Source organism: Tachypleus tridentatus, chromosome 6 (genome assembly GCF_004210375.1).
Source record: "Tachypleus tridentatus isolate NWPU-2018 chromosome 6, ASM421037v1, whole genome shotgun sequence".
Lineage (NCBI taxonomy): Eukaryota > Metazoa > Arthropoda > Merostomata > Xiphosura > Limulidae > Tachypleus > Tachypleus tridentatus.
In genome coordinates, this window is record NC_134830.1 from 40200963 (window position 1) to 40273051 (window position 72089).

The 72089-nt window shown below is 34.2% G+C and overlaps 1 protein-coding gene and 1 long non-coding RNA gene across 2 annotated transcripts in view; both read left to right on the forward strand.

The window, feature by feature from the left end:
* The first annotated feature begins 14828 nt into the window (after positions 1-14828).
* On the forward strand, positions 14829-48020 carry LOC143252296 (uncharacterized). The gene is made up of 3 exons (XM_076504208.1): positions 14829-15474; positions 42139-42341; positions 43664-48020. Exons 1-3 carry the CDS (start codon positions 14829-14831, stop codon positions 43790-43792), a joined length of 978 nt encoding a protein of 325 aa, XP_076360323.1. The 3' UTR covers positions 43793-48020.
* An 18131-nt stretch (positions 48021-66151) lies between these two features.
* LOC143254535 (uncharacterized) overlaps positions 66152-72089 on the forward strand; it is an 11592-nt gene continuing 5654 nt past the window's right edge. Inside the window, exons 1-2 of the long non-coding RNA XR_013030240.1 lie at positions 66152-66259; positions 66770-66876. This is a non-coding gene — a long non-coding RNA (uncharacterized LOC143254535). The remainder of the gene's footprint in view (positions 66260-66769; positions 66877-72089) is intronic.

Genomic DNA, 72089 nt, shown 5'->3' on the forward strand with positions numbered 1-72089 from the left:
TATAAAAACACACACTCTTCTGTTAGCGAGAACAGGTATTTCTTCCTGCAGTTTTTGTTCCTTTGTTAAACGGGACAGGTTTGTTTTTGTGGGGTTTTTTCTGCAGTTTTTTCTCCTGTGTTAAACGGGATAGGTCTCTTTTCTTCAGTTTTTACTCCTTTGTTAAACGGGACAGGTCTTTTTTCTGCAGTTTTTACTCATGTGTTAAACGGGACAGGTCTCTTTTCTGCAGTTTTTACTCCTGTGTTAAATGGGACAGGTCTCTTTTCTGCAGTTTTTACTTCTTTGTTAAACGGGACAGGTCTCTTTTCTGCAGTTTTTACTCCTTTGTTAAACAGAACAGGTCTTTTTTATGCAGTTTTTACTCCTTTGTTAAACGGGACAGATCTTTTTTCTGCAGTTTCTGTTCCTTTGTTAAACGGGGCAGGTCTTTTTTCTGCAGTTTCTGCTCCCTTGTTAGGCAGAATAGGTCTTTCTTCCCCTAGTTTCCACTCCTCTGTTAGACGGGGCAGGCCTTTCTTCCCTTAATTTCTGCTTCTTTGTCACATAGTCGCGAGACAAAACTGTGAACGAATATTTACAGTGCAGTGCAGTCCTTCACACCAAAACAAACATACCTTTGCTATATATGATTTGTTTCCAAACAAATGAGGCTAAACACTTGATAAATAGACGGATTACTGAGATCATTTTTGTAATACCACCCCTTCTCTTAACTGTTTAATCTCATACAGTAACAAAAAATGTTATACACTCCGTATCGGCATAAGACAAAAGAAAATATCTCATACTAATTTCTTTTTATAACTATATATATAAATATAAACTACATTACCTACATTTAGTTGTGGTAAACAATATTTAAAAAAATGATCGTTGGATGGATACTAATTATTAAAATCAACTAAAATAATTTTGTTTTGTTTTATCAGTTAGATGTATAAGCTCTTTATATTATCTCTAAGACCATATACGACTTTCAACAGATAAGATACGGCAGATAATTTTCTCTTCATGAGGAAACTGATGATCACTTACGGGTATTTAAAAATAATAGTAAACAGCTGACCTAAAAATTAAATATTTTACTGCTTGTAATAAAGTTCAAATTTATAAGTTCATGCGACATCTAACAATGATGGTATTCAGTTCGAATCTTTTGTTCATAAGAAATTACTAACGTTTTATTCTTATTTATAAAGTTACACTTTTTTTAAATTATAAAAGTTAAAAACAACTGCAGAAAGATTGCAAAATCAGGTAAAATATGACATTAATTAGTTTATTTATATATCTTGTGGTATTTAATTAATTTAATTTGATTAAACAGAGATATTTTGCAATAGAAACAATTATGGTTTGAAAGGTATTTTACTTTTATTAATGGCAGTAATTAGTTGTTTACTTTATTTAAAGCTAACGTTTTCATAACATCGATTGTACTATTATTACGATTTCTGTTTTTGTCACAGCAGCATTTGTTAGTAGTTATACTTTTGTAGTAGATTTATAGCTTTTTAACCAGTTTATGCCTATAATGCCAATCTGTTCTTTCCTTTTCCCATTTCATTTCGGAGTTTCTTTCAGGTGAACAAAAATCATAAATCATGAAAATAATTTATTATACATATATTCCCCAATATGTGAAACATCCCATTCTCACGCAAGTGTTCAAGTACACTTATTCTTACATCATCCTGAAACGTCATTAATTCGTCAAATACTAGTTGCTCTACGTTCATTGGCTGTTGAAACCAACTACCAAAGTGATGTCATATATGTAACAACCCCAAGTTCTACTCTTCGCGCGTAAAGTGTGTAGCGTTTGGAGAGAGGGTTCAGTATACAGCTTGCAACTAATGAGTCATATGTGGAGTTTGAAGTTAATTTTTCCTTTCGCTCACTTATCGTACTTAGAAATAAAGTTATAAGAACATAATAGCAGAATTCAAGGAGTCTTCTTTCCATATTTTAGAAACATCAGGTAAGAAGACAACTTCTTGACACTATACTGTTTGACTAGAAATCGTAATTGAACTAATTCTTAGAAAACTGTTGCTCTGATCTCATTACTGACATAAACATGGAGAGGTGAGTTACCGATTGTCTTACAGTCGCTCTTAGTTTTAACTGAATAAGTTTCTTAAAGACTTGTGTCAACATGTTCTAACTCGAGCACAACATGCTTCAAGTTGCCACAATGCCAAGTAATGTTTTTATTAATCGCTAAGGGATTTTATGTTGATTATATTAACATAATTAAATTAAAGTATTTTAGGCATATTTATGAATAGTTTCTTTTAAACTTGAAGTTAAAGCTTGTTGCAATCTTTTTTTTTTTTTTGTTAATGTAAAGTTTGAAGTAGAAACTTAGGCCTAATAATTTACACAACTTTTAAACATGAATGACTGGGTAGTGTTCTCAGAAGAAGAAAGAAAAAGTTGCATTCATTTTATTAACCCAAGTCGCTATTTAAACACGAATCTATCTATAATATTGAAGCATCTCATAAATGGTAGACAGAATAACGTTTTTTAGGCTACCTACCTCTTTAGGCACTTAGTTAAGCCTATTATTGGTGGTGTAATATAACAAAGCGGCATAAAATAGTGATATAACAAATAAACTTACATTATGTTAATAAACTGACAAAGTAAAGTCTGTATGGTTAAATTTCTAAATAACTTGAATCAATGCCGTACGTGTAAACTCTTAAATCTTTGAGACAGATTACACGAACATTTATTGAAAAAAACCTTCATGTGTTTAGCTTTTAATTTTATGTACCAGATATTGCCGACTGCAGCATATATATGTTATAAATAAGTAATAAGTATATTGATTAAGTCAAAAAATTGCTGTTTTCTTCAAATGATTTAAATGTTGTTACAATATGTATTGACATTTTACGGCAAAAGCTAGTAAGTGTGAATCTTTTTTTTTTTTCAATGTTTAAATATCTTAACTATAATCAACATTTTAATTAAGTTAATAATTGCTGATAATATTGGGACCATCTTATGTTTCTATGAAGATACAGTGAATAAAAGTGTGTTATTTATTCCATATTTCATTTACTAGTTTTTGTTTTACTTTTCACGTCGATTAATCTTTTTAAATAATTTTTGTAATAAGATAAAAACTAAGTTTTCTTAATATTGCACTATATCTAATTATACAATATTTATGTTATGGGACCTTAATACTGTTTGATTGACAAAGTTATGTTATAATTGATATTTTATCATAAAATACCAGTGAAATTTTTACTGACATTAACGGACTTGACTTCACTGCTTCCATCAGTGCCAGATTTTACATAATTACTGATTGATAATTTGTTATCTACCAAAAAACTTGTAGTTATATCTATTTGTCTAAACTCTAAAGTCTAAACCCTTGAAAATATACGTGAACTAGACATTTAATAAATCCTTAATAGACTGGGTCCCTGGCCCCGCATGGCTTGTTGATTAAGGCACTCGACTCGTAAAAAAACATGTAGTTGTATCTATTTGTCTAAACCCTTGAAAATATACGTGAACTGGATGCTTAATAAATCCTTAATACACTGCTCCCTGGCCCTGCATGGATTGGTGGTTACGGCACTCGAGTCGTAATCCGAGGGTCGCGGGTTCAAATCACCGTCGCATCAAACATGCTAGCCCTTTCAGCCGTGGGGCGTTATAATGTGACAATCAGTCCCACTATTCGTTAGTGAAAGAGTAGCCCAATACTGTATTAGTATTGAAGTTTAACCTGCAAGGAAGGTATAATGAGAACATTTTCTGTGTTTTTGAGTAAATTCATCTTTTATCAAGGTCGGTTAGCTACAGAATAACTACACTTGATAAGAGACTTGTCGGATTACAAGCGAGAGAATGGCCTGCGTTAAAACAAATACTTGTTCTACATTAGTGTTTGAGTCTTTGTAGTTCGTGTTAATTTTATTATTCTGTAAACGTCTCCCATGAACCTCCAGTACTAAGTTACATAATGCTTACCCATTGTTTATAGTTGTATCTGTGCAGCGGGTTCGCATCCCCGTCGCGCCAAACATGCTCGCCTTTTCAGCCGTGGGGCGTTATAATGTTACAATCAGTCCCACTATTCGTTAGTAAAAGAGTATCCCAAGAGTTGGCGATGGGTGGTAACGACTAGCTGCCTTCCCTGTAGTCTTGCACTGCTAAATTAGAAACAGCTAGCGCAGACAGCCCTCGTGTAGCTTTGCGCAAAATTCAAAACAAACCAAAACCAAACAGTTTCCCTTTGCCGTAGGCTACAGTTTCGCTTATTTAAGGTTCGTCAGCGCAGCTGATGCGTCCGTTTTGTTACGTGACCACTAGTCCTAAGGCTAAAATTCATTTAAATGTTAATTGTTGTCAATATATTTTCTACTACTAATTATCACGTCGTTAAATCTTTAGTTTTTTACCTTTTAGTGTTCTAAAAAGTTATAGAGAACTAAAATTATTTTGTTGCCTTTTTCCCCATTTCTTCGGTAAGAAAAAAGACGTCATTTCCAATAATGATTTTGCAAGATATTTTAATCTTGTGCTATTAATCTAATGCAAAAGATAGAAGATATTACTGAATAAAAAAAATGAAAAAAATGGCTTGATAAAATCATTGTTAATTAATAACTATTGTCCCCAACTGTTATGAAAGTGTGGATTCAAGACAAAATCATGTTCTTATGTTGTAGATATTTTAAATCAATCACTCAAGCAGAATAAACGCCTTATTAAGCCAGCAGAACAAACTGAGTTACAGTAATACACCTTGTGTTATAGTGACCAACGTGACTTACATATAAAAACGTTTATATATATTTATACTTCAGCCAATGAGATTTTTTTCATGTAAAATTCTTCAAAAACTTTCCACATTGACTACACTTATTTTGCGATGTTCTGTCTTTACAACTGGAATACATTACACTAGATTTTCCGCGTGTGTGTGTATGCGTATACGTATATACACATAACAAATACATTTTGGAATTAAAAGAGTGAAAATTGCATTTTGTTTCTTGCGCAATGTTGCACAACAAGCCATGCTTCTGCGGGAATATAACCCCCAATTTTAGAGTTTTAAGGGCTTAAGCTTATCGCTAAGCCAGCGGAGGGCGTGAATATTGCTAAGTAATAACACAGTTAACGGTAACGTAACTTTATGCTAAGTTAGTTCATTGGGAAATGTGATAGTGTTTCCCTGTTACGTTTTTCTTGGAAACTGGAATCTAATGTATGCTCACCGTCTATCTGAACTTGTATATATAAATCTTGTAGTAATATATAGTTCACATTAATTCACAATTTTTATGGCATTTTAACAATACAAAGAGGCCCGGCATAGCCTGGTGGTTAAGGCACTCGACTCGTAATCTGAGGATCGGGAATTGAATTCCCATCACCCCAAACATGCTCGCCCTTTCAGCTGTGGGGCGTTATAAAGTTACAGTCAGTCCCACTATTCGTTGGGAAAATAGTAGCCCAACAGTTGGCGGTGGGTGATAATGACTAGCTGCCTTTCCTCTAGTTTTACACTGCTAAATTAGGGACGACTAGCGCAGATAGCCCTGGTATAGCTTTGCGCAAAATTCAAAATCAAACCAATACGCCCTGCCTTCCAGTGTCACCGCAGAATGTCTGCGGACTTATAACGCTAGAAGCCGGATTTATATACCCCTGGTGGGCAGAATACATATAGCCCATTGTTTAGCTCTGTGCTTAATTTCAAACAACAACCATCAATACGCCCAGACTCCTTTTTTTTCCGTTTCTTCATTTAGACCTTTTTCAGTAATTTTTTAGGTCAAAGTTCAAACAAACCGTGCAGTCATATTTACAGCAATCAAGTTTAAAAATGACATAAAGATAAGTTTTCATGCGCCCAACACATTGATATAAAAAGCATTAATTTGTTTGTTTAGTCTTTCTGGAGGTCAAAACTCACAAAAAAAGTATAATTTTGGAGTTTTGTGTTAACTACCCAACCATATTTTGACCAATTTGCGTGGAATTTTGTACAAAACTACTTTTATACAGGTCCCACACATTAACAAGCAACAATGGTGGACTTGTCCATTTTTGTAAAATATAGGAGCCAAGATGCCACAAAATCCATAAATTTGGTTGTGTTTTTTTCACAGATCCTCTGCCGTATTTCGTCCAATTTACGTGCGATAAGTTAGAGAGACACGTGTTTTACAGACCCAGTGTTTTCAGTTTCGTTGGTGTCAAAATTTGCCGTGTTGGGATTGCGTAGCAGCGACGTTACATTCGTCCAAGAAACTTGGCCTTTTTAATTTGTTTAATAACTTTCTATTATCAAAACTGACAATAAAGGATATTGTTGGCGGTGGGTGGTGATGACTAGCTGTCTTCCCTCTAGTCTTACACTTCTAAATTAGGGACGGCTAGCACAGATAGCCCTCGGAGTAGCTTTGTACGAAATTCCAAAACAAACAAACTTTCTTTTGTAACAAGTATTGTAAAAGTAGTAGCAATTCCAAGAAGACGAATATCTTTTTCACCTATAGTTACATGTAACCACGTGTCACAATGTTCTTCAGGAGGACAGACTTTCCGATAGTTTCTTTTAAATGGATAAAATACAGAAGTTTCGAACAAGAGATTGATTTTTTATCTACATACTGTCGATATCCTGACAGTCAGTTTTGAGGATATTTGGAAATATTTTTGTTCTTGTTGAAAAGTTAATTATGTTTGTTTTTGCCGTTAGTACGACACCATATTAGTCTACCCCGGATTTTAGTGTTTTAAGTTCGTAAAATTACCGCTGACCCACCAGGTGGCATGTTATTTTATTGAATACCTCATTTTATTCTCTGTTTCATTTCAACTTTCATACTTGTAATCTACAAACGTGCATCGATAGTAGACAAAGCAAGACCAGTGTTGATATGTCATTGGTTTATAGGGACAGTTGCTGATAAGGTTGTTAGCAAGATCATGAACAAGTCTAATTGACATCAAATAAAAACTTCAAAGAAGAACGTGTAAGAAAAACATATAATCACTTCGTCGGCAACTCTATATGTTAATATATACAATTACCTGAGTTAGTTTGACACTATATTTTCTAGTTTATATTGATCCTCGTGAGATTATACCATAGAGATGAAGCGGGTCCTGAATATATGCCCTAACTTCTTTACAAAAAACAAAAACACGAATTACATGCTTGCATTAATGGTGTTGCTTTTATTATAGTATAATTGGTATAATCTTTATAAGTGATGTTATTACTGGAGACATCTTAAGTGCACCGTTTCTTTTCCTGTCAATATATATGTGTGGGTCTTTTTATCAGACATTCATTAAAGTTGTTCTCAGGACCAAGTGCAAAATATTTTAAACCTAACACTGATCATAGGAGCGTATCAGTAGTGGTCGTTTTTAATATGAATAATTTAATCGACTTCCCCTCTTTTAATTTTGTTTTACTTTAATTCTCACCTGTATTGTAGGCTCAAGAAAAAAAGACAATTAAAATTTTGACTAGGGAAAAAAAATGAAATTTCGTTATAACCATCAAAATTTGTGTTTTCACAAAGTCTCGTGTATTTGAGTTAGTTTGTGAAGACTTGGCTTCATTATATGCAAAACGAAAATTAAAACGTTTTAATTTGCTACAGTTGACCCTACAGTATCAATAATTAATATTTGAAGTGGAGTTTAGTAGGTTTCTAAATCTATAAGAATAAGTTATTTTATGAGTGGCCCTTTATTCGAAACTGTTGCATTTTATTTATTTAAAACGAACTCTACGAAAGTCAGCTGTACTGAATAATGCTGTGGAAAACATACATCGTTAATAAATATAACAAAATTATTTTCGTCTATTATTTATTATAAGTTTGCTTCCATTATACTTAAATTTGTATTACTGAAATTTGGTTACAACCTATTCTATAAGTTTGTAACATTAACTAAAATGCTAAGAAAATATGTCAAAAATCACATCTAACGTTAGCACGCCTCGCTCAGGTTACACTGCTGGTATTAGTAATTGTTATAACGGCTCGTCTTGGTTGACTCACTGGTTCGCGGAGCCTCTACGAAATGCGGTACACGCTCGAGTCTTAGGAACGTGATGTCATCACAGTCTTGGTTGCCACCGAGCAACTGTCTGAACGAAAACAGGATACCGTTCGCGCGGGAAAACAATGTTTTCTGAGTATGGTTTTGACAACTTGCCTGCTACCCTTCCCAGTACTTGCACAGTGAAAGTAAACACCACACAGTTTACGTTCACTAACATATGTGCCGATTCCGAAAATCATTAGGTTTTGCTTACGGAATTGACAGTAAGAGACTTGATTATCCTTTGTGTTTCGAAAGATTTTTCTTTCTTTTTTTGTTTCGTTTTTTCAAAGAGAGTAGAAACGACACAATTGTGAAGCCACTGAGTCATTGATTGTCTTGAGTGAAAAAAAAGACGTCAGACACAACACTGACCAACGTTAGCAACGATTTGGAGAATCTAACAGGTGGGACTTACTTAAAAGTATTCGTTTCAAATAACTTGTATGTAATTTTAACAGGTACGTTTAAATGAATAATAAATATACAATACCAGTAGGCTCAAGAAAAAAAAGACAATTAAAATTTTGACTAGGGAAAAAAAATGAAATTTCGTTATAACCATCAAAATTTGTGTTTTCACAAAGTCTCGTGTATATGAACTAGTTTGTGAAGACTTGGCTTTATTATATGCAAAATGAAATTTAAAACGTTTTAATTTGGCCACAGTTGACCCTACAATATCAATAATTAATATTTGAAGTGGAGTTTAGTAGGTTTCTAAATCTGTAAGAATGAGTTGTTTTATGGGTGGCCCTTTATTCGAAACTAATTTTTCTAAGTTTGAGTCGACCGTTAATCAAACAAAAAAAACCGCACAAGGTAGCTAGCTACACTGTAGTGTATGTTAAAGTAAAAAAGTTATTTCTTCTCTACTATTTTGTTGTTACGATGAATTAAGACTTGAGAAACTTGAAAATTATATCAAGAGTTCAGTTGTAATGTGTTTGTATGAAGCACAGAGTTGCAAAAGGGTTTATCTATATTTTGCCCATCGCTGGTATTGAATGTCAAATTTTAACGCTGCAATCTCTCGCTTGTAACACTAACTCGTAAAAGTAGATATTGTGGGTAAATTTCTTTTAATTCCGTGCCACATTAACAGGTTACTTTTAGTTTTTTGTATAATTCGGTTTCAAACATTTTTGTACTTCCGGGAGTCAGTTATAGTACTACAACGTAACATTTAAACCCCGGATGTGGAGCTATATATATATATATATATATATACACACACACACACACACATTATACAAATGAACAAAATACACAGGAACTACCCCCTTATCATGTTTAACTTTCCAAGCCAGTAAGATCTTAAAAGTTTCGAGTTGTTTCATTCCACCTTGTTGTTCTTACATACCATGATAAACCAATATTTGTAACCATATTTCTTTATACTCCAACAGATATATATTTTATGTTTAATCCTACAAGATGGCTTATCCACCGTATAAAAAAAGAAACAAAATAGAAAAAGAAAGACAGGAAGTCTTCAGCATTCCAATGGTATTTTACAAGTTTAGATATACTGTTATAAGTTTTTGTAAGTGTCGACGGGCATTTCGGGTAACTGTGTAGATTATTGCAAATTATTAAACTCGCACGTAGTTTCGCATAGTTTTATGCATTGTATGTATTATGGAAAAAAGTTATTTTATAGTGTGTGATGTGGAAATATTAATGAAGGTTCGTAACTAAACCACTTGTCTTAGAAAGGATTAGTTTATGACGTACGAAATGCACTTCAGAAGGTTTTGGTTTGTTTTGAATTTCACGCAAAGCTACACGAGGGCTATCTTTGCTAGCCGTCCCTAATATAGCAGTGTAAGACTAGAGGGAAGGCAGCTAGTTATCACCACCTACCGCCAACTCTTGGGCTATTCTTTCACCAACGAATAGTGGGATCGACCGTAACATTATAACACCCCCACGGCTGAAAGGACGAGCATGTTTGGTGCGACGGGGATTCAAACCTGCGACCCTCGGATTACGAGTCAAGTGCCTTAAACACCTGGCCATGCCGGGCCAATTCAGAAGTTTGTTTAATTCATTTTGTTCTTTCAATCGATGTACCACAGAAACAGTTACTGACAAAAAAATGTTCTTTTGCTATTTGCATACCATATTGTAGATATCACTGCAAATAAGTAAAAACAGCTTAATGTAGAACTTCTCCGAGATACCATTTTTTGTTGTAAAGATCTTAAAATTCAAACTCTTCGTATTTTGATGTGTGTTTGGGAATTATAAAAAAAAAAGCTGTTAAAAACATTTTATATGTACCAAAACAGCCAACACAGATTAAATAGATTAGCCATAGAAAAATGCGGTATTAAAAAAGAAAGCCAAGTCATATATAAAGGCAGACCCATTAACAAAGAACACTGAAATGGATGTTGATCCCGTGTCGTAGACTACTTATATTATTGAAATGTATTGTCTAACTTTACTTTGTTTTCATGTCATGACTCGCAGATAAGAAATTGACAACTATAAACAAAGTTGAGGTGAAACGTTTTGTTACAAAGGAAAATGTTTGGTTATTACAGTTTCTCTATTACTCTTCACCCCGTCGCACCAAACATGCTCGCCCTTTCAGCCGTGGGGGGCGTTATAATGTTACGGCCAATCCCACTATTCGTTGGTAAAAGAGTAGCCCAAGAGTTGGCGGTGGGTGGTGATGACTAGCTGCCTTCCCTCTAGTCTTACACTGCTAAATCAGGGACGGCTAGCGCAGCTAGTCCTTGTGTAGCTTTGTGCAAAATTAAAAACAAATCAATCCAAAAAAGCTATCGATAGTTAGTTACCATATCACCTCTAACAATAAACCACATCTTAGATCTTATGACGACATTTTACTACAAAATATAATTTTGAATGAAATCATCAAATCGATAAAACTTCTGGATTACTAGAGTGACACAACACTTTAATATACTTTTCAAATACTTAGTAGGAAACATTACAGATAGTAAATATAGTTAAAGGGTAGTCATCATTATTCCATTGTCTTTTTCATATACATATATAGAACTTTGTCATTAAAATCAGTTCTAATAATTAACAGTAGGGATAAGGTTACAATTCTCTTTGTAGACAATAGGAAGGAAGATTCATACGCTGTCGTTTTGGCTAAAAAAGTCATAATTTATCTGCAACTTCTATTAATAATAGAGTATTATTGAAATGATGGTGTTGCTTTGTTTTGCCGAGTTCATCATGATTATTACAGTAAAAGAAAACGAGATGCAATAATTGTCCTCTTCGTACCCTGTTTTAGCGAACAACAAAGCGAAGCACGTAGTTTATAATACCGGGTGGTAATTTGAAGGCTATACTTACTTGGAGTTGTAGTTAGCCAAGACAAAAGACGTGAAGAACAGACCTTGAGTAAAATGATATAAACACACAACGTTAAGTACGTACACAGTTAAAAACCTGTGAATTAAGGTCAGTATATGACAATCGTGTCTTATATACGTAAACCCGTACGTAAGTCATAACTATAGAAAAAGTATAGACAAGACACGATTACGTCTTGCAACTCACTCACTCCTGAAAATGACGCTGTAACGTAGAAACATGTAAGTCAACGTTTCAGTGGTTATATGTGTATTGACTTTATTTCGAATGTTTTTAAGTGTGTACGTATTTTAAACGATGTGTGTTGGTTATTATTTTAACATTACACACAAGTGCCAAGACATAACACTCGGAGCTTGGATATTTACAAACATTTACGTCAAGTCTTTTACACAACTTCTCTTTTTTTTATGTTATTCAAACAGCAGTTTCGACAGATGATGTCCCCTAATTCCACAGTGAACATAATACAACCAATCACTGACTATTTTTATTAGATCTTATATAGATCCACTAAGTTGTAAATATTAAAAAACAAAGAGAGAGTGGGTCTTCGTTCAATGGAAAGTTTCTACAGTATGTCCTTCTGGTTCATTAGTTCGAACACCAACTCCCTACCCTGTTGGTCAGCAATAAGTTTACCGAATTATAATGCTAAAATCAGAGCTTCGATTCCTCGCGGGAAAGGGAGCCCATTGTGTAGCTTTGTACTAAGAGTGTGTGGATGTGTGTTTTTATAGCAAAGCCACATCGGGCTATCTGCTGAGCCCACCGAGAGGAATTGAACCCGTGATTGTAGCGTCGTGAATCCGTAGACTTACCGCTGTACTAGCGGGAGACTTGGAACTAAGAAAACAAAACGAACAACAACAGGAAGGCTGCTGCAATCCTCTGGACTGGGTACATCATGTTTAGACGGAACCGCGAATGGGGAATAAGGGCAGAAAAATGTTCAGTTACTTATTGCTAAGGCTCAGTTCTGATATGTATGGGCTTGTTTTTTTCATGTGATTACCAAAACAAATAGTTTTGCGTGACATGCGCAACTGCTATAAGTTAATCATACGTCATAGTTTTACGTTTTGCCTTTGGTGGGTGCTTGCTTCCTGTGACACGTTTGTACAACTCCACTGACAAATGTTCTCAGATCTGCAAAAAATTTCGGTTTAATATATTAGGAAACATAGTTCGTTCTGTCACAATTGATAACGTTTTGTTTTTTGTCCTCTGTTTGATGCTCGTACAGTGTTTTCATGTTCACTGTGTTCTTGGAAATTTACTTAGAAAACAAATATATGTAAATATTGTCATTTGGTTATAAATTTGTAATTTACAGAAGTTTCGGTAAATGTTAACTTCGTACTGGACATACACATTTTTTCGTTTGTTTGTTTTTTACATGGTGAATGATAGTGGTATGAAGTTTTAACTGGGTCTATATCATTAACGTGCTACAATATATGTAACTAGAATTCCGCAAGTCTGCTGAACATAGTCTCAGGCTATTGAGCTGCATGCTCACCGTTAGAGCCACGATGAAATCTCTGAAGAGTTCTGTATCAGTAATGATAAAGCATACATAACGTAAGATTAGTCATCAAAACTGTTTCAAGCACCTCTTGCAATTAGTCATCGAATTTCATTAAAAAAATTAAGTATCGTAACCCCATCTAGTGACATTCAGTAGTATTACAGCTATATTACACTGGAAACGCAGAGCATAATAGTCACAGGCTATAATTTAAGTTGATTGTAAAAGAGTCTCGTCTGTTTACGTTTTCAGTATCTTCATGTGTTGTTCACTTTTATCAAAACTTTCTTGAAGGAAATGGTTATCATTTCAGTAAATGTTTTAGTGAATCAATACAACCAATTTTTTAGGATTGATTAGTAGTTTGGGAGAACGTATGGATCAGTTTTTGTAACAAACTATTTCATGTGTTTCGTTATCCTATGAAAAAACAAGTTTGCGAGTAACGTTGTAAGAAATTGGCTGAAGTTAGCGAGTTTCTTGATTTTTAAAATCGTTTTTCTGACCTTAAATGACTTATCATTTAAATGTTAGCTTTACGGATGTGTCAAAATAACACAAGTGATTCTACTTGTATAACGAGGTTTATGGCATTCACGTTGTTCAAGTATATTACAGTAACTGTAGGCTTTGACATGACGGATAAAAAGATAATTGTTAAGTGTAGAATGAAACCACAATCTATTGTAAAGTTATTTTTTGACATTTAGCCTAACATACTTTTATAAAAAAAAAATACAGTGCCCTTGTCGAAGCTATTAGACAAGTGTTTATGTTTTACTAGGAAACAGTTTGAAGATCTCCCAAAAGGTTTGGTTTGGTGTGAATTTCGCGCAAAGGTACACGAGGGCTATCTGCCTTCCCTCTAGTCTTACACTGCAAAATTAGGGACGACTACTCTTTTACCAACGAATAGTGAAATTGACTGTCACGTTATAACGCCCCCACAGCTGAAAGGACGGGCGTGTTTAGTGTGACAGAGATTCGAACCCGCTACCATCGGATTACAAGTCGAGTGTTTTAACCACCTGGCCATTTTAATACCGACATTTTATTATTTGTTTTTTAAAGCGTCATGTTAAAAATTGTCGTTGTTTTTATCGTGCATTATGTTATTTTATAAATTTGTTTTTCCTTGATCCGTTCGACATTACGATTTTAGAACGCACAGACGTGTTTAGAAAATTAGAATTACTTCATAATCTGATGCACTCACTTCTGTAGGCCCGGCATGGCCAAGCTTGTTAAGGCGAGCTACTCGTATTCTGAGGGTCGTGGGTTCGCATTCCCGTCGCGCCAAACATGCTCGCCCCTTTCAGCCGTGGGGGCGTTATAATGTGACGGTCAATCCCACTATTCGTTGGTAAAAGAGTAGCCCAAGAGTTGGCGGTGGGTGGTGATGACTAGCTGCTTTCCCTCTAGTCTTACGTTGCTAAATTAGGGACGGCTAGCACAGATAGCCCTCGAGTAGCTTTGTGCGAAATTTCAAAACAAACAAACTCTCTTCTGCCAAATAAAGTAATTATTTTTATTTATGCATTTATATTTAAAACATGTATTCTTAAACAAAACTGCATTTGAAAAAGAATAGGTGGAACAAACAAAAGACATAATATACTTGATTATAAAATTATTTTAGTTTTTTTCTGTCGTTTGTTTTCGTTATCTTTTCCTTTTCCATCTTTCTCATCTGAACAAGTTAAATGTTTTAGTTATACTGGGCGTGTTTTATCTCACAGCTTTAATGCCCGTAATGTTTTTCTCGTGATTTAATCTGAGGGCGTTGCTTATTTATTTCTTGTGTTCAGTAGATGCAGTAATGGACAGAGTAGGTGATCCGCAGACCGAAGAATTTCCCCCCGTCTTTGAGGAAGGTTGTCCTTCATTGGCTAACATGGATCACTCAGAGAGATCCCGGCTTCAAGAATCCCAAGATAGTGGCTACGAGGCTTCACCGATTCGGAACAGCTGCCAAGAAATATTTATTTTCAGCATGGATGCTTCCACGGATGACGTAGATTTGTGTGCAACTGGTATGGATGAACATTGGTCAGCTGATGAAAGTAATATGGAAACTACCCCATATAAATCTGATTCACGTAGTTCAGTTGACCATTCTTGTTTGTGTTTGTGTGGAGAAAGCCAAAGATGTTGCTATTCTGTCTCCTCTGGAAGCCTTCAGACCAGGAATACTCATTGGTCTTCAGTCAATACTTTTGTTCGTCCCAGCTCATTCCCACTTGATAATAATCCACGAACTCTCTTGTCTTCTTCGTCTGAGCAGTCTTTCCCAACTCTTCGACCTTTTCAATCACACAATATTAATACCCATTCCGTCCACACCCCGTGTGGCTGGACTGCCAACGAAGGTCCGTTTCAACCCGTTGAGAACCAATATATTTCAGTAGCAACACAAACAAATGTTGAAAGTCTGCGCCAGGACACTTATTCGTATGGATCTGTTGGTAGGTAGAAATTTTCTTGTATAACATTTGGGACTGCTATTCAGTTTTCTTTATTAGTGTTTCAAATTTAATATTTAGTAAAATAACTATTATTAACTGTTATGTATTTTTACTATAGTTACTGTTTTAAATTATTTTTTTACTTCTGAATGATTGACATAAAAATGTGAGCTTTGATCATGAGTATTTAAGGTCAAACAAACTTAAGTCAATTTCATGTATATGATTAGATTTGATTCAGTTATCTGCTACAAATATGCCCCAAAAAGCATACATACCAAACGTTTAAAATAGTACCGTATTATTTTACAATGACATTGTGTCTTAAGCATTGTCAAAAACTTCCAAGCCGTATATATATATTGACGAAATCGTTTTAAAAGAACACTAATATTGTATTTCATACCATAGATTTTTCCAAATCTCTCACTTTCTTCTCAACGGAGGGCTTACTTGCTAACTCCTGTATCTTCACATATTCAATATAGTAATTTTGTTGTTCATCCCAATTACTGACCTGGTGGCTAGATCGTTTGACTTGTAATCTTAGGGTCGGGGTTTGAGTCTCCGTCGCCTAAAACGTCCGTCCATTCAACCGTAGAGTCGTTATAATGTAACGATTAATCCCATTATTATTTGATAAAAGAGTAGACCAAGAGTTGATGGTGGATGTTGTTAACTGCCTCCCTTCCCTCTAGTCTTTCACAAGTAAATTAGGGACGGATAGCACAGATAGCCCTCCAGTAGCTTTGCGCGAGAAAGAAACCCACCACTATATCCCTGAAATCGTTTGCTTTGAAAGGACATCGCTCGACTAATGGATAGTGCAGGCGTGTCTACAAACATAACTACCATTTTGGTGTGGTTGTTAGTTGCGTTCCAGCGGGATTTAGCACTTGAGTTTTCTTCGTAAAACTGTACTGAAATAAATTTATTTTAGGCTTAACAAGACATTTTACTTGTTTATCCACCAAGTGTTTTCAGTTACAAACATTTTGACCTATCTAAATATTAATCAATGGATTCTTCACACATCCAGATATGTATTAGTGTGGAAAAATATTGTAACGAATAAAAACAAAACATCTCTACCAAATTACATTGACCAGTTTTTAATTACAAAATGATATTAACTAACATTCAGCGAAGTGTATGCTACATCCACCATTTTTAGCAATGTCTTTTATCGGTTCGGAATTAAAATAAATAACAAAAAGATATCAGACCTGACAGCATGTAGTTATTTCAGTAATATAACACAATATTGCTGTATCTGATATTTAATATACAGTTTCAATGCTAGGCTAATTAACTTGTTTTCCATTTTGTAAATGTAGGTATTATAGGAGCTGTTTTATCACTGTACTAATGTAGTATTTACAAGTACAACTGAAGTCAAAATGTTGTTACAAAGGGAAAACCATAAAGGATAGCGCCTGTATTATTTTTCATTAAATCTTAGTGCTATATAACCTACGATCCTACACTTCTAAATGAGCAATCCTTATCATTACAAGTTCAATCAAAAATTAACTACTAGCTGATACTTCTATGAGCAAACCCCTATATTATCATTTTATTTGAATATAATCTGGACGCCGTAGAAGCAATAACACAAAAGTATGGCCAAATGAACTTCCATAGTGTGTCATCTTTACCTGAAAAGATTATCGCAAGTTTACGACCATTTGCATACTGTTCACAAAAACGTTAGCTTCAGAACAGCTTAAAAAAATATTGCCAGGATATATCTGAATAATTATTTATTCTTTTACTAGTTATTAATGGTTAAACTATAGTGGTTTTTCAGCTGGTGGACTGTTGTATACTTTTTGTATTGTTATATGAAAATAATTTGTATTGTCTATTGTTCCATATAATACCAAGCTAATTGCAAAGATTCCTCAAATTAATATTTATTAAATGTTTAAAAAACACATATAACCAAATCACGTTAAATATGTCGTAATTAAACAATACAAGAATGTCACTTTATGAGAGGTACAAATGTGGTGTGTTTCTAATTTAAAAGTTCTCTTACCTTATAAATTAGCGCTCGAAGATATTTTTTTAAATGACCACAATAATTCATAGTTTATAATTAAGTTTCCTGAAGTGTTAATGGAACTTTTACAGGGTTGGGCAGGGTAAGTGGTTAGTATGACATGTTTTGGTTCAGATGGCTCATAGTTAAAGCAGCGACATGTCTAAAAAACACGCACTATCGCCCCCCGCTATTACAGCGGTAAGTCTACGGATTTACAACGCTAAAATCAGGGGTTCGATTCCCTTCGGTATGCTCATCAGATAGCCCGATGTGGCTTTGCTATAAGAAAACACACACACGCACGCGCTTTCAACTGTGGAGGCGTGACAGTCGCTAACTGACCGTGTTTAGCTTATATGTCATGGCCTGGCATGGCCAAGCGCGTAAGGCGTGCGACTCGTAATCCGAGGGTCAGGGTTCGCGCCCGCGTCGCGCCAAACATGCTCGCCCTCCCAGCCGTGGGGGCGTTATAATGTTACGGTCAATCCCACTATTCGTTGGTAAAAGAGTAGCCCAAGAGTTGGCGGTGGGTGGTGATGACTAGCTGCCTTCTCTCTAGTCTTACACTGCTAAATTAGGGACGGCTAGCACAGATAGCCCTCGAGTAGCTTTGTGCGAAATTCCAAAACAAACAAACAAACAAGCTTATATGTCGTATAACGTGTCGTTCAGATTGGACATTCCAAATACAACACTTGCTGTAAAAATCTTCACTGTTTTTGCATCAAGAAAGTTTACATTGAATACATAAGCCAACTTTGTTTATGTTAATAAGTTATTTTGTTAATAAAAACTGTTTTTAATCTTATTGAATCATTTTTGTCAATGACCCCCCTAAGTCATCGCTGCTTACTTTACGCTGTCTTTGCCACAAGAAGCCTCAAAAGATTACCATTAAACGAGTTTTCACGGATTTTTTTTTTAAATGAATCGGAGACGACATTGAAGTATACGCTTGTTATCATGTTATTCGTACCTTGGCTTAAAACTTCCTCAAAATACTCCGCATTTAATCAATATAAAAGTTATTTGTTATCTTGGCACTGTGCCAAAAAGCTCTAACACCACGTGTATTGGTTAGTGTGATTGTGCTTCATGCAGTTTTCAACCTGTGGCTTAGTTGCCCGGGCTGAGGTGATTGTTTTGGCAAAAAGCCCAAACTTGCACGTGTGACCAACTCCCGTGGATGTCCCGTGTCGTGTTGCTTGTAGGAGCTGTAGAGCAGAAAATATCATAGACTAGCAGCGAGCAACCGAGTCAAGCATACAACACTGACAATAAGTTGGAAAGGAAGAGATAGTAATATAAATAACCTACTAACCCGTCAGAGGCAATGAAAGTAGGGCTATGGCCTCTTACTGGTCGTCTTTACTCCTTTTCACTGCCAGAATATTTTTGAGTCAGCGCTACAGTTATGGAAACAGTAGTTTCCAAATCGCGTTTTTGTGAGTTCAGGCTGAAACACTATAACCGTAACACCCTGGTAAACACGACAACTTGACGTCACGATCCGCATGTTACTGGAAAAAAAAAAAAAAAAAAATTTGATTGAAAAATGGTTTTAAAAAAAACGTTTGTTCCACCGTATAAAAACTGTTGCAAGTATAATTCCACTAGATTGTGTCTAAAAGTTTATTACACACGACTTGTCCTTTGACTGAAAGAATAAATGGAAAATAAAACTGCAGTAATTTGGTGTTTTATATTCTAAAATACTAGAAATATAGAAATGAATTCCTATCTAATTTTCAACATTTTTTACGTATGTTACATTTAAATACTTCCTCCATCATAAAATCTTTAGCTATGAAGTGTGTACTTTTCGATAAAATATCCACATATGCAATGTCTGCTTTCCTTAAAATTTTTTAGTGCAATATCTATTTTCCTTAAAATTTTTATTTCTGCAATATCTACTTTTCCGCACGTTTATAATTTTTATTCTTACTGCTGTGTAAGACATCTAGTGGCTGACGTGGGGGAGAGACAGACTCTGAAGATAGGTTGACATTTAGTGTCTGACGTGGGGGAGGGAAAACTGAAGATGGGTTTAATTTTCTCCCTCCCCCTCGTCAGCTGTTCCCAGCTCTCTGCCCTGTAGCTGCTGCAGGCGTCCCGGGATTTCAAAGCATAAGGGGGAATCCCTTGGTGGTAATAGCAAAGAGGGGATATCCCGATAGTGTCTACAAACCTAGTGTTGCCAGGGGCCACTGTTTGTAAATATCACTACTAAAACTAATCCAGCCGTTGACAAGCAGAACTTCTGTTTTTGTCATGGATGGTTACGAATTAAATAGGGCGGATTTCGAATCGATTAATTGTTTATATCATAGCTTATTATTAATTAAATAAGCGTAATTTTAATTTTCTATAGAAATAAATCAAAAGAAATGTAAGAAACAAAAAGGGGTTCTTCATCGTAACGTGTACACGTGATTTTATATTTGTTTCAAGGACAATGAAAGTGTGAGTTGGCGTTCGTGCAATCGTAACTGTCTTCGAGCTATACGTACCGAAAAGCGTGACTGAAATAGAACATTTTAAAATAACGTATATTACATGTAGCACTTTCGACAACCGTTTAAATATTTTTATATGAATATGTGTGATTAAACTATGGACTGTCTATAAACATATTCAAAGTTATTTTCTTATCATTTCACTATTCAGTATCTCATGGCGAGAGATAAAACTAACATCATATACAGTCAATATATTTGATTTAGTTGATGCTTAATAGTGTTGGCATGTTTTTACCCAAATGTGTGCTTATCTAAGTAAAAAGTATCTGCACGATCTTATATGTATATATATATATTCACAGAAGTCAGCACTTGTATATACATAAATGCATTCATGTGTATGTTTATATCCTATTCACTTTTATTGTTTTCCCTATCAAATATTATACATGATGAAAAAGATTTCGATATCTTGGTTTACAAGTTTTTATGGACCTGAAAAAAGCTAAGTAATAAACCTGAACAGCCAGTGAATTATTTAAACAGACCCTGTTTTTAATTATATTTTTTAACTTGGTCATAGTAAAAAACAAAAAGTAATGATCGAACAGAGGAGCTCGAGGGTATACACAATGTATTCTATGAACTGCTCCGAGCTCTTAAAACGGTAATTACACAAGACTCGCTGATTATGTGTAGCTCAGAATTTTGACGGCCTTCTTGCCTACGGGCGTCGCTGTGAGACACCAAGGCCAACCAGGGACTCTGCCCCCTTGCTTCGTTTATCTGTAGATAATGTGATGTAACACGTTCGGTTAAGGTTTCTGAGCAACGACCGAAGGTGGCAGTGTTGTAGCTTTCTCCTCAATGTATGCATAAAAAATAAAACAAAAAATTACTTATTTACTTTCCTATAGCTGACGCTTCGACCTGTCTACTGGCTATTGTCTGACCTCTGTAGGATCTAATTTCTAGAAATAAAAACAGAGAACACTTTTTAAAGATATGGCTAGTACTATGTATAAACTTTTGTGATGAAACTCGACTACATAGACAAGAAATGGCCTAGTGATTAGGGCACTCGACCCGCAATCTCCGGATCCCGTTCATCTTTTCTTCCGTAGGGGACGATATAAGGTGAAGGTCAGTCCCATTATTGGTTAGTAAAAGAATAACCCAAGAGCTTGCTCTGGGCGATGTAGACCAGTTCCCTTTATTCTATCGTTTCAAAATTAGGGACGGCTAACTCAGATAACCCATAAGTAGCTTTGTTCAAAATTCAACAAACAAAGCTTTGTTAACGAGTTTTTAAAATAGTAGTGAAGTGTTTACTGCTATAATACTAAAGCGGTATTTGGTTCGACTTCTAACCTCGCGTTAAGAAAATCCCAAATTTTGATTAAGGTAATTTTCCTATTTCTTTCATGCCTTTTAAATACGTGAAAATTTGTCATAACTCCAGACTACACGAAGAGAAAAACAGGTGGTCAAACTTTGGCTGTCAAACCAGGGTGAGGTTGTGTGTGTTCAGGAGAATGAGCAGTTAGAATAATCCCTCAACGTTTCATTCACAACTCGGTTTTACATTGCCAGAGAACCATCCCTAATCCTAATTAAAGTAATGACAGTTGCAATAGCATGACATTGTTCTGATATTTCTACAGTCTCTGTCTCATCTTAATAAAATAATCTACATCACTTTTACTAACATTCTGAAAAAAAAGTTTTATAGTATTTCTCATAAATCTTTGAAGAGTTCATTTCTGTTAATCTTAACGAGAGCTGGTACTGAGGTTTTGTGGCTCACGTCCCGTTATAGCAAAAAAGTTATCTCCGAACTTTAGGGACGTGGACTTTATAAAGTGATGACAAAATCTCACTATTCGGTTTGACAAGAGTAACTCTGTAGTTTTATCAATTTAAAAGTAAGGACAGCTTTTTGCGCGAAATCCAACAAAGAAATGAGAACTGTTTCTAAATATTTTCGTTAAGAGTCAAATGTTACGACAAGGTCAAGGTGTCAGGACGCTCGACTCGCAATGTGAGTTTGAATCCCACATCACCATCAGCAAATATTCTCGCCCGTGAAGGCGTTATAATGGTTCAATCAATCCCACCACTCGTCTCTTAAAGAGTAGCACAAGAGTTGACGGTGGGTGATGGTTACTATGCGTCTTTTCTCTAGTTTTTCACTGGTGAATTACGGGCGGTTAATGCAGATAGGCCTCGTGTAGCTTTGCGCAAGATTGAAACAAACAAACATTAAAAAGTTACATTTCAACACAGTATAATTCGGAACCAGCGTTAAATATGTGTTTAACTTTTCTTCTTTTTTTTTTTTTAATAATGTACTTTCCCTTATAATTTTCACAAAACTTTCATTTTACTGAAATAACGTAAAATTGCTAGTCAATAAAATGTTTTGAAATCTTCAAGTTAACATATCTTGTAAAATAGTCAAGGAGAAATTTTAATATTAAACACTCTTAGCTTTAGAAGAAAGTTCAACCAACTTACAACAGAGTGAGTCTTTGTCATCACTAAGTGCCTAATATTTTATATCTTATTCATACCCCTGTTGAATAAAGTATTAATAATTTATCCGATGCCGCAAACTATATTTTCTTCAATTTCGAAGGGAATAGATAGTCCTAATTGTTATGCGTTATGAAAATCCAAACAATCAAACTAACCAATCAAGTTCGAAAAAGGTTTTAAGGAGTATGAAGTTCTGGATATTTTAGTGTAGACGTAGACGTTTGCTCTCCCCCTACCTCCCGCTCTGAGTCCAGTGGTTCAGTGGTAAATCTGAAGGCTTATACTGCTAAAAAGGGATAGATAGCTCATTGTGTAGCTTTCTGTTTAACTGCAAACAAGCCAACAAAGTTGTTAGTTTATGGTAACTTTCGGTTAATAAACTCATTCGGATCTAATCCTGAAAGAATTAGTAAGAACTTTGTTTCTGCCAGTAGCTAAAGCCAAAGTAAATAAATCGACATTTTTAGTCAAACATTTTTTTATAATTTATATACAACTGAGTGACTCAAAAAGTGTTTGTTTTCGATTAAAGTATAGTTTGTTTTTTTAACTTGATAATTCTATACAATGTTCAGTGATTTTTTTCGAGTTATTTTAGGCTTCGTTGGAGCTTCAGCATTGTATTTGATGTTTTTCAAATTTTAATTTGTTTTTAGAACAGACACATATGTTGAGCCCACCGAGTGGAATCTAAACCCGTCTATTTGTTTTTAAGTTAGTAAACTGACCGTAATCGTGGATACATTAAGCCTGGATGTTTATTGGACTTACGATGAAATTTTGTCATATAGGCGGTAGTTGTCGGTAAAGAAATTATATTATTTTAAATATTTAAGCAGATGGCGTTAGAACATTTTGCATTGAAGCTTTAAACGTACCAGTGAAGTTATATTACTGTGATCTGTATATATAACAAGCTTAACTGGAGAAAATCGTTGTTATACAAAATGTTAGAACGCGCAGTTCTTACACTTATCCCGATTCAGTGCTTGTTCAGACTGAACATTACTATTCTATTTAAATACATTCAAGTGTTAGACTAATATATAAATATATACATGGTTATGCGCATAAACAATGAATGGGGAATAAAACACGTCATTTCTATATTTATACCGGTGCAACCCGTTTTGCAGCAGTTGTCATAGAAACGATTCTGTTTCTTCTCGCTATGATTAGCAGCTTTCTCTCCCGGGACTTGCTGGGGTTTAAATATTTTTTGTAGTCCTAGCAACAGTTGGGTCAGCATTGAGCATGTACAGACTTGCACGTGTGTAATTGACCCCATTTTAAGGTCAACGCGTACACCTGGAGTTTACCTTCGTGTTTTTTGTCTGTGATTTATCTTCAGCAACGCACTAGGTTTTTGTATGAAAAAAATGAAACATTGTATTAGTTGACTGTGAAAAGCACGAAAAGTATATATAATTTGTATAAATAAACAACTGTATTATAGAAATTTGGTTTTATATATAATTATGAATCACACGAGTAAATTTAAAACATCAAACAAAATTTAAATCACTGATAATATCAATATAAAATAATGTGTTTGTGTTTTTCTTATAGCAAAGCCACATTAGGCTATCTGCTGAGCCCACCGAGGGGAATCGAACCCTGATTTTAGTGTTGTAAATCCGGAGACATACCGCTGTACTAATGGGTGGCTAATATAAAATAAACAGATATGTTTATATTCGATTAACGGCAGAACTAAAATGAATTAGGTGCTAGTGGAATAATTATGCTGGATATAACAATACAGTATCTGTTCACAAAGGCTCTAGTAACTTTAAAAATAATAAGACAAACATAAATTTGTAAGAAACTCATTTATGGCACGCCTGAGAAAAAGGTTACTTAGGATTACTAAAACTAAAGTTCCAATACCAGTGATTGGCATAGCATAAGTCTGTTGTGTAGCTCTGTGTTTTACAACAAACTTGTATGTTAAAACTGTTATTTGTATTCGTTCTTTCAAAAAATTGAAGTGTAAAATGAGTGTATCTTGAGTTTTGAGTGTATGGTTTCAGTCGTACTGTATTTGTTATTCATCATGTTTTATTCTGGTATAACTTTTTCTTAAATGTGTTAGTGGTTATTTAGTATCAAACTCTTGCACTTGCTTCTTTTGACGTATTTATAATTTTCATATAGTAAGTGACCACCTGAATCTTAACATTATATAAAGTCAGCCTCAAGCCATAGAGCTGGCATTAGACATTATAAAGAATTTTTGTTATACTAACAAAACTGAATCGTAGTGAAAGATCGACAAGAAATGAACAAATGCATAATTTTAAGAAAAGACGCTGGGGCGGATAATATTTTGAAATAGACATTGTTATTTAATACTTTGTGGTTCATTACGTGTTATATTTACAGAAGAAACAAAGCGAGTTGATTTGTTTGAAACCTGTTTTGATTTGATATCATGAATTGTTTGGGATATCACTACAAAAGAAAAAAGGAGCACGTGGCAAAAGTCACAAGCGTGTGTTTTATTCTTAACCACCGTCATGAATATTAAACGTTGGTAATTACAATGCACGTGCACTAGCTTCTCACTTTCGTCCAATTCATGGTTAGCGTAAACTCGTTATATGCTAAGCGTTTTTAGTCAAGTGGTACCCTGGCAAGACAGACAGGTGGCTAATCATATCCATCTTTTGAGCCCACTTTAATTTTGTTAGTACTTCACAGAACCACCACCAGGGGTACGGAAACACCATTACGATAAGGTTATCGACGCGGAGTTTGTTAAGTCTCTGTACTTCATGCTTCCAGGACTCGCCACAATCTGTGTAAGTGCCATCACAGGAAGACAGGGAAGAGGATTGCAGCCCCCAAAATAATTTATGTATTAGTAACACCATCCACGTGTTGGGAGTATGAAATGTCTTTAGACATGAAGTGTAGAGGTATGTGTACAAAGAACGTCTCCGCCAACTTCCATACACCATTAATCAATGTTAAATTACACCGATAGACTTCGATTACACGGCAGAATATCAAATAACATCAAGTTTGTTACTTATCGGTGGTGTTAAATTTAAAATATTAATGTACAGCGTGTTAACTATAGTGTTAACTTTAAAATATTAGTGTACAGAATGTTAACTCTTGTATTGACTTTAAAATATTAGTGTACAGAATGTTAACTCTTGTATTGACTTTAAAATATTAGTGTGCAGAATGTTAACTGTTGTGTTGACTTTAAAATATTAGCGTATAGTGTTAACTTTAAAATATTAGCGTGTAACGTGTTAATTCCTGTGTTAACTTTAAAATATTAGTGTACAGTGAATCCGACTGGTGGTATTTTGCTGTAAAACTGACCGCACAGCTAGCTTGACACACGACACGATTTAAAAAAAAAAATGTTAATGCACAAAGACTCGGACTGAGGAAGGTATTGCTCTTAAACGTTTGATCGTAGACCGGCTCCAGCAGTTTTTATTTAGTTATGTACATCTGTGCTACTGTAAGACAGCCTGTTTGATTGTATGTCAGCAACAAATGTTTTTAAACTTACAACCTCTTATTACTTTGAAATGTTCAGGGATTATCGAGTGTGCCGCAGGGGAATCTAGAAACTCTACTGCTATCTGAATGCTGGCAAATGATGCACGTGCGTTCCGTTCCGTCAGCATCCTCGCGAATCTTGTAAAATAAATACGATATCTTGACTTTACCGTGTCGGCATCGCCAGTAGAGATATAACAATTTGTAACATTATTAAATATAGATAATAGTATCAGTGGACAATTTTCCAAGGTAGTATTACAGTTTTTAGTCAGGTTTTGTAGGTATTTCTATAAAATCTATACAAATTTTGTTTCACTATTTACAACAATAATACATTACATTTATATGTTATTGTTAACAACATAAACCGATTTTTTTAGTTATCAAAATGATAATCTAAAACAATTTTTGGGATAAAAAAATAGTCAAGCCAATAAAACTATGCCTTAGAAAGAAATTGTTTTTACGTATTAAGATTTTACAAACACTATATGTGCATACCTGTATTACAAAAGAAAAAATTGGCATTACATATCTGTGGATTATGGTTGTGGTTGTTTCACATCAACGAATACTGCGGTAGTTAACTTGTAAACTTATTAATATAAGCATTTGATAGAATAATTTGAACTAAATTCATCTAATCTTATATGGAAAATGTTTGTTTTTTATTCAAGTTCGAAAATATACAAAGTATGTCAAAACAAGTCAATTCTATTTTAGTAATTTTGGTTAAATTTCATGTTAAAATAGCATTTTTTAAATTTTCTTTCTCACTAACATAGGTCATGTTTCATCTATCAGTTTAGTCTATAACAAGTATTATCGTACAGAAAGAAAGTGTCCCCCACTGGTACAGCGGTAAACTTTCGGATTCACAACGGTAACATCAGGAGTTCGATTCCCTTCGGTGGACACAGCAGATAGCCTGATGTGGCTTTGCTATAAGAAAACATAAAAAAATATTCTTGTATTCTTGAAATGGTCAGTTAGGAAAACCTCTTAGTCAATTTCTGCTGACGTATAGCAAATTTACCACCGTTCTTGTAATATTTGTAGTTTTCGTTTAATATTCAGTCAACCAACAGATGATAAGTTCTAGTTCTCTCTGTTGACATATTATAGCTACTATCTATGCCTTTCTAACTGCACTGTTTATAATTTGAATAATGTTTAGTTATTATTCAATCAAATCCTATAAATATACGACCTTATAACAAATTATTGTTTTTTAATTGGACGCTCAACCTTTCGCTTTACAGCTTCTTCAAGTGTTTCACTGAAACACAAATCGTAACTAACACTACAAACGTACAAAAATATCGATACTCTGAAAGAAAAGTTCCAGAAAAGAAATCTAAAGATCACGTAACTTAGGACCGGGAGTGGCCCAGTTGCGTGTACTATCAGATTCAGAGTCAAGTACACATGGTTCGCATCTCGATACCGCAAAACTGTGCTCGTACTTTGGGGCAGTGAGTATGTTATAAGTGTGCCAATTAAATCTCACCACTTGATCGATCAGACACACAGTTGGCGATGGGTGCTTTTGATTTGCTCTCTTCTTTCTAGTATATTGGTTTAAATTAGGAACGGCGAGTGTAGGTAGTTCTTGTGTAAGCTTTGTGGGATTTTCCAAAACAAAGAAACTTTAAAGTCTTTGACGACCTATTTCTTTAAAAAAACTGAGTAGAGATTAGTAGTAAAATATATTGACCAGTGTGTCTGTACAGTATGTCATTCGTGGGACTTTAAAGTATTTCTATTGAAAGGAAAGTTATCTAAGTCAATTTTGAGTAGGTAAGGAGTACAGAGAATGAATTGGTAACAATACCATAGGACTTATCTCTGGGATATTTTAATAGGAAGCAGACTCCTTTTTATTATCTTGAGCATTTTGTTGTCTTATTGTCTAGAGCTTTAAGGTTTACAGCTGTACAAATATTGTTATATGGTTAAAGAAATGTTATTCCTTACATCAATAGAAATTGTTCATTTACCAAGATGTTAACATTGCTATACTTTCACATACTGAGATGTGTAGGTGAAAAATATACTTTTTGTAATTTGTATAATGCTTAGTAAACTAAATAAATTATTCAGGTGTCTTCACTTTTTCAAATACACATTTATTTGTATGTGCGAATAAATAATTAAATATATATAAGAGAGAGCTTTATTAGCTTTTCTTCGTTTCAGATGAGTTATTTATTACCATTTGAATTACATATTGGTGTCCGTTTTCAATCTTATCTGGTATTTCTTAACGTTTTATATATAAACAAATATGTAAGCACGGATCTAATTAGGCTTCACCTGTTTATGTTAAAGAATCTATTAAACTTGATTATTATTACAATATAGAATATTTTACGAGTTTTTAATATCAACATAATTGATAGCACCAGTTTCTGTTCTGTAAGTGACCAGTTAAACATATGTAATGGGGGGGACACGAGATAAAACCAAAAAGTCACCTTTTAGGGATAACACGTGTATTGTAGCAACAATATAAACAGACCTTGGCACTTATTTTCCAATAATTGTGTCACGGCACGTTTCAAACAAGAAAGAACGTATTTAGTGGTGCATAGAAAGCTTATGGTAGGCTGTCTACATGTAAATTTATGTCTTATCTGATGTCTTTGTATACCCTCAAACCGTAATATTACCGAAAGGGTCTGTGTGTGTTGGTTGTCAAGAGACGAATGTAATCATCACGCAAACGGTAAAAACGACTGATAATTCATTACGAACACACGAACCTTCGTTCATTCATTATCATGTGTTTGTTAGATGACGTTCTTGAGGTCGTAATAAGGAAACTATTAAGGTAATATTTCTCGTAAAGAAAAGTCCCACTTTATTATACAGAGAGACAGAAAAAATACACGTTCCATTTTTCAGCATCTTTCTTTGTTAGCTTTTCTTCGTTTCAGATGAGTTATTTATTACCATTTAAAAAAAAAAAGACGCATAACTAAAAAAAAAATTATTTTCAGCCTTATTTAGGACGTTTAATGTATAGAACAAAACTTTATTCAGTGGGTCCTGTAATTATTCTCGAAACAAATTTAGAATTATTTTGTTTTATATCCGAGTACCAAAAATCTCCATTCCTTGACTTGAAACGTAAACTTTACATGAAGTCTCAAAATTACCCAGCAAAAGGAAAGGAGAAAGCAATAACATAATGACAACAATTCCTTACTTTCCTTTAAATTAGACAAGTCCATACTCTATATCCATCAACAGTTTTAGAATTCAGTATTTTCATTTGTCTTTAGCAGGCCTAGAAGTTATGATATTACTGGGATTGGATTTTTTCACATCGAATTATTTAACTTGATTTTAATTTAACTAGAATTCACGAAATAATGAAATGAGTATACTGTAAGGAATTTTAAGGTTAATTTTTTACAAGATGTTCGCGCAACATGAATTTATCGTAAAATATAACTTAGGTTGCAGATAAATAAAACAGTCATCTAAACTCGCTTCCAACAGTACTGTTTTATTAAACATCTGTTAACTTTCTGTAAACACGTATATCAGATTATGACGCGAAAATTACCAACAGCAACAGTATCGAACAGAAAATAATATAAAGCATGGTAGAACTGTTGAATTACTACAACCTTTAAGCTGAGTTTAACTCTCAACAATATCAAACAGAAAATAATATCAAGTGTGTTAGAGCTGACCTTCGGTTTGCCAACCTACCACTAACTATCTTGAATCTGAGTTGAAGTAACCAAAAATGTTATTTTGTCGGAGTTTTGTCCACTTAGATCACTGCGTGTCGTGTAACACTCAAATAAAAGCGAGATTCAACTTAAAAAACAAAAACATTTCCTGGAATCATGAACCTGATATCAAGTTTGGTTTTCGTTAACTAGAGGAGCACTCAGTAGATCTGACCACGGACAGACAGACAGACGACCAGTATAAAATAAACGAATATCGTGGGACCAACCCACAACGAACGAGAAATAGACCTATTACGGTGTCCTACATTTTTATGAATTTGTCGTGTGTGAGAGGGGGGAGATTGTACATATAATCAAAACAACATTTAATCAGTGCAAAGGAGTGAGTGTATTGATTCATTACTAATGCATAATTTACTGAAGACTTTCTTTTTAAATTTTAAAAATATGTTTTTGTAATAAAATAAATTGCAGAATGTCTGTTTCATGTATTTGTAGAATTTGATTATTTACAATACGAATGATTTACAAATGTATGTATTTATATAAAGCACGAGCTACAGAGAGGAAATGAAGCAACAGGAAGTTTCACTATGTGTTAGTTTAAAGTCGTCTTGAAAATTGTAATGTATCTGTTAGCTGATAAAATTTATTATTATTATCTTATAACTCTGTGTATGAGGTGTAGTAAAAATACCGGAAAAATATTGCGAAATAGAACCTTAGTGGTTTATAATCACCACAAGTAAGTAAACCAGTTTACTGTGTACAGAATAAGCCTTATATCGGCGTTAGTAAACCTCTGAAGTTGGGCAAAATAATTCTACTACATACACAAGAACAAAGTCAGGTATTCGTCGTGTAATTAATATAACTAAAACACGTTTTTACCTTAAATAAAGCAATACAGATAACGAGTTTTGTTGTTTTCTTATAGTTTTCTGTTTTCGCTAGTATGTCTTTAGAACATTGCTTTTGAAAAGTGTCCACGAAACCAGTGTTACATCTGCCACAGTTTTTTGTTTGTTTAGTCGATAGATTGTCTGGGCTTTATTCTGTGTTCGGGCAGACAATGTCCTTCCCTTGTGTGTAGAGTGTATGTAGTGTGCAGTTTTCCCATCATTCTTCTTGTGTGTAGGTTGTGCGCTATGTTCACCTCCACCTTATCCCCACCATCAACCCCTGACAAAAGAAAGAGAGAAAAAGAAATGTCGTGTACTACAGTCTACATGTTTTTGTCAGCATTTGTCATTTTGAATGATAAAATTTAAGATGTGACGTTTTATCCTCAGCTAGAAGGAAAACGTGTGTACCCCGATCTCTGACAGCAAGTGGTAGGTGGTTCTTAGCGTCAGGGGTAGAATCGTTCTCAATTTTCTAGTTATGAGACTGTTTGCTTAGTGGTTTAAGTAAATATTTAAGTAAATAAAAGTGTATTATCAAGTTAAAAAACAAATAGTTCTGTACTATAGTGTACTAAATTGTATAAATTATTTTTTCTGGTGTTCTTATTCGTTCGGATGGTATGAAGAGCTTATTCATGGTGCAATGTTTCGAACTGTTGGTACAGGTCATCAGACCTTGAACTTGAATATATACATACACTTTCAAGCTTAATGAAACTCGTTACATCTACCTAAATTTACCTCTTTCCTAAAACTACATACTTTGTTGTGAGTAAAATATTTCATTGTCTGTGACAGTTAGAATACATAGCTGTCTTGCTTGTTTGTTACTGAAAATCGCACAAAGCTACACGAGAGCTATCTTCACTAGCCATCCCTAATTCAGCAGTGTAAGACTAGAGGGAAGGCAACTAGTCATCACCACCCACAGCCAACTCTAGGGTTACTCTTTTATCAATGAATAGGGAAATTGACCGTTACATTATAACATTTCTACGGCTAAAAGGGCGAGCATGTTTGGTGTGACATAGATTAGAACCCGCGACCCTCAGATTACGAGACGAGCTCCTTAACCACCTGGCCATGCCGGCCTTACCAGCTACTTCGCATCCAGTGCTTTCACAGCACTTTATTCGTTATGGGAAACTATAAAATGTTATGGAGTAAATTGCTGTAATTTTACTGAATTAGAATTTCGAGAGATGCCCAATGTAACTTGTAAGTCCTCGCTGACGTCACACAACCAATAGAAACCACACCCTTTGATCATGTTAATAGCCAATATAGCGCATACGTGCTATCGATTAAAGTACTACGATGTTACCACTATTGAAACTACACGTCTATTTTATATTACGTATTACATAGGCGATAAGAACTTCAAGAGATGGCATTTACCGATTTTAAAGTTTACTGCTATCAAATTTAGACATAATGTTATTCGTATTTCAGCCCTGTAGTGTAGGGCTTTTAAGAACATTATCGTAAAATCTTCGAATTTTCAGCTTAACATAAGTGAATCGCAAAAAAAAAAGAAGCCTGTCCATAGTTGTTTAGTCCTTTCTTTGTTTCCGTGTCACATAATCTTGAGGAAGTGTATCTTGCAATATAATGTATTTTGATCGTACATACCCTATTATATTAGATGTGGCTACATTGTAATTCAACATAAATTCTGACGTTCGCCACTCTCCTGGTGAACTTTGTTGATACTTGATTTTAGTTATAGCAGGATTGTTCACTACAGTCCTCGTAATTGTTCTTTTTTTTTTTAATTCGTACATTTTTTCGTTTCAAAATTACACCTGCAGCTGTAAGGCAATTGCCAAATGCATTGTTGAATTTTTGTTAACTATAAGTTAAAATATTGAAAATAATTACCATTAGTAAACGATCTGTTGTCCTCATAGTTTTCTGGTTTTATCCTCTCTCTTCTAGTATTAGATAGTCATGTTTTGTCAACAGCTCCATTGTCTGTTGACTGTGGTACGTAGCAGGATTTGACAATCAGTCGCACGTTTTTGTTTTTTTTTAAATCAGTCATGTCTGTTTGAACTTCCAAAAAATGTTATATATGTACTCACACACACACATATAAGGATATATACATCCTACTAATAAATAAATGGGCATTCACATCAGAAAAAATAGACGTTATCTTTAAGAGTAAACGATTATCGTTATTATTTAATGGCTCTGCCCTTTATAATAGTTGAGTCGAGTACATGATTACTCATTTTTTTTTTACAAAAATATCCGAGAAAAAAAAAAAAAAAAAACATGGATTAACGACTCCCTAAAAGTTGGATGTCTGGGAAGCTTTCACACGTAATGATCAATAACGAACCACATTTGTTCAATGAAGTTTGTATCCAGTGATGTTTGACGTTTTGTGCCTCTGGTTAAATGAACATTAGCCCATTTTGCTTTGGAACACTGCTTTGTCTAGTGACCTGGTCATTAGCATAGAAAATTTGCTGACATAACAAAACTGATAAGAAACTACATCTATTGATGTTGTTAATAGACATGCAACATTCAATATGGTGAGCACGTACAATTAATCAAGGTAGGTACCTACAATCTTACCAGTGTTGAAACTACAGACCTGTTTTACGTTAAAGATTACACATGTGACAGGAACACCAAAAGAAGATATTCGCTTGCTGAAGTTGTGCCAAACGGTCGGTAGTGACCATCCATTTAGATGCTTTCAACTACCCAAATGGCGTTCCACAACATACTACCTTGTTTTATCGCATCTTTCACACAAATGAAAGAAAGTTTCTAAGAGGATAGTGGTAAAACACAAGTACATCGAATGTCCAAGAATTGTGCATATCTGAACTCGTCGGACTAACAGAAATAAGGGTGTAATAACATCTGCAATCGACGTATGGCATTGCCAGGAGGGAAGACCCCCCCACAGTGGCACACTGGTATTCTGTAAACTTCCAACGCTAGAAACCAGGTTTCGATCCCCGTGGTAAGCAGAAAATATCTAGTCCAATGAGTAGCTTTGTATTTAATTACAAAAAAATAAAAAAAATGAGTAGTGGCTTTCTTATAGTTATTTTTCTATTGTAGCTCATGCTACAGAAATAACTTTTGATAGTATTGGGAAAAATCTACATTTGTATTGTAACAGTATCAGTTGTGTTACGTGAGTAACACTCCTTACAACACAACTGTTAGTTGTGCCCACATAGACCATACAGAAACTATTGTTTTTCCAATGAGATTGAAACTACATTGTCACTCTACTCCCTGTTCAGTGCGATACTGCGAGTGACCTGGCGCTTTCCCATAAACGTTAATTGTCCTCCTTCCTTCCTACTAAGTAACTTGTCGAGAAATTTAATTCTCAGGATACTTTCGTTCGTGGCATGGCAGCCTGTATCCTGTGGTTTATACCGAGATATATTTGTGTTAAAACGTTGGAGTTATTTGCACTTGAGTGTAGTATATAAACATACTGCGTGTTTCCTACTATAGTAGCTAAATTAAAGGTACTGGATCAACGTAACACCATCCAGTGATGATGCTAAACTCCACAGTTACATTAATTCATATCAAAGACACGACTTATTTACTAGCTGTCCGTGGTTTTGCTTGCTGAAACTATTCTTCTGTTAAATCTAAGACTCCTATTACCATTCTGGTTTTAATTTGTGATTTTGTTTATCTGTCTTATCCGTGTTTCTTGAACTAGGTTTTCTACGATAATTCTGCCACACGAGTGGAGTAACGAGAAATAATTTTTAACACTCCTGAAACTGAAATCCACACCTGAGGATACGGCCAATCAAAGATTGCATAAGCCTCTACGTCATAGATTCTGCATCTGATAAAAGAAAAAGAAATCTTTAACGCATAATATACAACCATTGGAATGTTTTATAATACTGAATAATGAATTGGACGAAATATCGTAACATTATTTACATACTCAAATTAATGTAGGTTAGTATATGTGGAAGTAAAACGGACTCGAAACCCCAAAAACGTATACGATAATCTAAGCCTTTTTGTTTAGTGTAATGGGAAGTTTGATTTGTGCAGTTTTGGTTTCAGTTTTAGCCTATTATAACAGTTAAAATGATTAAATCGATAATTTTACTTCAATCTCGATTACCAGATATTAGACACATATGACTTGTTCTCTTGTTGGTTACTGTGAAACTTTATTCGTGTGCTAATCACACAACAAACGCCAGTGTCGTGCGTCACACAGTTTCTCGGGTCAAAGTACCTGTTCACGCTGAGTCATTGACGCATAACTCATCGCGTAGCAACAGCGTCTTTAAAAGTAACATCAAACAGATTCCCAAGACAGAGTAGTATTTACAGAAAATGCATGAAAAATAAGCACGTGACAAACATTAATTGTCATTTATCTGTTATTATTACTTCTATTGACAGCCCTTCTGTCTGGTGACTCAAGCTTGATACTTTATAAGCTAAAATTAAAGGTTTAGATGTCTTCGGTCAGCACAACGAAGACAGCCCATTTTAATGGTTTGTGCTAAAACTAGCCATACAAATTTGTGACGATGACAGAAACTGCTATAGTCAGCTTCAAGTTCAGACAACTAGGAGAAGTTTTTGGTGACCAGTACAACTGAAAAACGGATACTGGAAATACTTATGTATATAAAAGTAAGAATACTGGAAATACCGTATGTACACAAAAACTAAAAATACTGTCTACATAATAACTAAGAACATTGGGCATATCACGTATGTGTTTTCTTATAGCCAAGCAACATCGGGCTATCTGCTGGGTCCACCGGGAGGAGTCAAACCCCTGATTTTAGCGTTGTCAATCCATAGACTTACCGCTGTACCAGCGGGGGACCATATAATGTGTATTAATAAGTAAACAAAAATCATTTTCAGATATTTAACATCCTTCTGTAATGCGTCCCCCAGTGGCACAGCGAAATGCCTGCGGACTAACGACGCTAGAATCCATGCTTCGATACCCGTGGTGGGCAGAGCATAGATAGTCCATTGTGTAGTTTTGTGCCTAATTTCAAAAACAGAAACAAGAAAACGAAACGAACATAGTATAATGCAACGAATTATAACGCACGTTTAAAAATAATTGCACCGTAGGGACATGGCTGATAAATGTTATAATTTTATCTCAGCTCAAGCAGTGTTGTTTTAAATATCTGACAACAGAGGTAATTTAGGTCTTCTTTAAATGTCTGACAACAGAGGTAATTTAGGTCTTTAAATGTCTGATAACAGAGGTAATTAAGGTATGCTTTAATTGTCTGACAACAGAGGTAATTTAAGTCTTCTTTAAATATCTGATAACAGACGTAACTTGGGTATGCTTTTCTCTTTACTATTTTCTAGTTAACACTTGTTCTTCTTCCCATTTTTATTCTGAATGGTATTTAAGAAGGACATTTTTGATTTTGGATGCTTGTAAATAAACATGGGATTAAATAAATTTGCTCTAATGGAACTTCGTTAGCGCAATATTTTGGAACCAGACAGAATTTTGTGGAAATGTTGATCGATAGGTGTGAATGCACTGACTTTTGTTTAAGCCATATAATCGGTCAAGTTCCTATGCATTCTTAATTTATACCTTATGGGTAAAATACGTTGTAGCAAAGTTCAGCTGGGTAACACTCCAGAGGGATACAATGAATAAAACCACAAAAGTGGAGCAGTGTTCGTTTTCTTTAGAAAGTGTACTCAAACATAACTGAGTGTGAAAATTAGCATTAAAGTTTCTCTTTAATTGAATGTCCCCCTGGTAGATCAGTGGCAAATGTCAGGACTTACAACGCTTAAAATCCTTGGTGGACAGAACACAGATATCTCATACAACAATAAAAATATAAGTTAAATTTTGCTTCTAAAATCGTGTATTTGCAAGTTAAATCGTTTGAATAATTGTAGACAAATCGTAAATAATGAATGATTTTTAAGCGGGGTCGCTAATAACGTACTAGTATACCAGTTTAGAAATTTTAAACTGAACAATTTCCCTGTGTTGCTTTTAATTCAGTTAAAAAAAAGAACTGGTCAGTAGCTTGATTGACCCTTTGACCATACTCTTCTAATATCATCCTCCGACTTAAACAGATGTTTTATTTCTGGGCGGTTTTTGTGCGTTAACATGCCTCAAATTCTAAAGCGGTTGTTGTTGTTTTCATCAATGTGTATTAAAACATGGGTTTTCAATCAAAGACCGTTACCGATTACTGTAAACAGAATTAATAAAACATTTATGAGTACTCGGGAGAAATTTGTTTCAAAAAACCGGAATAAGTGGAGTTGCAGAATTTTTGGAAACAACGTACTGTTAGTTTCGAAATAGTTCTTGTTGATTCTTCATTTTTAAATCAAATGTTAGATATTATTTATTTATGTTATTTTTAAATAACAAAAACTCAGATAAGTTTGTCGTACAAAGATACTCTTTGTAGATTGTTTCTAACAATAGCTGAAAACATTACCTTGATAATATAGTATAGTACAACCACATACGATACCCTTTATTTTAGTTTCTCAGAATTTTTGTGCAAGTTTTCACAAAGGGCAAACTGCGCATAGTTGTCCCTAACTTGGAACTAGTGGATTAGAGGGAATCAACTAATCAACAGCACCAACCACCAATTATTACAGGAACTTGACTATCATTTTTTATAGTGCACCCAAAAAACACCCCACACCTTCCCATCTTCGTCACCGAACACACTCTCCCATTCAGCCACGGAGACGTTGTAATCGTCTGGCAAATTCCACTATTCGTTGGTAACAAGAGTATACCAAGAGTTGGCGGTAGGTGGTGTTGACTATCTGCTTTCTTTCTAGTCTATCACAATTAAATTAGGGACGTCTAGTGCAGATAGTCCCGTTGTAGCTTTGCTTGATATTCAAAGCAAACCAATTCCCCGTTACCTATTAAGCCCCACCCAACCCCGCCCCACGTTGTTAGATGGACTATCAGAAGTACTCCGAGCAAGCGCAGCATTTATTTCGTTTCTTCCATGAAGATGACAGGGTGAAGTTAGTGGGTATCATTCATTAGTACTAAGGCAGTGATGACAAGTAAGAAACTTCATAATAACAAGAAAATAAACCCATAAAGAGTTTTAAATTCTCTCTGATGCATAATCCAGACCCCCTGAAAATATCGTGGTGATCAAATTTCTGGAAGCTTGAGGCATTTTTGCCATGGAAAAAACAGACACAAATCGCTTGATAGTACAGAACACTCATTACTTCTAATATATATGATGCTTTAACTGCAAGCGTCTGTAATTAAACCACTGCTGTTAATGACATATAATGTTAGATCACATAAGAATGATCGGTCGTTTAGCCCTATTATTGGTATAGCGTGCTAGTGAATGTTCGTTTACTTGTATATCATTAGCAAATGTAATAGCTATAAATTTTAAGTGAAACAGTTGCCTTAAACATGTGGAACTTACAGAGTAAATTATAAATATTAAACCTTATAAAGTGTATAAAATCCTGGTCAGCTGATGAGTATAGTTATCAGCGTAAATCTCTCTGAACCAGAGTTTGTGCACAAACCAGTGAAAGATCTATCAGTTTCCTTCAGTGGTATCGATTTGAATTTCGTATTTATTGCAAAGCTGTTGCAACTATTCACCACCGCTATCCCTAACTTTAAAATACTGACCATAAGGAAAGCAATCTGTCAGAAAATCTTTAGCACTGCCTCCATGGATGATAAGAGATTGACTGTCACTCTTATAATGCACTCACAGCTTAAATTAGTGGAGGGGGTGTTTTGTGGCATCTCCAGCTCTGAAATTCAAAGCACTACCACATGGATGAACAAGTGTGCCACCTTCACAGACTGGAACATGACCTAAGTCTTATCATTGTAGTGTGTTTTAATAACAAAAAGACAAACAATTACAAAGCTCAACTAAATTGTAAATAAAGTGTATATAACAATGTGGCATCAAACCGTTAAACAATGAAAAAAAAAAGGTTTAACTAAATTAATTTCAAATATATTAAAAGTGTATAGAATATGATTCTATAACATATACTAAGAAGTAAATACACACAAACACATCATATTTTACTATTAATACAATATCATACATGTAAACTAAGAAAAGCATAAATGTCATATAATGCCAGTAAAGTTGTAAATAGCCTGTTACACTGTTTACACCAATTAGCATAAAAATGGGGTGAAGTTAAAAAGGGTGAGATGTTATACTGTATTATGTGAGTGTGTGTGTTTTCTTATGGCAAAGCCACATCAGGCTTTCTGCTGAGCTCAACGAGGAGAATTGAACCCCTGACTTTAGCATTGTAAATCCATAGACTTATCGCTGTACCAGCGGGGACGTACTGTATTATAAAGGAGCAAAATAACATTTTCTGGACATTAGTGGAAAGATATGTTTGGGATAAAATGAAATGGGAGTAAAAGTGGGCCTTGAAAACTATCTCATTACAGGCATTATAGATGTCACATTTTATGTTACACAGTTCTGGATGCATTATATAGGTATTGTATACATGTATATCAGGTCATTAGTTACCAACCAGGTTAAATATTGGTTGAGCAGATATATTTTATATATATTGGAGCCAAAAAGAGAAAATGTATGAACATATCCTTACACAAGACTTGCATGCCATGATTTAATTGTCTGTTTCTGACTTTTTCTATATTTCAGAAGTAAATTAAAGCAAAAAAGTGAATATTTCAAACAAAATTTATTAAAACTTTTTAATAAAGTAACTAATAAACATTCACATATACATGTTTACATACACATGTCTGCATATATATAAATGCCTCTAGATTTTTCATATTTCTTTTTTAGAGGTTTATTTTTTGTAATGTTTTATGAAAGCTGTTATCTGCAATTATAAGTAGCCAGAGGGCTACTTGATAACTGGAGATTCTATCAAGATATTAATTACAGAGTTGTACTAAATCTTACACTGAGTCAGTATTAAATGAAATAAAGAAACTAGATACAAAGTGAAAAACAAAATACATAATCTTTTTTATGCTAGTTAGAAACAAACAAAACGTTTATACTAACAGTCAGCGGGTAAAGAAACAGCCTTATGTTAAAAAGTTAAATCAATAAAAATTATTATCAGAAGAACTTGTTTTTAAAGTTCCTACTTATAGCCATTAATCTATGGCTAAGTAGAATCAATACTTTACATTACTGTAATTCTGTAATGTTATAAAATATTTTCAAATTCAAGATTAGCTTGTTGTTTCCTTGGAACATTGCATTGGACTATCACTAGCAGCTAACTTACAGCAAGTCATCAATTAGGCTTGCAAAAATTAATGAAATAGCCAGTGCCAAAGGAAATACAGCGTGGTATGATCTGTCATGCCCATACGTGGTCTGCTGCTTACTCTGACTATACCACACAAAATGTTTTTGCAGAACCCCTGAATATATCATATGAAATCTTGGGGTTCCACAGAACAGTTTAGGAACTGTATTGCCTGAAATACCATTACTGTTGACATTTTTACACACATTGAACCATTAGTGGATCCTCCTTACGTATGGCTTGTAATGATAACATTGAAATGATCTTAAATCCACCATGGTTTCCAGGATCTGTACATTTAACAAATGGACCAGCTCTCATCATCTAATGAACTGTCTAGGTTTACATTTTGCATCATACATGCTGGATAAATATCATCACAGGAGTCCATTAGGGAAATGAATTTTATACCATACAAATATTGTTTAAAGAGTTACAAAAGAGAGTAAAGTCAGTTACTTCTTCATCGTATAGTATGTGCAAATAAGACTTGTGAGCATACACATTTACTAGTTGTATTTCATCCTGAAACTGTGATGAAACTGCCCCAATTCCACTTTTGCTGGCATCTGGCAGGAATTATAGATATTCAACACTACAGTTTCTAATAAAGCCCACTTTTGGGATTGGACTATGTACTGGAATTCCTCATGCTATTTAAAGTATGTTTCCACCTTATTAAACATCATAATTGTGAGGCTTTCTTCCAGTCAGACTGGACTCTTGTTGTTTATGGAGTACGTCTTGGGTCATTGTTTGACAATGTTCTTTCTTCTTGTTCACATTAACATTATTTATAGGGATGTAGTTAGTAAATTAGTAAAGTTTTGTGTTGGGTTGTTATAGAATCACTTGGGTCAGTTGGACAAATATTTTATTAATGACCTTTAGTTATAGTAAGTAAGATAATGCATTTGTGTTATCAAACCTTTTATCTCATGTTTCATACAGATTGGAATTAACTCAGTAACTTGGCTGAGAAAAGTATATTGGCTTAGCTGTGGATTAGCCATTCAAACCATCAAAGCAGCCTTCTGTTGCTAGTAGTAAAGCTAATATAATTTTTGGGTATAATTGTAGAAAAAATCATAAGTTAAAAAATAACTAGCTTTTTGTACAAAGCAATGCTTATACTTTAATTGGACTACTACCAAACATGAAGGCATTATTTTGTGATAGTCAATCCCACTATTCAATGGGGAAAATAACGCAAGAATTGGCTGTGGATCATGATGATTAACTGCCTTTCCTCTAGTCTTTCACTGCTAAATTATGGACGGATAGTGCAGCTAGCCCTCGTGTAGCTTTGGCGAAATTCAAACCAAACTTACAATACTGCTAACCGTTATGGTTTTCTTGTCTAACAGAGGATACTGACTTATTGGAAAAGGTTCACAAGAGGGATTTTAGGATGGTTCCAGGGATGGAAGGATTATTGAATGGAATGGATTGAGATTTCTTATTTTGTACTGAGAAAAGAAGTAAGAGGTGACCATAATGACATTGCAACATGTTCTACTGGGTCGATAGGATAAAGACCTATTATTTCTTTGTGCTGTGTTTTGTTGAAGTTAACAGAACAAGAGTATGCAAGTTTAACTTTGAAAATAAAATACAAGCAAGGTCACAAATGAAAGTTTTAACAAGGTGATTGACTTACGGAATGAGATTCTCTCAACAGACCAGTACTTCACAAGAGGTTATGAGTGGAATTGATAATTTTATGAAAGGTAAACGGTAGTCATGTTGCTTGTTGATTATTTTTTTTCTCTCCAGTGATAGGAGTGCTATTACAACCTTGAAGAACCAAATCCCTTCTTGTTGTGGGTATGTTGTGTTATTTAACGTAATATTTAGGAGCTTTAATAACGTTCAATGTAATTGCAGTGATTAAACATATTTTTGGTTGTTCTTTATCTCTTGTCTCCATCCACATTTTCTATAGAGTTAGTAATAAATATTTGTGAAACTACCCTCCCTCCCACACACACACACACTTGAAGAGTTCTTCCTTGCATCTACACATTGTTGCATAATTGTTTTTATAGCAGTAACATTAATGTGTACATAGTATATCTGTATGATGTTCTGCTGAAGATAAGTTACATGACATATTTGCATCCTTGTTTAATGTTATTATTTTTCAGATGATCCAGTTTTCCAAAATCAAGACAGCAATTCACCTCTGATGCATTGCATTAATCGATCTCTCCCAGATGTAGTCCAAACGCCACTCATCCAATCTCGTACGAGATCACAGTCCATAAACTTCCCATTAGATGAGTGGATACAAGAAACTGGAAGTATTTTGAGAGAATTGAGTGAAAACTTTGAAGGAAACAGACACGAGGTAGGTCATAGTAAAAAACCGTGGTTTAGTTATGTAAATCCTAAGGTAATATCTGTTTTCTTTGTAAACGATTAAATGTTTTGCATATCTTTACCATTTCTGCTAATCTTCTTAAAAATATGCTACTCATAAATATTTTTTGATAGTTGCTCTCAGAATAAGGCATTTATAAGTATATCTATATCACTTTTTGCCTTTTATTTTGGTACCTGTTTCAGATTTGATAACAGTTCTCTTCTGGAGGTAGTGGTTTTTCTTTTACGTGTTTGATCATCATCACTGTTTAGTTTTCTGATGGTAGCTCACTCTGATAAACGTATAAGGACAATATCGATAATTTTATCTTTAGGTTCTTAAATCTAACAGTTACTAAGCATTATAGAAAGTAATACTTATTTTAATACATTTTATTACCTGGTAACCTTTTTAAGTGTTTGAGGTATTACTAATTTTGAATGCATGAATGTTTGTCACAAATTCATCATCTTAAGATCTAATTACAGTTTTATTTCTGAGCTTATTAATTCTTCCTATTTTCATGGCTCACAGTAGTTTTATTTTTCATGTTTTTTTTTAAATGATAATCAGTGGTGAAATTCTCCTTAAAGAAGGTGCTTGATATAGAATTCCATAGAGAACCGATATGGAGTCCCTGTGAATACAAGTTGAATTCCACCCCTTGTGATAATAATTTTTCTATATGCTCATATAATCTGTTTTTCTTAAATTTAATTATAATGTGGGTACTCTTTCTGTTTATGAGGTTTTAACTTAATTCGCCGATGTTCCTTTTTATACGTTTAACTTGATTCATAGGTCTCACAGCCCAAAACTTAAACATAACAAAAAGGTACCAATTATCAAACACTCGGAACACTTAATACCAGTTAGTTCCATCTCTTCAACAAGATTTTGGCCACATATCCAAGAGGTTAACTTAAAATATCTCCAGTTTCAACATATCCATCAAGCAGCTCTTTATCTTCATGACGTGATCAATCTTTGACCCTGTCTCAACTACTTACTCGTAAGATTTCACATATAGCTTTCTCATTTCTGTTTCGACATTTGATGGGAATTGAGATTAATAATGCTTCTTATTAGCAGATAAACTTTTTATTTTAATATGGCATATAAGTGTTTATAGTTTGAGTAACAAGCAAGAAACCATCTGGCTTGATATCGAGTTTTGATTGGCATGCTGTTGTAGCAAATTATACACCAGTCGTCTCAAACCTTCAGTTTATTTATTTTTGTTATACATTTAGTAATGGTTGATTAACCTTTATGCAATTAACACTTTATATGTTTTATATGTACAGCCAGTTTCAATTCCCCCTTGGGTGAACCGTATTCTTTCCTGGTCACAGAATAGAAACAGAAGACAAGATGTAGTGAGACGTCGACCACGGTTTCACTCCTCCAGTGAAGGCTCTTCGGTGGATGTGTGACCGTTAACTTCCCCTAAGTATGCAACCATTGATCTCCTGTATATAAAATCATATTTTTTTACAGTTTAAAAATAACTAGCTCACGTTTGGTAGTGTGAAGTATTAGACTGGTGTGAAAACTACATCCATTCTCACTGTAAAATGTTTTGAAAAGTGAGAACCAAACATTAGGTTGGTGCTGTTCGCTGTGAAGAGGTTGTGATGTCTCATTGGATAGAAGCTCATTCGTCGTTGCCAAAGATTTGTTATACATTATTTGCTAAACTGAAATATTATTTCATCAAGCAACTGAAATCGAACTTAAGTGTTAATTCACTGTTACCAAAGGCAATATGCAAAGAAGAAAAATACAGTGAAAGTATTCCAAGAATATTGTTTTAGCAATTTGCATACTTAAGAGCTATTTCATGGCAGTGACTGTCACATACAGAAAATTTCATAGAATATTAAAAGTTATTGAATACCTTTTTTGTCTAATTGTAGTTATTGTAAATATGTTTCAGCTGTTGTTAAAGTTGACTGTCTTTAACTGAAAAGCCAACATCTCAGTATGTTTTTGATGCTAACGACCTCGTTTCAAAATTACCAAAGCAATTTAAAAGGCTTTAGAAAAAAAATAAAAGCATTGATTATAATGCATCATTTGTTTGAAAGTTTTTCCCTTTTTTTTACATTTGTGAATGTATATTGTAATTAGACATTTAGTATGTGACTTGTAAATAGTTAGTTTTTTATATATGCATATATATATATTCTTTAAACAAAACAAAACCGTCATTTTAGCATAAGTGTGAAATCACCCAGTGAAACATCAAAATGCTTCATGTCTATTTTCTCCTATTGTATACATAACTGATTTACTATTTCCACTGTTAGTTTTAAAATATCAAATATTTGAATCTATGTTAGGAACAGTAATGTTTTCTTCGTAGTTTATCTCTATTTTATGAAATAGAACTCAAAATGCTTTATTAAATTTCCAATCATAAAAAGTTTTCCTGTTTATCAGTGATGTAGTTAGTCCACATGGCAAAACACATGACCAGTTGAACATTTTCTGATTACCTCCTGTGAATTTTTTTTTGTTGTAGTTGTTCTATATAGTTAAGTATTTGGAAGTTATTTTATGTTTAGTGTAACTTTACATGTAGAGATTCAAGTTATTATTGGTGTCAAAGATTAGCATAACGTGAAATTAGAATTACCATTTTGCACAAAAAATGGTATAATACAGTTTCTTACAGAAAAATTCAGTGGAAGTGATTTTTCTATCTTGCACATCTCCACAACTTGTATGTTTATTTTTATTTGCCAGTAAATATAAATTGCTACAATCAAATTCTTATTATAATGAAATGTTTTTTCTTTCTTCAGATTTTACTGTACATTCAAATTTAATCACATTTACCTAATAATATTCCAATTTTATTTTGTTTTGCAAATTGAATATTTTGGTTACTTAGTTGGTAAGACATTTTAGCTTTAACATAAAGCTTAGGTTGATTCGAATTTTTCCTTAACCTTTAATTTCTTTCATAGAATAGGTATATATAAAAAACAAAGATACGTTTTTTACCTTTCTACACTATTAATGTATTTTTGTAAATCAAAAAAATAGTGAAGTGCATACTTAACATTATATAAATTTAATAACTTTATATAATTTAACCTAAATTATGAAAACTTGGTTATATAGAAACTGGGACTAAACTGAAATTATGCATATGCAGTTGCTTTAGAAGGGATAGAAACATCTCCAGAATTTTTTTTTTAATTTTAACTCCTGGAAATAGTGTGAAAACACATTCCTTTATAAAACAGCTATATCACAACTGAGTAATAAAGTGCTCTCCCCTCCCTCCCCATGAGTATCAAAATCCAATTTTTAGGGTTCTCAGCATAAAGACTTTACTGCTCGTGGCTGAGAGTTCGAGTTTATTCACTGGTGGGATTCAAATGTACAACCTGCAAGTAGAGTAAGAGTCGAGCTCCCAAACTGCCAGGTCATGCTAGGCTCCCAGAATATAGTTATTTGCTGATTTTAGTAATTATTTAGACGTAGGCCATCCAGTTACTCTTTAAACAAAATAAAAGTACACCTGAATTTTAAATAACACTGACGCTCAAACAAACCTTATATTTTATTGTCACCTGGTTTTAAAGCTCAGAACTATTTTGTCTCGTATATTAAAACTTAAAACTGAACTAAACACAGACCAGTTTCAAGGAATATCAGTTTGTATGTCTCATTCCATTTTTCTCTCTTTCAACTGTTTTATAGTTTTGCACTTTTTTGCCTTTTGAAATACTGTAAATTATTTGCTTACATGTGGGCACTGTTATTTGATATTGTTATGGTATTATCATTCAAGGAAACAGTGTTAAGTTTGTTTGTAATTAAGCACAAAGCTACACAATGGACTATTTGTGTTCTGCCTACTACAAGGATCCAAGTCCAGATTTTAGCATTGTAAGTCTACAGACATACCATTGTGCCACTGGGAAGGGGCATACAATAAAAACTTTCATACTCTGTACCCTAGAATTTACATGTATGACAATGAAAAGTGCTTAAGATGGTTGGATAAACAAAAAATGTTAAATCACGTACCTTACAATATATAGGATAAATTTTGTTTACATTCTCTGCTTTTAAACATGTTTCACCTCTCTTGGATGTGTAATTCTTTAAAAAATAACTAGATATTTTAGTCTCAATATTTAGTTTCCTGTTTCTTGTTTGTTTTTTTTAAGTTGAACCTATTTTCAATGATCTCATATGTTGTGATATGTGAACGATTTAGTCAAAGCATAAACACCTTAGTTAGAGATACATTTTGTGATTTTTCCAACATGGTGGTGTAAATGACATGGTGATGTAAACTGTGACACTAAACTTCAAAAAATAAAATGGAGTGAACTTTAACCTCTACGATTAATATTTTTTTAAGTTTTCAGTAACTTCATTTAGCTAAACAATATTATGTGTATGTTTTCATGATCAAATTTTGTCAGTCATATATTTATTAACTTCACAAGAAATGGTATTACACTCAAATACATAAATATATCAAAATCATATAATATGGATGCTAAAAACCTCTCTTGCAGGTACTTAACCAGATCATTTCCATATTTGATTTCAGTATTAACTTTTGTTAACTAAACACTTTCACGAAACTCTGAAAGGATAAATAGTGTCAATGAATCATAAGGAAGGGATTTGTTTTGGGTTTCTTAAAACCAAACACCTTAATTCCAGACATAATGCTTTACGCCATCTGAACTTTGGTGGCATTTAGATAGAGCAATCGATCACTGTGTAATGCATGATTTTTATTAGTTGAACTGTGAATCATTGAAGTAATGCACGATTCTATTAGGTGAACTATGAATTATATATGAAATAATAAGATACCACTTCATTAATTATTTCTATTACTCATTTTCACCATAAAAAAATTAGTAACAGTGATCATGACCAAATCTCTCTACCATGGCACTGAGAAGGTTATCTCAGTACTAGAAAGACAGACACTAATGCTTAAAAACAAAAAAGCTGGTAAGCTGTAAAATATGCATGATAATTGTTTTTATTAGTTAAAAAAACGTGAAATTCTGAGCTGTATAATTCATTACCAGAAACGTATTATTGCAATGCACTTACCTACTAGTTAGGAATATATTGTGCCATAAAAGGCTGTTGGGAATAAAGGGAAAATACTGATGTACAATTAGATGAAGAAGAGTGAAGTGTGTGAAACAAATAAAATACATTCATATGGTTCTAATATGTATAAGTATTTTTTTTACCAATGCTTCATTCTAAACTGATATTTGTAATAGAATATTATGCAATTTTTTCACTGTTGTTTTTTTCTACTATTTTTATGAGAGAAACAATGCTAGAAGCTGTGTAAGATTTGTTTCTATCCGTTTTTCGAATAAAACAAATTTCAGCTACTACATCCTAAAGGCTTAGGAGAAACATAAAATTAATGCTTTATTATAGCTTTGATAAAAGTAGCAAAAAATGTATTTGGAGTAAACAATGATAAAGGTAACTGTGTGAACCTTTTTTGCAATGAAAATTAATTTGCGTTTTGTTTCTTCACAAGGAGAATATAAACGTGTTGTTACCGATAAGAATATTAAAAATGTTTTGTAAATGCTGTGTATGTTTTCTTACAATTTACATTTGACTTTGTAATAAAAGTATCACGAGTTATTCAATAGCAGTGTATCTGTTTTTATTAAACTTTACATTGTGTAAAAAGTTATTGAATGCACTTTAAATCCTCAAGTCACTTGAGGATATTACTTATTAATGGAACTTAAAAATAATCCTTAATAATCAGTTCTAAGTGATTATAAAGAGTACAGACAATAAAACCGACAATGATGTTTATGTTTAATTAATCATTCATCGTTCACCATTGTTATGGTAAGTCTATGCAATTATCGTAGGACTAATTATTAATTGTTAATAACTACCAGTAATAGTAACTAATTAACAATTAGACCGAAATGATCGTATGTGCTACTAACCTAACAACGCTTGCAATCCAATTGTCAAAACCTTACCACAAGCACTTAAAATAATTTATAAACAGTATACGTAAGCCCTGTGTGTATCTATAGAACGTGTTTATATCATCTTATGTTTTAAAAAAAAAGAAAACTGCTCACCATCTATACTTTTGCTGATTTGTTTTTTTTTACTGTATGAATGCAACTGGTTGTAATTTACGATATCCTCTGTCACGTATTTTAACTTCAATCTTTCTTTAATTGTGCAGTGTACCTACTAGGGTATTGTGGTTTCATACGGATGACCGACCAGAAAAGCAGAAAAACGTTAGGCCTACTCATAACTAGAAGTTACCGTATCCCTGATGTATATATTCCAACAAGTTGTGACAGTTCAGTCAAAAAAAAAAACAAACGAGAAAGACAAGACAAAAATGTATATAAATATTTAATGACTCATACCTAACGGTATAAATAAACAATATACCATTAAAGTAGTACCATACAATAAGCAATTGATCGTGTGCGTTTTGAAGCTTTAATTAGTAGAAATTAATTAGCTTTTACTGCTGTAGACCAAAAGAGCTAATGGTGACGCTAATGGAAAGTGGAAAGTTACTTCCATTGAACCACGTGCTTCCCCTTGTAAGTTGTAATGAGCGAAATGAAACTACCAAATAAGAATAACTCCAATTCAAATTACTCTCAGTGTAATCTTTGTAAATACACTAAAACTTTAAATAAATTCCACGTCTTTACTTCACTTATAAACAACCATAATAATGGCAAAGCTGGTAACTAGGCTTCATACCTACAATAAATCCAGCTTTGGAACTTGTTCGTTTATGACAAGCTTAATCAAATCCAAATCTCTGACGAGAACCTTATGGCATTCGCCCTAGATAAAGGTTAAAGCAAACAATGGATCTAAACTTTGTTCACAGTACGAGAATTTTAAGAGTTCTCCTGAAAGGAAAAATAAGAACTTTCTTGAGCATGTAAATGTAATGTGATAATTTAGGACTCGCTATGTTAAACAAAATAAAAATATCGGTTTATGCTGAACAAGTTAACGGAATAAAAACACAACCAAAATATTCGTGGATTTGTTAAATCTGCATCAAAATATCTGTAATTTAGGTGTATATTCTGTATTCTGTTCTCTCAGGTCCCAACACTGAAATATGTCAATAAACTCTCAAGTTCCTAAATCTAGAAAACTGAGATTCTTGACAGATAAGCTGGCCAACAGGCAGTGAAGATTATGGGTGAATCCACTCGCACCCATTATGCGGTTCACCAACATGAATACCTCAGCTCTCTAATTAAAAACAACTTTGTTATTCCTACAAGAAAATTAGGCTTTTTTATCTTCTTCAGTCATTATCAAGGAAAATCAAAGTTACAACTTACTTGAGCTCCACCGTGTTCCATGTGGTAAACCATGAAAAAAGAACATAATTTTGAAAGTTTTAATTTTTAAGTAAATGGATGTAGAAGTATAGTACTTCCATGTACTACGATATTAATTCGGAAAATATCACATCTCTCTACCAAGTCTTAAGGAGGCGTTTTAAATCAAAGTCGGCATATTGTATGTGATGTTAAAGTCTGTGCCTAAATATAGCTGTTTTATTCCTGTTAATGTCTTTTAGGGCAAAGATGCTTTCTATAGCACAGTAGTGTATGTACAAATATAATGCATTTATTAATAAATGGATTAATTCGTATTTAGTCTCCGTATCAGATTCGAACCCATGTTCTTAACGTTGTAAATCCGAGGACTTACCGTTGTCTCAGAACTTTAAATATTGTATCTGTTTATAGTGAATACAAAGATTTTTAGTCTTTCAACACCCAGTTCAACGAGTAGTAATCGACCGTAATGTAAACAAACAGTGGGTAAAACTGTTTTAACAAACACCATATTAGTTAATTAGTACCCTCCTAGCTGTAAAGGTTTCTTGTTTGTTTTTGAATTTCGCATAAAGCTACTCGAAGGCTATCTGTGCTAGCCGTCCCTAATTTAGCACTGTAAGACTAGAGGAAAGGCAGCTAGTCATCACCCCTCACCGCCAACTCTTGAGCTACTCTTTTCTCACGAATAGTGAGATTGACCGTCACATTATAACGCCCCCCACGGCTGAAAGGGCGAGCATGTTTGGCGCGACGGGGATGCAAACCCGCGACCCTCAGATTACGAGTCGCACGCCTTAACACGCTTGGCCAGGCCGGGTCAGAGGTTTCTTACGAGATATATTTCCTAAACTAACTGTAATAAAGCCATATTTATTTTATTTTTACCATGTCACAAGGCAAGTTTAATTGTAAATGGTACAGTAGTTTTAATTTAAAAAGATATTCTTTATGTTAGGGTAAAAAAAAAGCTTTACGCTGCCACTGCTAAAGCATGGAATCCATTGTTTTGCCTTCGCCACGCCCAACCCTAAAACACGTCTATACATGACTTATACAAGGCTTAACCTAGAGTGATTTGTTCTGTGGAAGTGTAATGACCTACACGTTGTTGTTTTATTCTGTGATACGTGTTTTTGTTTTGTTGCTCATGTTCAGTGCCCTAATGAAACATTTCATGTCATGTTTTGTTTGTTTTTCTTTATTTTTTTATATTCTTAACTAACATCGTTTTGATTATTTCATTCTGAATAAAGATAGACTTCGTATTTGTACTTAACGCCATCTGCATATTTCATGAAAACCATTTTTTTTCTCAAAACTTCGTAGGTATCGTTGAAGTTAATTATTAAACATCCTCATTATCATTCTTAAATATCTTTAAGATTAAGATACTACAGCATGGGTGTGGGGCAAATAATTCATATAATTTCGCAAAATCTCAAGTTATGTTAATAATATATTGGTTTCGTTTGTTTTGAATTTCGCGCAAAGCTGCACGAAGGCTATCTGCGCTTGCCGTCCCTAATTTAGCGGTGTAAGACTAGAGGGAAGACAGCTAATCATCACCACCAACCGCCAACTCTTGGGCTACTCTTTTACCAATGAATAGTGGGATTCAGCATCACATTATAACGCACCCACGGCTGAAAGGGCGAGCATCTTTGGTGTGACGGAGATTCGAACCCGCGACCCTTAGATTACAAGTCGAGTGCCTTACCAACCTGGCTATACGAGGCCAATAATAATAGACGGCATTAACCTGGAGAAACAACAATACTTCAAGGGCAGATCCCCTGCCCCTAATATGTTTGATCTATTGATGCTACTCGGCTTTCGTTTGTTGTTGTTTTGTTTTTATCCGTATGATTTAAGGGATATAAAAAACAGTAAAGCGAACTGGAGTGTCGTTCCATAAGTACCTTCTCTGCATGTTAGAATAGTGCGTGCAAGTTTTGTTAACATTTGTTTTTCACTATTGTCTTCATGAGCTGATCTTATGTTAGATATTCTTTTCTGTTAGTCTCTGGCCAAGCGTGTTAAGGCTCGTGCGACTCGTAATCTGAGGGTCGCGAGTTCGCATCCCCGTCGCGCCAAACATGCTCGCCCTTTCAGCTGTGGGTGCGTTATAATGTGATGCTGAATCCCACTATTCGTTGGTAAAAGAGTAGCCCAAGAGTAGATTTAACTAGAAATATACTTTCGAATTAGATGTATTTCATTCTGTTTTATCTCAATAAATATTTTAATGGTTACTTTTTATATATAAAAAACCTTCAATTTTTTAACACATAGATAGGGGGAATTTTTCGCTCTTTGTGTGAATGATTTTAACATGAAAATTGCTTTAAACAGATAACAATATATTTAGATGACAGGTATGTAAGAAAGTTGTAGTGTTTTAAATCTTAAGTACTTAACCAGGTAGTGAGACAAGAAGATTGTTACATTTTATATCATAAATATGCAGATAGATAAGGAAACAAATAGGTTACCACGTGTTTAGACAATAAGCATTCATATAGGTAGGGAGACAAGAAGCTTGCCACGTTTTTATATCATAAGCATTCATACAGATAAGAAGACATGAAGAATGCTATATTTTAGATCATAAGTATTCAGACTATAAGCATTCATATAACTAAAGAGACGAGAATGCTGCCACGTTTTTAAACTGTAAAAATTCAGGTAATGGGACAGCAAAAGTTGATACTTTTTATCATAGCATTAACAAATTTTGTTTTTCATCAATGACTTTAAATTGCTTGGTTGATTGTTGTTAGATGCATAGTTACACAATGAAATATCTATTCTGTGTCAACCCTGGGTTATTGAAACTTAAATTTTAGTGTTATAAAACTAAAATACTCGCTGAGCTATTGAGGTTCAGATTTTGAAACGGTATTTACAGAAGTCGAAAATGTCGCTTAGAAATCAGTCAATGGACGGAACGATGCATTTGGTTTCATAATTTTTTTTTTAAAACGTAGGGTGTGATTCAGGATTAGTTCTTTACAAAATGCTGAAATATTGTATTACGTAACTTTAAATATAAATCATTCAATTGTCACGTTTAATTAAATACGCTGCTTATTATTATTATTTTTAATTTCACAGTCAAAACAATAAAAAACGGGCTTTTATTTAAGTTACATGAAAATTATCGACAGTGACCAATCGATGGACGCCATTTTTGTGAAACTTGAGTTGGTTATTAACCGCTACTCTTTCTAATCTTAAAGCACGTGTTAAATTTGATTACGCCTGAATAGTTTTTTTTTTTTTTATGTGGGGCTTCAGAATCAAAACTTGTAGCAACATATAAATACAGTTTCCTAAAAGATTAAATAGCATATGCCAAGATTAAATACCAGATCTTCTAAATACTCTGGGGTAAGTCATTGAATTATATTATTAAATGAATAAATTAACGTGTATTTTCACATCAAAGGGTTCTCGTAGTACTAGCCACCGATGAAATCGCAATAGAGAATTGTTGGCCGAAATAAAACTTTTTTATTATTTTCTGTAAATTAAAGGCCGTTTTGTTTTCTCTAACATTACTTCTAAAATCTTAAAATTTAATGTTCAACTGCTTAACTTGTTTAGAGACAACGTAGATTAGGGTTAGTATATTTTTAATTTTTTGCATTACTGTTGTCTTCACCCTTTTTTGCCTTTGTTTTCGAAAGAATGTCATCAATAAACTTGAATAAAGGTTAATCCCGAATATTTAATTAATACACATTTGTCCATATTTGCGATATATTTTGTATTTTTATTTTATTGATAATTCATTTCACAATTGAAATATTATCAAAAATTGTATTTAACATTAAGCTAAGCGACCAGGACACGGTTTGCCTTATATGGTGTGCCAAGGTCGTGCGAGAACGACCATAATACACTTATAAGTAAACAAAGCAGATTTTTCACTCATATTACCCGTAAACACAATTGTCACATAATTAATCAGTGGGTCAAATATTAAGATCCATATAAACATATATTAATTTATCAAACCTTCTTTCAAAAGTGAGCTTTAATAGTGCACATGTGTTTTTAAGGGGAAAATAACTAGAATAAGTGAAGCCATGTGGGTGATAATAGAAGCTCTTTTAGGCCTATATTATAGTTAAAAACCAGCTCTATACTTTACCTGACTGTATATGAACAAATTCATTTCATATAACTTTCAGCTGCCCCTTCTCATTATATTCTGACTTTTATGTTTCAGAATATATTTACAATACCTAGGAATTAAAAAAAAGGATAAAATACAAACATAGGAAAAGGTCATTGTTTATGTAGATGTGGATTTGATGCACCTGGATTTTCAGAAAGCGTTTGACAAGGTGCAACGTAAAAGGCCTGTACAAAAAATTATGTCTACGGGAGATAAGTTAGCTAATTGGACAGAAGAGTAGCTGAATGAAAAAAGGAGAGTGCTGTTACAAATGGAGTTCAATAACACTGGATTAATATGATAAATGGGGTACTTCATGGCTTAGTCTTAAGACCTTACTGGTTTTTGATTTATATCAATGACATAGGTGAAGAAAGAGCGAATAAGTTACTTAAATATGCTGATGATATCAAGGTCTTGGATGTTGCTGATTTACAAAAATATTTAGATCAGTTAGAGAGTTTTGTGAATAACTAACAGAAGGGTTTGATTATAATAAATGAAAGATAATGCACATGGGTTATCATAATTTGAATTGTAAGTACAATTTCTATGGAAATAATCTTAACAGTATAATAAACTTAATAATGTCAAATGTTTTCTGAATATCCACACTTAACCTCATCTACATAAACAGTAACCTTTGAAAGAAGAACAAAATTTTTGTAAGGTAAGATTTTCCCTTAATGAAACAATGTTGACAATCCAACAAAATTCTAAGCTTTATTAAATGATTTTGCAAGCCATCGTTTATCAGATTTATCAAAACTTTTTCCACAACTGATGTAATAAGGAGTAATAACACACTGTAGAAATTATTGGCACTAATACTTTGTAATCATAATAATTCCATAAAGTTAACTTCAATTTATAATTTCTTTTTTTTAAATAATATAGCATAACAAAGGGATTCAAATGCACATACAAATGAGTATTTAAGCACCTTCACCATACCTTGTATAAAGGAACGACCCATTTTACGTACACCTAAAAATAAACCCGGTCAATATGGCCGCTGAACTTTTATAGGCGTAGAATTACATAATCTTAAAAGAGAAATGTATATGTCAGTAAGTTCGTAAGTGTAATGCGTGCTGGCTCACATGAAAACCCAACATTCCTGTTGAATAATCGTACACTGTCACTCGTACATTTATACAAGTACAAAAGTGAATGGCGCAGATAGCCTAGTTGCTTTGCACCATAAAACGCCAAACCAACCAACACAGAAAAGTGAACAAGTGCATTATTCTACACGAGTACAAAAGTGAACAAAGTGTAACTTCCATTATTCTTCACGAGTGCAAAACTACGACGTTTATAATACATTTGTATTAAGTTTAAAGAGAAGTATTTCACTAACGTAAATAAACACAATGAAACAAAACTAGTTTATTTTTTACTGTTCAGTGACTTATAAATAACGCAATGCAACTACATTTCAATACAAATTACAACAGGTGCCTAATAAGAATCGACAATTAAGTCTAAAAGTTTAAATACTCTTCGAGTACCAAGCACGAGTGTAACCTCTGTATAATTTACAGCAATTAGCTCTAATATTCAGTCACAAATTTATTCATTTTCGATGTTATATAGCTAACATGCGCAAAATAAAATAATTACAAGTTTCAGATAATATACAAATGCGATTTAGACACGTATACACACAAAATAGTTTTCAAAAACAAAACTGGCATTTCCAACTTTCTCAATAAAGGTGCCTAAAAATTGACAATTAGGCTTAAAGTCTCATGCAGGAAACGGTGGTGGGTCTGACGCTCTGTTAATGCATTGAAGGAGGGTAAAAAATGTTGATACCGTTATGGAAGGAAAGAAAATTGTGAGATGGCAACAAACGAAGACATTTGACTTTTACACTTTTCGATACAACGATTTTAAAAATTCATTATTTTATTTCTACATTACGCTTTCAACTGCCTCAATACAGACTCCTAAAATTGGCAATTACGCTAAAGGTACTGATAGTTGTGGGTCCGAAGCTCTCTTATACTTTAAAGTTGATACCATCATAAAAAAAAAAAAAAGAAATATGTGAACTAGTGATAAACAAAGACAGTTGACTTTTACAGTTTCTGACACCATGCCTTAATAAAATCACTATTTCATAACGTCACTTTATCAAGAGTTCAATCACACCCACACACAAAGTAAGGTCTCAATCAAAGATGGCGATTATTGAAAAAGACAAGGTTTTTAAATTTCTGAGTTTGGTTTATCTTGTATATTTGAATACAAACAATCTAGCCAATGAAGATTAACATCAAATTATAGTAATGAGACTAGTACCTCCTAGTTAACCTGACTTTTATTGAACATATAAAATGGGCATTGATTATGCTAATTTATTGCAAATTATTGAATTAGTAGTGGAGCATCCGTGCCCTTCACGGAAGTAATGTAAATTCATGGCTAACGATATGTTATATTAGGACATGAAAAGTTGCTTCCCTTATATGTAATTATAAAAAAAAAAAAACGCCTATAAAAACTGCAAAACGTATAACGTGAAACCGCAAATGTTCATGTCAAATTTAGTGAAGATCCATGAAAAGAGGACGAAGTAGTCGTAAAAAGCCTCCATAAAAACTAGAAACGCAAAATGAAAATTGTATATGTACTTCCGCATGGCCAGATGGTTAAGGTACTTGACTCGTAATCGGGTTCGAATCCTCGTCACACCAAAATTGCTTGCTTTTTCGGCCGTGAAGGCGTTATAATGTTTCGTTCAATCCCACTATTCGTTGATAAAAGAGTTGGCGGTGGTTGGTGATGACTAACCACATTCCCTCTAGTCTTATACTGCTAAATTAGGGACGGCTAGCGCAGATAACCATCGTGTATCTTTGCGCGAAATTCAAAACAAACCAAGCCAAAACCGTATGGAACTATTGAGTCCTCATATCAGTTTTAGTGAGGATCAACCCAAACTCTGCGAAGTAGTTACATGGTATACAACAGACAGCACTATTATATCTCTATAAATAAAATAGTTTAATTATACTTTCCTATTTTTATTGTTAGGCTTGTTCAACCTTGTTCTTACGGGGGGAAGTTGGAAGGTTATATTGCTTGTTAATCGAATTCCACGGAGGGTATTATAATTATCTATAATTACATAACACTGTTTCAGTATTTATGTTCCTCGAAGTTTATATTTTTAGCTACTATGTAAATGAGATAATTTTTGTTTGTGTCTAGCGTGGCGTAGTTCTTAGGGTACCGGATCTGCAAGTCCAGTATTAGCGTCTCGTCACCTCAAAAACCAAAGAAAAAATCGTGCTCCATACTTTGAAGCTGTGGAAGCGTTATAAGGGAGACTGGCAGATCCCACTATTTAGTCAGGAAAAAACAGTCCAGGAGCTCGCAAAGAGTGATGTTGGCTATCCGCCTTCCTTCTGTCTAGCAGTTTAATATTAAATACATCTAACATATACAGCCTTTAAGTAGCTTTACACAAACATCTGAAAACAATCTTATATTCTGTGAAATATTGACTTGGAGGGGAGGGCACAGTACAGTTAGTAAGAATATGTAAACGAGCGAATGTTTACCATTGAAGTGACTTTATATCCGGAATTGTCGGAATTACATTACGAAACAGACAGTTAAGTTCCACAGCCATATTCTAGTTTTTATGACGGCTTGCTTCTGAAAGGATAAATAATTTCATAAATGTTTATTTGTTTAGTTATGGTTGATTAGAGTGAAGATCAGCGGCAAAGTTACGAATTTGCAACGCTAAGACTCATAGCTCGATTCCCCGCGGTAAATACAGTAGATGGCCCAAAGTGACTTTGCTCTAAAAGTAGTGAAATGTAAGTGTAAATAAATAGCTTTGGTAAGTTCAAATAACAACACTGTGTTTCATAACGAAAACTATTTGTACGTACGGTGAAAGGGATTCATGATAAATATGGATGAATACAAACTGTTGAGATTGTTTTATAAGACTGAGTATTCATAGAATCACAATAAAGATTCATTAGAAAAGTAAAAGAAAATAGCAGTTTTTCTTTGATATACTTTGAAAATTTCAGTGCATACAATTCAATAATGTTTTTGACAACCCCGTTAAGAGCCACAGAGAAAATTTTTGCTAAAGAACAAAACAAACAAACTAATCCGGTTTTTCTTAATTTAAACTGAAATTTTTGGGCATTTCTATTGGCTAAAAGAAAGCTTTTCCCCCAGTCTTTTAATGTTGGGGATGGAAAAAGTAATTTGAATTAATAAGGTGACCAAAATTCGTCAGCGAATCCCGAGTTTAACGGCCAAACACACACACACAAAGATGGAAGTTTCTAAATAACACGTAGAGATACTCAGAAACAGTTCATAACCACCTTGGTAAACATTGCGCAGCAAGCCAAGAATAATATTATATTTATAGCTGCTTTCAAGGTTTTTGTGTTTCTGCTTATCCCACTGCTGACGAACGTGATGCTTCGATCTTCCCTAACCAAATCGCAGGTGAAATTGTTGTTTTTTCATTTGAAAGTTAAGCACAAAATGATTATAGTGGAAGCATAAAAGGTTGGCAATTATTTAATTAATGATGCTGAGAATCTAGCTTTATTGATATATACTGAATTCATTCCCAGTGGGTATACCTCAGTACTAGCTAGTGTGGAGATTTGAGGATGTTGCATTTCACTTAAACATTTATCAACTAAAAAACAAAAACTTGTTTTGGAAAGGTACGTCCAAAATCACCCTCAACTTACTTCTAATATTCAACAAATTGCAGTTTGTTTGTTTTTTCAATTTCGCGCAAAGCTACACGAGGGCTATCTGCACCAGCCATCCCTAATTTAGCAGTGTAAGACTAGAGGGAAGGCTGCTAGTCATTATCTCCTACCGCCAACTCTTGGGCTATTTTTTTACCAACGAATAGTGAGATTGATCATAATATTATAACGCCCCCACGGCTACAAGGGCGAGCATGGTTGATATGATGGGGATTCGAACCCGCGACTCTCTGATTACTTGTCGAGTGCCTTCACCACCTGACCATGCCGAGCCTGTCCAAAGTAAGAATAAAAACAATAACGTGTGAAGTATTGTCTCTAACTACCAAACAGAGATGGTGAATGTTTTGATGGGATGCTCACTGGCTCTCTTCCAGCATTCGCTAGAAATCAATACTTGAAAATAAAACCTATACATTTAACGTTTTGTGTGCGAATTATCATTGTGTAGTTCATACTATAACATTCTGTTCATTATACAGTATGTTAACGTTATGACATCATAATTCATGTATCGTTCTTAAGATTTTAATTTTATTTAGTTTTGCATATTTTCTTACGTCTTTTCACTATTTTATCTCAAGTGATAAGTTGAGCTGGCTGGTTGTTTTATAATTAAGCACAAAGCCACACAAGGGGTTATCTGTGCTCTGCCCACCATGGCTAACGAAACCTGGTTTCTGGTGTTTCAAGTATGCAGACATACCGCTATGCCTGCGGAGAGCAAATTGAGTTGGCATACTCATACAGTTTTGATCGTTCATAAAAATGACGCTAGGGTTTATCACCTCTGTGGTACATGACAAACATGTCAATTTCTAGCTTTGCTCTAAGCATTCAGTATTGGTGACCACTTACGCGTTAGAATTGGCTGTAGCTGATTTAATGTAAAACCGGATCCAATAATTGAAGACTTTAAGTCACTGAAATGCTTATTTATCTTTTAAATCCTTATGACAGTAGTTCGTGTTTGTTTGTTCTAAACCTTAACATTGCTGGTATCCCCTTTCATTTCAGTCGAACTCCTTGAAACATCTACCAAACAGCAAGCCTCCAGGTAGCTCAGTCGGAAGTCTTATCACGCCCAAAATCAGTTTTAATTACCGTGGTCAGAGTACAGGTAACACGTTGTGTAGTGTTTTGTACGTAACAACAAACAAGTAAAAAATTAAAAACTTGTGGTATTGAAACGATTATTAAATAACTCAGTATATTTCTCTACAGTTATTAGTATAAATAATATGGTAAAAAAGCTGACGCATACACGAAACTAACAAGGCCTATCATAACGTTATGGGCCCGGCATGGCCGAGCGCGTAAGGCGTGCGACTCGTAATCCGAGGGTCGCGGGTTCGCGCCCGCGTCGCGCTAAACATGCTCGCCCTCCCAGCCGTGGGGGTGTATAATGTGACGGTCAATCCCACTATTCGTTGGTAAAAGAGTAGCCCAAGAGTTGGCGGTGGGTGGTGATGACTAGCTGCCTTCCCTCTAGTCTTACACTGCTAAATTAGGGACGGCTAGCACAGATAGCCCTCGAGTAGCTTTGTGCGAAATTCCAAAACAAAAAACAAAACAAAAAACATAACGTTATAAATAGAACGTTTAACTCAATGTAGTTTTTCTTCACTTTTTTCTCAGAAAACACAATTTTTATGATGTTTTTGTTTCCTTTTTTTAAAATACGTTTGTGTTAGAATTCAAGTTGAAATTGTAAAGCTATGAAGAGTGGTGTTTGAATATAAAGATAAAATATACAAATATACGATCGTTATCATAACCAGTCAAAGCACCTCTACCTTAGGCGCGCAACTATAAAGTTAAATATTTCTAGACTTAGAAAATTTATATTGAAATAGAATATCATAACATGTTTTTGCTTCGTACTGATACTATTTTTATATAAACATTTGATAGTTTGCTTTTACTAACAGTAAATTTGCCAGCTTAAAGCTGTGGATCGAAAGGCCCAAGGTTTGAGTCTCGATACGTTGTTTAATATGTTCCACGCTTCTAACCGAAGAAGGAGGAGTTATAAGTGCAACAGCTAGTCCCGCTATTTAATCAGGAGTAACCTTTTAATAGGTGAAGAAGGAGGCGTTATAAGTGCAACAGTTAGTCCCGCTATTCAGCCAGGATTAATAACCTTTTAATAGACGAATGTTGCTGACTGTTTACCCTCCTTCTGATCAGCTGTTTTAAGTTAGTGACGGTTATGGCTGAGTCTTGGGGTTTGAAACGTTGACACTCAGCCTGTAACCTGCATAAGGTGCAGTTCTGGTTGACAATACCAACACCACAATATCTTCAACAACAACAAAATGAATGTTGTTTCATTCAATATATTTCTGTAATCCTATTTGTAACGATTCTTTCTTGTGTTCTATCAAACTAGCAACTAAATGAACGTCTCTGTAGACAACAGTGAAATCCTGACCAGAAATCTACTCAAAAATAAAATACTGGTACTTTACTTTTAACCTAAGAATCATGAGACGAGCATGGCCTAGTAGTAAATGTGCCCGGATTGTTAATCCTCAGGTTCATAAACAGATCTAAGACTAACTCATAAATGGTGCATACTTGGGTGTCGTATTAATATTTATAGCATCATTTTTGTAACCTCAGAAGAAATTAATTATGATGGGGTGTTACTAATGTGTTTTTTATTTGTTTGTTTGTTCGTTTTTGTGAAGATGACAGGAGAGCTAAATCCTGGGTAGCGATTATCTCATTTGTATAAACTTCTTGTTTCGCATACATGAAACCTCTGAGGAGACTGGGTTACAATATCTACTAATGATATGAATATGTTATCCAAATACTTGTTTCTTGCTTAATAAAAATATTCAGAGTATACTTACTTGTTAAATATACAAAAAATTACAATATTGCGGATTAATTGTGTAATAGTCTAAAATAAGAAAAAATCATATTTCGGTAGTTTTTCTTATCCGGTGACGAGTTTTTCGGTATGGAAGTCAAGTTTGCTGTTTATTTACCATTCACGTAGTTTTCAATCCCTTGAAAGATATATAAGGTACTTCACAATGTATTATTACATGATTTAGCTTTATGCTATCAGCTATTGCATTGCAGTAGGACAAAGCGGAGTCCGGCATGACCTGGTTATTAGAGACACACGATTCGTACCCTTTCTGTTGAAGGCTCGAATTTTATCAGTGAACATGCTGATTCTTTCAGTTGTGTCAAACCCACTATTTGATTAGAGTAATCCAAAAGCAGGCGATGGATGATTTTGACAAACAACAGCTGTCTCTCACTTCTAAATTTGGGACAGCTTGCGCAGATAGCCATCGAGTAATTTTGAGTGAAATTAAACTAAACAAACAACAAGTACAATAAATAATATATTTCCAATTTCATTTCAACTGAGTGATAGGCGCTAAGCGCTGCTGCTGTGTTGTCAGCAGTGGTAAGGAAGAGTCTCAAGAGACTGGAAGACTTGACGTATGCACATCATGGCATTTGGTAGCTCTGAATGAAGGTGTTTGGATCGCTTATGATGTTTGGCGAAAGTATATAATTATAAATCACAGATAATATAACTAAAGATCTCTTGGATACCTCATGTATGTTTTTTTTCTTCATCAGTGATAAATTACAAAATCAACAAATATATTAAACATTTGTTCATGTGTTCATAATTGAATATTACAAAGTGCTATGATTTTTTTCAATCACTTCACATTTTCAACAGGGAGTCTTTCGGTGGGACAACAATAAGTCTACAGACTTACGACGCTAAAATACGGAGTTTGATTCTTCGCAGTAGACGCAATAGATAGCCCATTGTGTGGCTTTGTTCTAAGATAACCAAATCAAGTCAACACGGAAACAAAACAACACAATGACCTTACTTTGCTTTCTGTCTGAATCCTTGTGAACAGTTATACAGGTACTCTATTACTTAGGACTTCACTATTGATTTACTGACAAGCCTATTTACTATGCTTTCTCTTACTGGTTTATAGTAGAGTTGCACCATCCCTCATTTAGATGTAGTAGGCAAGAGGGAAGACAGCTAGTCAACACCTCCCGTTGAAAAATCTTGGGCTACTATTGTTAGACGGAATAGTTGGATTTGACCGTCATGTTATAAGAGTAACAGTTAATCCCTTACGTGAGTCGTAAGGTGTTGCTAATTGGGTGCTTTCCCTACGTTTAGTTGTTTACAGTTAGAGGCTTTAGGTGATAGCTCTAGTATTTCTGCCACAAATACAAATTATAATTACCTCTCAGTGGTACGGCGGCACGTCTGAAGGCTTATAACTCTAAAAACCGATTTCGATACCTGCAGTGGGCACAGCACAGATAGCTCATTCTGTAACCTTGCGTTTAACAACAACAAAAACAAACAAATATAGTTGAGTTGATTTATATGAACTGCTGTAAACCGAATGTTAATGATTAATTATTTAATAAGTCTTAAATACAAATTGTATGTTATGTATTTAGGTATTGGAAACCCATTTTTATCCGTTATTATAATATATATTGTTATTACATTAATATCTTCCCTATTAACTATAATCTAAAGTCTAAACATTATTTCATTGCTACTATAAACACAATAGACTTTAACAGCTTTCGATTTTTCAACACTCGATTTTTCTCTGGGGATCAAAGGGGATTTTTTAAATCTAAGCGTTTCTTGCCAATACTTACTCAGAAAATATAATGTATGAGAAGAGATCTTGTTAATATAATGTATGAGAAGAGATCTTGTTAATATAATGTATGAGAAGAGATCTTGTTAATATAATGTATGAGAAGAGATCTTGTAAATATAATGTATGAGAAGAGATCTTGTTAATATAATGTATGAGAAGAGATCTTGTAAATATAATGTATGAGAAGAGATCTTGTTAATATAATGTATGAGAAGAGATCTTGTAAATATAATGTATGAGAAGAGATCTTGTTAATATAATGTATGAGAAGAGATCTTGTTAATATAATGTATGAGAAAAGATCTTGTAAATATAATGTATGAGAAGAGATCTTGTTAATATAATGTATGAGAAGAGATCTTGTTAATATAATGTATGAGAAGAGATCTTGTTAATATAATGTATGAGAAGAGATCTTGTTAATGTAATGTATGAGAAGAGATCTTGTTAATATAATGTATGAGAAGAGATCTTGTTAATATAATGTATGAGAAGAGATCTTGTAAATATAATGTATGAGAAGAGATCTTGTTAATATAATGTATGAGAAGAGATCTTGTTAATATAATGTATGAGAAGAGATCTTGTTAATATAATGTATGAGAAGAGATCTTGTTAATAATTACGAAATAAAATTTCCCTAAATACAAAAAAAAGTTACTTATTTAACATTATGCCCCCCGCTAGTACAGCGGTAACTCTACGGATTTACAACGCTAAAATCAGCGGTGCGATTCCCCTCGGTGGGCTCAGCAGATAGTCCAATGTAGTTTTGCTGTCAGAAAACACACACAAAAATTTGACATTACACTATGCTTTTCTAAAATTAAAAATATAAAAAATAAATATAAAAAATATAAAATATAAAAAGAAGTCGCTTTAATTATTGTGAATTAAAACATACCTAAACACGCACATTACTCCTAAACATCCACATTTAATATTACTCTTCGATAACGTTATTATTGTACTAATTCTATATGTTATAAATAAAAGCTTTCACAGTTTATTTTGCACAAGTGTCAATATGTAGTGAAATAGAAGACGGGGGTTTCGTCCGTTGTCGATAGATTCCAATACAGTTGGCACGGAACGTTTCTGAAAAATCTAGGCGACTGCTGGCAAGTGTCCAAACTCGAAACCCAAGTCTGGGATTTGTTCTGACTGTGAGATAACAAATGAGCTTCTCCTAGTCTCGGCTTTCATGAGAGACTAGTATAAAGTGTTCACTACAGTGGTCCTTCTCAGATTGTGTATATGTACTTATTCCTTGAGCAACGTGTCAATATTGAATTATGTGACCTTTTGTTTCAAACTGTTTATTATCTGTGGCAATTTATCAACCGTTTTAAGATTTCTGTTTAATAGGACATAAGAAAACAATGGACGACACTATGATTTTACAGTTTAAATTGCTGAGTTCTAGATATTTATGAATGGTATTTCAGTAACTAATACCTGTTTTATAGCATATTCTGTCTTGCTTATGCTCTGGATTTTTCGTTGTGTGTTCCAGCTATAAATTTGTGAAATAACTTATCAAACATGAACATGAAAGGTTTCCAGGTCATGGCTGATGGCCAAACGTAGCCTAGTGTTTAGTGTTCCGGACTGTCGATCACAAAGCTCTAAATTATGCCACTGGGCACGCTCCGCACTTTGGGCGTTATATGTGTAACAGTCAATACCACCGGTAATTGGATAAGAGTAGCTGTTTTTTCCTCCTCCCTTTTACTCAGGTACTCAAAATTAGGACTGGCTATACCTAAATATTTAAGTGGTCCTTTAGTGCGTTACACTTGGCTCTGCATAAGTTGAAATGTTTCCACTGTTTGTGTGCCACCTTGTGATTAAATTATTTAATTTCTATAGGCCACATTTTACTCTATACTATATATATGCATCATTTAGTTTAGATTCTTTTTATTGCTGTTATTCGTCATTATTTTTAAAATACTAATTACATATAATGGCTGATATAGCGATTGGGTCGATTGTTATCGTTATTTTATGTCATGTCTTATTCTACCGGTTGCTTTAGTAGCGGTTTGTCACGTGTGTCCTTTTTGTTGTTATTGCCGGTTGTTACTAACGAGTTATGTTACTTACATGGTTATCCCTTAATATACTGAGTTTCTACAGTAGCTGACTTAGCATAAAAATCCTCTTTTATTATCGTTGTCGGTCATTCATCTTCAACTTTATTACTTCACTAATTACTTTAAGAAAGCCCATTGTGTAGCTCTGTGCTTAGCGAGAAACAAATATACACGTGTCACTTAGTTTGTTGTTTCCTATAATGAAACAATTCATGGTTAATAGAACTTATTACGAGTTCTGTGGCACTACTACTCTAGCTCCATACCTCAGTGTGAGCGACAGCTTTTCAGATGACGTTTCTCTGAACCGCGAACAGAGTTTTCTCCTCTCAAAATAAAAAATAGAGATCTTAAGAAATCGTTGTTGTAACAGGAGACTGTCTGTGACCGAAATAACACTCTAAATAAAACGGTTATAGTTAGGTTTTTGAAACCATTCGTTTTGACGAATCATATTTCGATACTAAACCATAAATTTTATAAGTTTTTTTTTTAAAGTTCTGACTTTAGATTTAGTTTCTTTCATATAGCAACCTGATCGCGTTTGTACATGTACTGCTATATAATCAAAACAGTGTACAGAGAGATTGCTGGACAGTATCCAAGTTTAAACCATCAAACCAACAGACACGTGTCATTCTTCAAGCCAGTTAAGTTGGTTAATTGATTATAGTCACGTTACTTGCGTGTTAAAAACGAAATAAAAAACAGTAACACATAAACAGCATTGAACGTAGGGAGCACCTAAAGACAGATCCTCTTCAGGAATATAAGTAAGGGAAATAAAAATGAAAGTAATGTTTGTTAGAATATGTTATTATTTTTATGATGGTTAACTACATAAGAAATTACTTATTAAGTAGTTATTACGTTCATTGGAATTAGTAGGAGCATGTTTCTATGTATACATTACGCTTTGAAATATAATAATCATTCCAATTTTTGCGATAATATATTAACTTACGCACAATTCTACAGAGTGTTGCTAGTAGATAAGTCAACACATGAAACAAGTGTTAAGAGTATTTTATTCTAAACGCTGTTTTAATAAAAGTTATTGTGAATAATCACGTACAGATACCTTCTAACAGTGTCAGTAACGTACGTTTCATGAGATTCAGGATCAATGCGCTTAGCCATCAAAATTCCTTTTTTTGTGTGTGATTTTCATTTTAGTTTGTCGAAGTATGTAGCTCCTGTTTAACTTATGGCAAGGTTTTAAAATCGACAGTTCTAAAGCTATTGTATATTATAATTCTGATTTTTCCTTTTTATATTTCAAGGTTGCATAAGCGAACCTTGCCAGGTTTTTCCAGGATGCATGAAGTTACCTCAGCATGACATATTCACGTGAAATATTGTTTTATTTCTGAATGCTACAAAACACTGAGTAATTAACATCTATAACTTTTATTTATATTGAACTTAACATATACTCAAGATCTGTAAAGCATTCAGGTGTCTGATCCTCTCGTATACTGTGCAAACCACAACGGATTATTATAAAATAATTACAGCTATCACTTATTAATCATTGCAATTGTCTGTTTGGAGATTTTTTTAAAATGGTTTGATATGACTAGGTGGTTAAGGGACTTTATTCGTAATCAGAGGGTCAAGGGTTCGAATCTCCGTCGCACTAAACATGCTCGTCCTTTCAGCCGTCTAGGCGTTATAAAGTGACGGTCAATCCCACTTTTCGTTGGTAAAAAAGTAGCCCAAGAGTTTGCGGTGGGTGGTGATGACTAGCTGCCTTCCATCTAGTCTTACACTGTTAAATTAGGGACGGCTAGCCCAGATAGCCTTCGTGTAGTTTTGCGCGAAATTTTTTTTTAAATGACTAAAAACCTTATTTCTCAGAGATTAGTTAAGATACACACACTTTAAAGTGATAAGATAGCTTGAATATCTTCACGTACTTGTCAAATATACTTAAAACCAGGTCTACAGTTTGTTGAAATACGACTTCTTACAGGATTTCTAGGTCAACTACAGATCTAACTGCATCTATTTTAACTCTTCCCAAGTAACAAAAAAAAAAATTCACAGATTTTAAATTATTTGGTAATATATCTAATCCAGGGCCTATCAGTGACAACGTACCAGTTGTAAACTGTAAAGTAATGTTAACCACAGTCAACAAACTGAGTTGATCAACGAATTAAGAAATGGGAGCGAAGGACGTCACTGGACTTTTAAAAACATTGTGATTAGCCATTAGTGCTGCTCGTTAGCTCTTTTCTGGTTAGGAACTTTTATCAATTCTGCTGTTAAATCCTTCAAGTTTATGTGTTTAAGACAGTAGCGACTATAGACTAAATGTTAATTAGGATGCAACATTCTTTTTATCTTCTAACACTTCACTAACTTATTGCCAAAATTCTTTAATTACACGTGGGACAGTTGCAATTAACTTTGTAAAGTTACATAATAGGTTATCTGTGGTGTACTCATCGCAGATTTTGAAATCCAGTTTTCAGCATTATAAGCCCACACACAGACTTACGGCTTTGTCACTAAGAGCGTTACAATAAAGACATTTGATTTTTCCTTTTCAACCCTAGTACCTTTGCTGCTTGCTTTAATAACACATTGTGATGTGTATATAAAGTTAAAACAAGTTCAGCTGTGCATCACCTAACTGTAATACCCATAAACATTTGAGAAATGCATTATGCTAATAACGATAACGGTGTTAATAATCCTATAATTTCCATATGAGCTACAAAAAACGTTAACCAGTCAATTCAATTAATGCTTATTTGTTTTTTGAATTTCACGCAAAGCTACACAAGGGCTATCTGCGCTAGGCGTCCCTAATTTGAGAGTGTAAGACTAGAGGTAAGGCAGCTAGTCATCACCACCCACCGCCAACTCTTGGGCTACTTTTTTACCAACGAATAGTGGGAGTGACCGTCACATTATAACGCCCCCACAGCTGAAAGGGCGAGCATATTTGGTGCTACGGGGATTCGAACTCGCGACCTTCAGATTACCAGTCGAACGCCTTAACCCACCTGGCCATGTCGGGCCGGGCCTTAGGAGGTGGCTGTGCTCTTGCATAGTACGTGTCTCTATGACTGGTTTAAGTCCTGTGGCATTTTGTTTGACATGTAGTAACAGCTAAAAGGAGTGGTTTTGTAAATTCACGCCGATGCTCTTCCAGTTACCATGGTTATAATAACAAAAGAAATATATGTGTGAAATTCTGGAAAACTTATCGGGAAAAGGTCCATATATTCTTCTCCAAACGTATTTATCTGATTTTTTTCATATTCTCTGCCCTGGAAGTTTTTTTTTTTTCCTTAGAAATGTTTATAGCGCAACAACCTTTTATTCTAAATTGATTTGGTTTGTTTTGAATTTCGCGCAAAGCTACTCGGTGACTATTTGCGCTAGCTGTCCCCAATTTTGCAGTTTAAGACTAGAGAGTAAGCAGCTAGTCATCACCACCCACCGCCAATAGTGGGATTGACCGTCACATTATAACGTCCCCACAGCTGAAAGGCCGAGCATGTTTGGTGCGACGGGGATTCGAACCCGCGATCCTCAGATTAGGAGTCGAGTGTCTTAACCACCTGACTATGCCGGGCCTTGTTCTAAATTTGTATGTATTATTTGAATACCAGCTACAATCCACAAAACACAAACCAGTGGCTTGAATTTTCATTATTCTGTCATTTTCACACACACCATTTACGCTACCCTTTATTGCAGGTAAGTTAGGTTAGATCGATAAATCTTGGTCTATTTGAAAAATAAAATACGGTCAGACAAACTGATGTAGACATAACTTTATTTAATAAAACTGTACGTACAATAAACAATAAAGTGTGCAGAGTACGATCCTTCATTGTATGACATGATTTTACGAGTTGAACCAATTAAACTAGTCTAGTACTTCCATGAGACCAACATTATTTTGTTTTTTAAGTTCTCAATGTGTCTGAGGTCCACATGACATCATAATAGCTTTTCAATTGGACAATCTGAGTGTCATAAACACATCGCGTTTCTCCATACTAGGAGTATTACATCGTAAGACTCGTGTCATAAATGACTGGTGTCAATAGCATTTCAGCTTAGTCTTAATGTGTTAAAAATTCATCCAATCTGTAAAGAATCTGATTTCAAAGCACGACGTGTCCATAGATTACTTAGCTTTCTCCTGTGGCTTGAAAAATTACAAAAGAAATACAAACACTTGAATATCTTCTTACGGTAATTGTTACCTTCAGAATTCTCCTATAGTTATGAACCCAAACTCCTAGAAATTCATATTTCTTGTTTCTCCTCCCTCCTGATATTCCAGTGTTAAGTAAATAACTTGTGATAAAATTAGTAATGAAACATACAGGGCGTGAACAATACACGAGTAAGTGGGCAAATGGTTATCAATGTAACAAAGCATTGAAGTGTTCGTTGAGTTTTGTCCCATGCTACTTACTATCTGTATTAATCGCCCCTAATTTAGACGCAATAGACTAGAGGAAAGATAACTGTTCAACACTACCCTCCGCCGACTTTTGAGATATTCTTATCACATCGACCATTACATTATATATTACATTACAGTGATGAGAATCGAACCCGCAACTGGCAGATTACGAGTCATGCGCCCTAACCAAAACTAAAATGAAAGGTACAGAAACGTAAGTATGAATATCCAGAAAAATATACGAAGATAGAAACAAATTCCAAAAAATAAAAATATGAATGTTTTTATATCATCGGAAGTACAGAGATTTTATTAATTGTTCTGATAGCAACCGAACATGCTCGCCCTTTCAACTGTGGGAATGTTATAAAGTAACGGTCAATTTTACTATTTGTTGATAAAAGAGAAGTCTGAGAGTTGGCGATGGGTGGTATTGACTAGCTGCCTTCCCTTTTGTTTACCGGTGTTAAATTAAGGACTGTTAGCACAGATAGCTCTTTAGTAGTTTTATGTGAAATTCAAAACAAACCGAAACTTTTAGCAACAGCTTTATTTTATTTTGTCATCAAAGAGAAATCAAAACTAGATTAAAAAATAGCTATTCTTGAGCTCAGAGTTAGGTTGTCTGTTTCATCATAAATAACTTTACTGATATAAAACAACACTCGTTATTAGTAACATTCACTTGTTTTAGAAACATGTTTTAATATTCACACACATGATTTTTGCTGCATTTTGGGCATTTTGAAACCTTACTATGTTTTATGTTTCTTCTACAGTATATTCACTGCTAAAAACGTCCCAAACTTTAACTAAAAGTCAAATGTTGTTATATAGGTCAACATTTTTAGACATGAATATTGTTAGATAACCTTCTTTAAGAACCAAGATAGCTTCAAGATGATCTAATGTTTTGTTGTTCAAGTGTTACTATTTTATGCAAGGCACATGCAAGCCCGGCATGACCAAGCGTGTTAAGGCGTGCGACTCGTAATCTGAGGGTCGCGGGTTCGCATCTCCGTCACGCCAAACATGCTCGCCCTTTTAGAGAGTTGGCGGTGGGTGGTGATGACTAGCTGCCTTCCCTCTAGTCTTACATTGCTAAATTAGGGACAGCTAGCACAGATAGCCCTTCTGCGATTGTGCGAAATTCAATAACAAACAAGCAAGGCACATACCTTTCTTTTCGATACAACCTTAATTTAGTTTAGTTTAATAAGTTGTACCAGCAAAACTAACTTCTTCAACATTGATTTCAGGCTTCAGCTAGGTAATGAGCAAGCATTTTTTTATTTGGAGGCTCCGCTCACCATTGGTCCTTGCCATGGTCGTGAACCAATCAGATTGGTTAACAACATCACATTCTTTAAGGGTATTTTCATGTTAGCATGCCTTTTCATTCTCGTTACCAATTTTCTTTTAGTATAGCCGATATAGCCTCGCTGAAAGCAAAGAAAAGTTAATTTATATACAACAAATGATGACTGTGATGCAGAAATTCGATCTTTAAGTTTTTGAATTATTTTCAGTAACTAAAGAATTTTCGCCCATATATCGTAAATTGACAAAAACAAGATATTTAGGTACTTCAAATACATTTGTTGTACTAACACTTCGATTGTATGAATAATTATAAATTATTCTATCAAACAAACATTGGGAAGTCATTCTTAGATGAAAACATTTTTATGTCGTTGTTGATTTTCGTAAACAACACTTTATACGTGCTAGATATTTTATAAGCACAATGAAACAATATTGTAACCATATTTTGTTTGAATAAGTTAAGATTAAAGTGTACAAAGTCAAAATGTAATCCTGTCTTCTGTTTTTTGTAATACACCTCACATATGAGGTGACCTTTGTAATTTCTGAGTAAAGTGACCAAGAAAGAGAGCTCATCATCTTCCTGATGTCCTATTGTAAACAGTGGTAGTTTAAGGTTGTATGAGCCCAGGGACTACTAATTTTGTGGGTTTTATATCCCACGTAATTTTACATAGAATAAAATTATTAACGGGTCCTCCTTAAGACCATGAATACTGGGGCTGAGCCCCCTCTAGCCTCTACCTAAATACGCCACAGATTATAAACTTTATATCTAGTGTGCTTACTGTTAAAAATGGGAAAGATGTCATCAACATACCTCCAATGGTGAGGAGGGT

Excerpts from the sequence above, each read along its gene's own strand:
- LOC143252296 (XM_076504208.1), top strand. The coding sequence starts at position 14,829 with ATGGACAGAGTAGGTGATCCGCAGACCGAAGAATTTCCCCCCGTCTTT. Across the intron at positions 15,475-42,138 it reads TTATTCGTATGGATCTGTTG|ATGATCCAGTTTTCCAAAAT; the intron begins GTAGGTAGAAAT and ends ATTATTTTTCAG. Across the intron at positions 42,342-43,663 it reads TTGAAGGAAACAGACACGAG|CCAGTTTCAATTCCCCCTTG; the intron begins GTAGGTCATAGT and ends TTATATGTACAG.